The sequence below is a fragment of the Phaenicophaeus curvirostris genome, chromosome 5, assembly GCF_032191515.1.
Source record: "Phaenicophaeus curvirostris isolate KB17595 chromosome 5, BPBGC_Pcur_1.0, whole genome shotgun sequence".
NCBI classification, from domain to species: domain Eukaryota; kingdom Metazoa; phylum Chordata; class Aves; order Cuculiformes; family Cuculidae; genus Phaenicophaeus; species Phaenicophaeus curvirostris.
This window is the reverse complement of record NC_091396.1, coordinates 70,239,120-70,308,966: the sequence shown is the minus strand read 5'-3', so window position 1 is coordinate 70,308,966 and position 69,847 is coordinate 70,239,120. Positions and strand designations below refer to the sequence as shown.

Genomic DNA, 69,847 nt, shown 5'->3' with positions numbered 1-69,847 from the left:
TTAGGATTAAAAATTTGGAGGAATGAGGATAAAAAAAATAAAGAAAATTACCTCATAGAAAAAGTTCAAGATTTCAAACTAGGGGCTCATTTTGGCTTGGAATAGGAGGAGAAAATAACCTGTCTCATTGTTTTCCAGCAGATCTAGCTTAATGAATTTCCATAATGAGCCTGCCTCATCTGCATTTGTAAATAATTCCACAAGTGTATGGTTTGTGTGGAGAACTGCAAACCCTGTCACATATAAAATGTCCTTCCTGACATCTGTGACATTTCACTGAGGTGATAAAACTTTTGCTGAAAACCACAGCTGCTGGGCAAATCCCAGGTTCCTCTGAGCTTTGCTGAGAATGCGGAGCTGGTGCTGAATCCCAGACTTGACAGGTTTCCTGGAACGGCTTCCTCCGCTTACCAGTGAGAACCACAAATATTTTGCAAAAATCTCAAGCTTTTCTGAAAATCGCTGCAGAATTCTCCCTTAATTTTATAACATCAAATCCTGCCCTCATTTTCACCTCCTCAATTTTCCATTTGCTCGCAAGAGCACGCAGTCCCCTGCTGATGGCAAGCTGTGGTAAATTGAGTTTATGACTTTAAAAATATATCTGTTTAAGATATAACTGTTAACTCCAGCTGCAATAATTCTATAGATTCCTCCTGCATGCAAAGACATTCCACCAGGGGACTGCATCTCTGCAGCTGTGTGATTTCCATGTGTGAATATTAAAGGCTGATAGGAATGCTTTAGGAATGCCTGAAGCTCTGAGCGTGGCCAGCGTGCAGCATGCCCCGTCCGAGTGTGCAAGCGCTGGAAAGATGCGACGTGCACCTTGGAATAAACCTGCCCGTGGCCTTAGATGCAGACTGGGTTTCCAGACTGGGACAGTGGGGCCACAGCACTCTCTGGTCCTGCAAAGGCTCCGTGCTGCGGGACTGTGCTCAGGGAGCCCACAGGCCCCTGCGTCCCCCTCCTTCCCAACTCTGCTGCACCCAGGGTTGCTGTTAGTGCCCAGCGAGGGAGGGCAAAACCTTTCCTGCCACGTGTGTTCTTCTTTAACATCCATGGAATCCCAACAACCTGTGGCTCAGCCCAGGATGATACGGTTCCCTCCCCTGAGCCTGTGGTGCCTCAGAACATGTAACTGGGAGGACCAAAGTGGCCAACGCTGGAAGCTGCCGCTGCTCCTGTCTTTTTTGATGAGCTGCCTAGTTCATGTACTGTGAGGAAGAGCAGGTAATAATTCCTAGTGCATCTTCTTCATCCCATGGTTGGATACCGCCCTATCTCTCACGCAGACGGCTCCTCCTCGCGCTGCAGTGTCAGTGTCCGTGGTTACACCTTGCATGAAAGCCAGCAGACATTTCTGGTGCCCTGCTCTGAGCAATTCTAACCCCTGGATGTCCTCTCTGTGAGGGGCCACAACTGCACAAAGCCCACCATGGGGTACAGCAAATAACGCTGTCTGGTTTGACTTCTGTCCAGGTTCAAACAGGCTCTTACCCTTTTGCTGTCCCAAAGAGCAGAACTGATGAGACGGATTCACAGGGACTACATTTTCCTTTATTCCTAAGCAGAAATAGGCAGCTCCCAGTTATGCACAGTGAACATTTCCTTTCACGCCTCTGCTTTGCCTTCCAGCAGTATTGAACTTAACCAGTCCATTTATCGCCTGGTTGTTTCAATCTGAAGCTGTTACAAGGACCTGAAGCAAGATCTCAAAAAGCCGAGTAACTAAAGATGAAGTGACAAACAAAACCCAGTAGCAATGCCATGACTAATGTGACACCTTAGACCCGTGTGGCCCAGCAGCAGAGTGCTGCCAGGGCTGGGCAGAAAGGCAGAGCTGGAGCAAGACACAACTGGCTTCGGGGTAGCAGAGAGAACAACCAGAGGGAACTGAGGAAGAAGAAACCACCGGCATGGACATCATGTTCCTGCTGGGGAAGGACACCCAGTGCTGGCACATGCCATGAGCCCCAGGGCAGCCCCGGAGTCCGGCGGCAGCATCTGCAGGGGCTGGGCAGCAGGAGGCTGGGAACAACGGCAGAAACCCCGCGTACACGTAACAGTGGTGGCTGCAGCAGCCTGTGCACGCTGATCCTTCCTCTGCACTGACACCAGCGAGACCCTGAGGATTCCAGGCACACCAATAACATCGTCTGGGATCTCATCGTGCCCTGCATTGATAAACCAGACTGCCAGGTTTTCTGGCTTCAGGATTTCATTGGCAAAGTGAGCACGTGTTTTCCAGACCTATGTTCTGTTATTCCCAACAGGTTTTAGTTCTCATCATGACAGAGTGCACTGATGTGTATAGATTTTTAGGATCTGGGATTGGGAAGCACATTGCTTTCTGACACAGCTCATGCTGGATAAATGGTTATATGGAATTGGGGTTGGACCCAGTGGCTGTTTGTGTCTGTATGGTATCTCTCACGGTGGAAAATGTGATTATCTTTCCATGGTGCAGAAATAATAAACTTATTCCCCAGATAACCTAAATATATAAGTAAGGTAAAATCTGTAGAGAGAGGTTATAATTTTTTAATAGAACCGCTGATATGGGAGGTGAAATTTCAGACCCAAAGAGCTTTTGTTTCTGAAATACTGCCTGTTTTTTTCCAGCTATAGCAGGTGGTAAGATAAAAGATCCTGTCTTTGCTATAAATCTCCCTTGCTCATATCCTTGGAGCCTCATGGCTGCGGCAGCCCCACTGCTGCACCACGTGGGATGAGCAACGTCACTGCTGTTCTCCAAGGAAAAACATGGCAGGTCTGGAATCACAATCAATGATTTTTAAAATAGTCTCAAGGAGCTGCTTATGTAAATGTTAATTTGATAAAAAAATCCCCTGCAAGACACACACGTTTGTATTCTCTTCCTTTAGATTCGTATCACTGCACAGGCAGGCAGAAGCCCCTTTTACATTCGGTGCTGCACTGAGCTGTTGATAATGCCTTTAAGCCTTACACATACCAAGGATTACTCTGGCTAACGACATGCTTCAAGCTCTTTTTAATTGCAAAGAAGGATAAAAAGTTGAAATATCTCAAATATAAGATGTTTCAGGGAGTTTCCTCATATCTGTGGAAGCACAGTTTTGTGTGGCTCTAACAGGGGATCTGCTGAACGCGAGCACGCCTTGCTGGACTGCACACGTCGCTCTGCGGAATGGCCACCGAGAGATGCCGTGCTTTGCCCACGCCGCTGTCCCTGGCCATTTCCTGGGAGAAGGCTCCGCTCGTGCCCAGAGGCACCAGATGCTGCAGAAGCCATGGGAACGGGGAGGGCTGCAAATCTGCAGGGAGGTGCAGGTTGGTGATCCAACGTATCAGCTTCAGCTTCAGTTCATTGAATCTGATCCGCAGAGCAGCCATTCCACAGCTGGGCGTGAAAAACGGGAAAGCAGCAGCCTGAGCCTGCTGAAGCTCGCAGGTGGGAAGGGACAGCCCGCAGGATTCACAGGGTGGACGTGTGCCTGTTGGGCCATGAGGCATCACAGGGAGAGAAAGCTGGCCATGGGCAGGAGCTGTGGCAGCACCTGTAGCCTATTCCTGTGGATCATTCCTGTCACGCATTCCTATGGCATGTCCCTGTGGCATATCCCTGTGGAACATCCCCATGGCCCATCCTCATGGCCCATGCCCACTGTACATCCCAGTGGTACATCCCCACGGCACATCCCTGCAGCACATCCCCATGTCATATCCCCGTGGTGCATCCCCACGGCACATCCCTGTGGCACATCCCCATGTCCTATTCGCATGGTGCATCCTCGTGGTGCATCCCTGCGGCACATCCCCGTGTCCCATCCCCGTGGCGCATCCCCACGGCACATCCCCAAGGCGCAGCTCCCCAGCCCAGCACAGGCACTCCTCCTCCTGTGGCATGGGCCAGGGGTGTGCGGCTCTGCAGGAGCACTTGGCAAGGAATTATCATCACTTCAAGGACCATTGAGGGCGGATGAGCGCCCGTGACCATGGTGGTACCAGGGCCATCACTCCCCCCTGCGAAGGACAGCGGGTACTCCCACTGGGAGCTGCAAGGTCTGGATGCTGAAGGAGGGGAAGCTCAGGCCGCCCTTGCTGGGCAGCCTCGCCTTCCAGAAACTGGCATTTATCATGATACACCTGTTATTCTAAGCTTTTGACTGCTGACATAATTAATGGCATACAAAGCACGCCTTCTCTCATGCGGCACATCAAACAAGACCTGATGTATTACCCACATCACAGGAACCATTCCTTACTGAGGACTCGTCCTCCGTATTTTTCTCGACCTCGCCCTCCAGTTTATGAGCTGCAATGTTGTGCTGTTTCACCTGTTCAGGTGTCCTCTTCATGATTTATTTATTTTACCTGATTTTTATGCATTTATTCGGTCTATCCTGAGCAGCAGTGATGTTTTATCGCTGGACCCCGTGGCAGTGAGCTCTGCTGGCTGGCGTTCAGCCGTCTGCAGGTACCACATTTGTCTTGTGTTTGCCTTAACCATAACTCACAGCCACCCCGGCTGCTCAGAAATACACCCTGCTTTTCTGCAGGATAAATACATAATTCTGCAAAGCAAACAGACAAATAACATGTAAATAGATACTTCAATATTTTTTCTGCACTTTCAATTAAATAAGAATCAACCATTTGGGGAGATCTTCCTCTTTTCTGGAAATGCTTTTAGTCCCAGGCCCTTTCCACCTGCAGTTTCAGGTCGCCCTTCAGGACACCTTCCAGCTAATGCCTATCTTTCTCCACTGGAAAAAAGAGGCATTAAAAAAAAGAAGGGAGGGAATGGAAAAATGAATATTTGAGCTTTGAGTAGAAGTGGAAAGCCCTTGAGGAACCACTCCCCCACTTTTCACAACAAGGTTCCCCCTGTCCCAGAAGTGTTTTTTTCGTCAAACATAACAGCCTGACCCCCGAATCCCAGACAGGTGGGGCTGGAAGGGTTGTTAAGCAAGTCTGAAGTTAATTGTTAGCACTGTAGAACCGCTAATTGTAGCATTGTAATGTCGAATTTGGTAATTGCTTACTATACAAACACTTTAATGATTATAAGACGGCACCTAATCACCGGCTTTTGACAGAAAGCAGGCGTGGAACCAGCCCGGGGCTGGTGAAGTCAGCGGCTCGGATCCTCACGGGGTGTTCGCAGATGATGCTGCAAGCCGGTGGCCACTGAAAGGGAAAAACCTTAACCCCCTGAGACAAAGGATGCTCCTTTGGGGATGCGGAGCAGCCGGAGACGGGGACACAGGGCAGAGGCTGCCCTGCTTGAGGCCGCACGTCTCGCCTGTGTAATTCAATAGAGCAGGCACGGATCAGCAATAAATTGTTTTGTGTTTATGGACCTGTGTGTTTTCTCCACGTATTTCCCACCGGGGGGAATTAACGGGCTTTGGGCTCCTCTCCCCTCAAGGGATCAGACAAGTTTTTGGTGCGATTTTCTGGCCTTAATGGGAACCTAACTTCAAAGTTAACCTAATCCTATGTTTTTTTACTAATCACATGGAAACATGGAGTAGCTCTGTGTGAATTACCAGTGCACTGGTTTGGGCTGGGAGGCAGTTGGTTTTCTTCCCAGTAGCCTGCCTGGGCTGTGTGTGTGACCTGCGCTGAACACAGTGCTGAGAACCCACAAACGTTTCCATCACTGCTGAGCAGGGCATCACGCTCAGCCATAAAAGCTGGGGAAGGAGAAGGAAGGGGGGATGTTGGAAGTGATGGTGTTTGTCTTCCCGAGTCACCATCACACGCGATGGACCCTTGCCGTGCTGGGGATAGCCGAACACTTGCCCGCAATTGGAAGCAGTGAGTGAGTTCCTTGTTTTGCTTTGCCTGCACGTGCAGCTTCTGCTCTCCCTGTTAAACTGCCTTTATCTCAACCCACGAGTTTTTGCATTTTTACCCTCCCGATTCTCTCCCCACTCCCCAGGGACAAGTGCACGAGCGGCTGGGTGGGCTGAGCTGCCACGACAGGCAGATATATCAAGGCTGCCCGCCCGCGTGTCCCTGGAGTGGGGCTGGCAGCTGGGGGTGCACCACGCCGCGGCACAAGCTGATTATGGCTATTTGTGGCTCACTGACCCTGTCACTGCCCTGAGACTCCTGGCTTGCAGCAGGAGGGGCACAGCCTGCATCCCTCTGTCCCGGGGTCCCTGCGGTGGGTGCTGGGGTCCCTCCGGCTGTGAGCCCAGTCCTGGCCCGGCTGGCTCCTCTGCCCGCACCGGTGGCAGCAATTCCTACTGGCAGAGGTGAGCAGGAGGGGGCTCAGGGCGTGCGGAGCCCTTGGCCCAGCTGGGAGCTCTTGCCACCTTCCCAAGAGCATGTGGTCTCTGGCACGTCTGCCTCGATGCGCACGAAGGAAGCAGCAAAGCCATGCTTGGCCAGCAGAGTAATTTTACACATTTTTCATTAAACTTCTGTTAAATATGGAAATACTGCAAAAATTAGATGTGGTATTTTATGTGTGAGGTCTTTTGCTCATTTTGGTGATTCTTATATTTGGAAATAAAATGAGGATTGACAAAGTCTCTTCTACTGGAAATGCACTCAGGTTTACTTAAGCACCATGTTAAATTTGCTTTACAAACTAATCTGAAATCAGGTAGTGTTAATAAAATCTCCAGAAATGCTTTTCAAGTCAGATGAGGATGGTGAAAGAGTCTTCTTGTGCTTTTTTTGAGAAAGAAAATTAATTAATTGTTCTCATTTCAGAGTTGGAGCTCTCCTTGAAACACAGCGCATTTGGATGTGGCCAGCAATTCAATCCCATCCTGGAGTGACCGGTGGTTTAATAAGCTGGTCTCAGAAATGAAAAGGTATTTGATAGTCATACATGAAGTAGATTTTTGGTTTTGCTAATTGAAAACATCTTATCCATGAGCATATGTCATTTCCCAGGAGGTAAAAAGCTTTTCTGGCAACAGCTCCTTTAGCTATGGAGTTTGAAATTGGAGAAGGGAGTGATGGGAGAGAAACCTAAATGGAGACAATAGCACCTGTTTCTTCATTGTATTTGAGATCTTTCACTGGAATGAAGAAAGATAAAAATGCCACTTGAATATCAAAAAATGCCATTCTGAAAACACAGCTGCGTGCTGCTTTCTTTAAGTTCTTCCCCAAAAGGGAGAATTTGAGTGAAGTTGCCCCAAATGGATGAGCAGATTTAAGGAGAACATAAGGAATAAGAACGCTTTCGGGGGGTGTGTGTGTGAGGTGGGGGGTGTGAGATTCTCCACCAACAGGAACTACACCTTGGAGAGTGAAAATCCTGGGGAAAGCAGAGTTCTAGAAGAAAAGCAAAAAGAGGTTTTTACAAGCACATGTGATACCATGCAAGAGGTCTGTCAGCAACACAGAGGAGAGCAAGGCGGCTGCTCTGTGTGATGTCTGGGGCCAAGAGGAAGGAAATCCACTCATGGCACACAAACCAAGGGGCCAACTCACCTCTTGGTGACGTTTTGGTAAGGCTGCGGTGTTGAACACCGGTGCAGGCAGGTGATGGGGAAAGGAAATGAAACGAAGGAGAGAGAGGCTGCAGAAAACGATGAGGATGATCTCAGGTCCCAGTTTCCTATGCACAGAAACCAGGCCTTCAGCCCTGGGCACTGCTGTTACAGACTAGACACGATGATTTTAATAACTGTCAAATCGGAAATGGTATCATTGGGTGGGGAAAAATGCTGCCCTTGTTCAAGTGTTTTAAGAGGCTGAAGTGAGATGGGGAAACAGAAATCTTTAGGTCAGATCTCAGCAGTGTGCAAAGTTGCAGGAGAAATTAAGAAGAAATAGCAGCTGAAGAAAAGTGGATGTGGGTGATTTTGGATTCTGACAAGCCAGGTTTCAGAGAGGCAAACTGCTGCAGAGCTCCCCTGGCAGTAACACTGCCTTAACGACAGAGTCCCCAGAGCCAGGATTGCCTTGGACCTAGGCAGCTACGGACCTAACGTGCATGGCCATCTGGAGGGAAAATGCTGATTCCAGCTTGGCAAGAGGGAGGCTCATCTAGAAAGAGCCAGATAGGTAGGGAGCTACAGAGGCAGATCTACGGAAGGGCTGGTGGGATGCTCCTGGGGAACTGCAGGGTCACCATGCTCGGGCTGCAAAGAACTGAAGTGTGCAATAAGTCTTGGACCGGACAGTGGCAGGGAACAACTCCCAAAGGTCCTAACACAGAAAAACAGTCTCACTTCCCACTAGGGAATAACAGCATGAGCAGTTGTGAGCCTCGCTGTAAACACAGCTCCCAGCCTTGGTAGTGTTGTGCTCCTTCGGAGCCTTATCTAATGGACTGGGAATTAAACCTGGTGACTCTTGCTTCTCCACCATGACTGCCCAGCACCCAGCCACGGGGACACAGGTGAGTGGTGGCACCTTCCTATCCCACTGCAGTGCAAATGGGAACTTGTACCACTGACATGGAAAAAGCACCTCCAGCCGTTATTGCCAAGTGACCAACTAGGCAAGGACCAGGAGTCTCTTGGTAGTAAACACAGAAAAGCACCTCAGCAGGTAAAAGAGGGCCTGCCTTGGGTCTCTCATGCCATCTCTCTGTGGCCCCTCAAAACCTGGTCACAGTGAACACCTTTGGGGCTTTATTTAGAAGAAAAAGCCTAGGGGAAATCCAAGGATGCGTCTTCTCAAAACAGAAGAAACCAGAATACCCCAGGATGCGTCCACCGTGGTCTGAAACATAGGCAAACATCCCCCTGCTCCCAGCACCTTGACAGCCAGGCTGCTGGGGCTGCGACAGGGCAGCGAGGTGCTGTGCTGAGCAGAGGATTTTGTGCCAAGTGCTCACGTCTCAGCCGCCAGCAGCCCTGAGCTCCCTCCTACCCAGAAATCAGGTAAGCAGATTTTCAGGTCAGCGCCGAGCGACAGCTCCCGCACGGGCTAATCGGGAGGACTGCTGAGAGTGGGCTGGAGCCGCTGCTGACGGGGAGATGCTTTTCATTAAGATGTCTGCCACCAGCAATGCAGAATTCACACCGAGCTGCAGAAACACATATGGATCTCTGCGAGTGCAGAGGCTGCGACGGGGAGGATCTGCTGCAGCAGGGCAGTCTCTCAGTACTGGGAAAGGCATTTCTGAAGGGTATTATCTCTAACGCAGAGGGGAGTGTTTCCAGGATTGCCTTTTATGCACTGCACTGGGACAACTGCTGTTCCACACAGCAATCTGAAGCGCTTGGTCATTGCTGCGTAAAGGACATTTTCTGGAGATATGGCTCCCATTTCCTGGATAATTTCATGTTCCCGCACACACTGAATGCATATGCACATTCCATATCCATATTGCTCACTGACTTCAGCAGGGCACAGCATTTTGCAGTCTTTGCTTCCAAGCCCGTAAAACAATGCAGGTTGTTTTTTTAGAAGTCAGAGCATCTTATTGACTGTTCGACGTACCCACAGCTCCTTCTGGGGAGCAGAGCGGGGCAATTCAGGTAGCTTTGCTGGTCAGGTAGGAAAACAAGAGTGTGAGTGGAGGAGGGTGATGCTCAGGAGTGGGGAGTGTGCCAGGAGCAGGCCCTGACCCCTTCTTGCAGCCACATCCTCCTAAGCACGTGTGGTACTCTCAGCAGAGCCTTGGATCTCCACCTTCCCTTGTGGGAAATTCAAGAGCTGACAGATGCAGGCGCCTTGAGGGGCAGGAAGGCTTGGAGTGGGAAGAGCAGAGTTTTTGGCCGAAGGAGGCAGCACAGTTCTTAGAATTTCCTAGCCCCTTCCCATTATCCCATTGCCACTCACAGCACATCAGTGAACGTCAACAGTGCCCGAGGAGCATTTCCCTTGAGAACTAGACATTGAAAAAGGGGAAAAAGTACCCATGTCTGGAAGCTACAGTAGGAACTTAAAAGCAGAAGTAAGATGCACATTTTTAGCAATAAGGATTGTAAGCTATTGGAGCGAGTTACCCAAGGGGCCATTCGAGTTTTCTCTATTGAAGTTGTTTTTATTTTAGCCCAGCCTGGATTCCTCTCCAGAAGGACTTCAAACAGCAGCAGAAGCCAGGAGCACACAGCTCTAGCTGTGGTGGGTCAGGCTGGGATTTATCCTCTTCTCCTTAAGAAATAAAAATACATGTTTGCCACCTTGAAGGGGACCTGGGATGCAGCCCTTAAACTCATTCCTGTACGGACAGAGGCTGTGGGGCTCAGCATCTCTCAGGACTGAGCCTATGCTCCTTGGAAAGTCAACAGCAGCAGAAGCTGCTGAGAGGCTTTCATTAGCAACAGGAGGAGTAAGAGGGTAATTAACAGTGATGGTTCTTGACCCAGGTGTCCCTGATCTCCCTGACTCTTGTATAGGGAGTTATTAGTCAAATACAGAGCCTGTGTGTGAAACAATTATCACTAATTACCATCAAGTCACGGCATTCTGAGATTTTTAAACACAGCATGGAAGTCTTGAGTGATTAGAAGGTCCGTCAGGGCTAGAGTTTTCTAAGGCAATTGTCTTAAGTGTTTTCCATGCAGCAAGTTTCTGCAAATAGGAGATGATCCAGTGCCAATCAGGTGACTTTTAATCTGTACATGATATTAAAAATAAGGCAGGCTGGCAGATTGAGGCAAAGAACAGGCACAGCTACCCAGCAGGCAGCCCCAGCTCTTCCCTTGTGTGTCCTCAAAAAACCAGATGACAGGAATAGCTGGCACCTGTGCCTGTTCACACAGCTCTTCCTCAGATTTTGGGTAGCACAGCTCATGCCGCAGCCTGAGGTGAGCTGGGAGCTGCACACCTGAGCACTGGGCAGGCAGGAGAGGTGTGTGGGAAGGGCTGCAGGGCAGGGATGCAGCTGATCTACCCTACGGCCAGCGTCTTCGAACATCACGTGCTGGGCAGCTTCACCAGGACCTGCTTACTCCTGGAAACGGTATACACTGAACCACAAAGTTAGAAGGTATGAAACATCAACTTACCCAGAAAGCTCTTGAAGTGGATCCAACAGCAGAGGGATGCTGAGGCTGCTGGTGTGACACAGGGGAGGCTGGAGGAGGAGAAGGAGGAGGGATGATGGGCACACAGCAATGGAAAAGGGAGGATGGGTGCTCCCCCCTCACCCAGGTAACTGTTTCACTCATGTTGCACGAGTTAAGAGTTATGGGTTTGAGTTATGAAACCTCATGACTTGAGTGGTGAATAAGTGAATTTATGCGAAAAACTGTTCTGGGTGAAGGGGATTGATCCCTTGTTTATCATGTTGGTTTGTTACATTTCTTAATGAGCTTATAAAATTATGTTTAATGTAGAGAGTACTTTGTCCGTAAATTTAAGATATCCAGGTGGACCGTGACAGACCTCTGTGAGATCTCCTGATCAGCTGCCAGCTGTCAGGAAGCATGTCCATGTCCGTAGCCGTGCAGGGCAAAACCTGGGAAGGCCGGAGCAGAGGTGAACTCCTAGGGCAGCAGGGGAGAATGCTGCCACCAGCCCGTCCCACCCCGCGGAGCAGCGCAGGACCACGTGGAGGCACGGGTGCATCATCTCCTTGGAGAGGTGCTGCAGCAATGCCACATCTCACAAAAAGGAAAGGAGGGTGGGTGTCAGGGAGCAGGGGATCTAAACCTCTGGGAAGGGCAAAATCCAGCTCTGACTCGGGACCCTGAACCCAGTTTGTGTCACAAACATAAAGGAGACCCGGACCAAAAGAGGGGTCTGAAGGGCGTTACAACACATTCGCCGTTCTGACCAGAGAGAAGAGTAAATCCTAGACTGAAAAGACCGTGTTGTGGTTAAACCAAGTAATTCAAGAGTGCTTGGAAATTGCTTAGTCTCTTCCTTATTAGATTTATCTCGCTACTCTCCCTTCTTCCTCTGTAGGGTTCTTTATTCAGAATTTGCTCAAATATTTTCCTTCAGAAGATGTAATATCTGAAAGTGCAAATATCCAAACCCTGTATCATTTAGTAATTTCATACTCCATGGCTCTTTCATATGCATATCATTCATTTGCCATCCCTTTGAAGAATGCAGCTTGAGCGATGGAAGTGAAAGACACCCCATTCAGTGTTGATTTTAATTGAACAAGCTCAGAAGCTGCGGGGATCCATGCCAGACTCCAGCTCACTCTCTGTTGAAGAGTGATTACAAGGCTTCTTTTGCCCATGTGTCTCTATTTTTTTCCAATTAGCAACTTCCCAAAAATATTAGTTAGCTTATTATTTTTCCAGTACTGCTTGTTTGGGATGCTTATGCCTAATAGTCACATTGGTTGACAGGGACTGAACATGAGCCAGCAGTGGCCCAGGTGGCCAAGAAGGCCAATGGCATCTTGGCTTGGATCAGACACGGCGTGGCCAGCAGGTCCAGGGAGGTTCTTCTCCCTCTGGACTCGGCACTGGTGAGACCGCTCCTCGAATCCTGTGTTCAGTTCTGGGCCCCTCACCACAAAAAGGATGTTGAGGCTCTGGAGCGAGTCCAGACAAGAGCAACAAAACTGGTGAAGGGGCTGGAGAGCAGGTCTTACGAGGAACGGCTGAGAGAGCTGGGGGTGTTTATCCTGGAGAAGAGGAGGCTGAGGGGAGACCTCATTGCTCTCTACAACTACCTGAAAGGAGGTTGTGGAGAGGAGGGAGCTGGGCTCTTCTCCCAAGGGACAGGGGACAGAACGAGAGGGAATGGCCTCAAACTCTGCCAGGGGAGGGTCAGGCTGGACATTAGGAAAAAATATTTAACGGAAAGAGTCACTGGGCAGTGGCAGAGGCTGCCCAGGGAGGGGGTTGAGTCACCTTCCCTGGAGGGGTTTAAGGGACAGGTGGACGAGGTGCTGAGGGACATGGGTTAGTGATTGATGGGAATGGTTGGACTGGATGATCCAGTGGGTCTCTTCCAACCTGGTTATTCTATGAAATCTGCTTTCTCCTCCTGTTCCAATGGAATATTGCATTCCTTGTCTGGGCAGCAAACCATCAGATAAAATTAGACCTCGTCTGCATGCAGGAGTAACATTTTGCATTGGCAATTGACTCATTCTTGGTGTAGCTGTTTTGCCTCAGTTCAGTTATGGCAGCGGTGAGCTTCTGTAGCCTTTAACCTGTGACTGTAAGGCTGTCTACTAAAGACTGCAAATGAAATTATCTCTTTTCCTGAAAAGAGAAGGCTCTTTCTTGAGAAGAGCTGCCTCCCAGTACTGAAAGGGCCTACAAGAAAGCTGGGGAGGGACTTTTAACAATGACATGGAGTGATAGGGTAAGAGGGTATGGCTTTACATTGGAGGGGGGACGATTTAGATTAGACATTACAAAGAAATTTTTCATGATGAGGGTGTAGAAGCACTGGCACTGGTTGCCCAGAGAAGCGGCGGCTGCCCCATCCCTGGAGGGGTTCAAGGCCAGGTTGGATGGGGCTTGGAGCCCCTGATCCAGTGGGAGGTGTCCCTGTCTGTGGCAGGAGGGTGGAACTGGATGATCTTTAAGGTTCCTTTCAATCCAAACCATTCTATGATTCTACGATTTTCTTTTTCCTTGTGCGCATAAATGAAGCCTCTGATAGTTCTTCCTTCTCCCATCCCAGCTGACCACGAGCCCTCAGCTTGTTGCTCGGATTGCAGAGAGGAGAAGGGACATGCAGAAGAGGGAAAGAAGTGCAAATGGCTTGAATCATTGGATACTCTTTTCCATACAAGATTTGGCTTTAAGGAAAACACTTCAATTGGCAACAAGAGGAAAAGCAAACAATTTTTCAGTCTGTTATGGAAAGGAGCTCTCTGCAGGGCTCTTGCAGAGCAGCAAGGATGCTGCGGGAATTTGAGCAGGCTGGTGGTGTTGATTTTGCTATTTTCTACTGAGAAGTCACCTCAACAGAGGAATCATTTTCATAAGAAAGAAATATGAATAAGAAAGAATTTTAAAAGACTAAAACCCAACAACACAAAGAGAGTGTGAGTGTTAAGAGAGTACATGATTAAAGCATGAGGAGAGCACTCCAAGGAGCTGGGGGCCCAGCCACAGAGCAGCCTGTTGGACACGGGGCTGGAGGTGGCCAGGCGGCCGGTGGGGCGAGCAAAATCACAGCAGGGAGCACGCAGCTCCCGAGGAGACGTGGTGCTGCAGCCAGCGCTGACCCGGGCCTTCAGCTCCCACACCGGCTCAGAGGGTGGGCAGTGCCCTTTGCAGTGGGCAAAGGCTCCTGGTTGGCACAGCAAACGTTCCCCAGTGGTGCCTCAAGGTCTTTCCAGGCAAAAATGTGCTCATGCAATACAAAACCACTGCACGTGCCAGATCCCAACGGGACATCCAGCGTTAACTGGTGTTAGTCCTCCTCCAGCTTCTCCCTACAGACTAAAAAGAACGGAAAGATGCAAAGCACGTTTTTGAAATCCAGGCACCAGCTTGTAGAAATCTTCATAAAATGATGGAGGAGATTTTAAACAATCCACAATATACCTGTGCTTCATTTCACTCCTCAAAAGTCTACCTGCTAGAAGATCAAGCAAACAGCCAGTGCAATTTCTGTAGCCATGAATTCAAATGCAAGTTGAGCTAGGTCTTTTAAATATATTAAAAAAGTGCCAAAAAAGGATGCACTTCAGCTATGAAGTATCTCTTTACTTGTTTTGGTCTCAAGGGCTGCTCAGAGCCCACCTGAGGAGAAATCCAGCGCCAGCTCCCGCTCCCTGCAGTGGCTCCGGGTGCCAGGACCGACTCCCCGGCAGGGATGGGCAGAGCAGAGCGCCTGGGAAGCGCTCGAGGAGCGGAGACTCCATCTGTGCTGCTGCTGTGCCGCCTGCCAACGTAGCCTGGATGGAAATGCCACGGTGAGGAAGGGGCCTCTTCAAACCCCATTTGCCTGGGCCAGAATTAAGTCCCACTCACCCTGCGCCCTCCCGGCTGGCGAGGGCCAAGCCTGGGCTCCGGAAAGTGCTGGCACCTGCTGCAGCCTTGCCTGGCAGCGCAGGAGGCTTCCACCGCCTGCTGCAGCTCGATTACGAGGAGATTCAAGGTCTAGAACTGGTAGGAACACTCTGCAATTTTTTGTACAATGCAACAGCTCCCCCATCTTACGGATTAAAGAACTTAAAATGGGAAAACTCCCCGGGAAATGCATTCCAGGGAAACGCAGCGTGCTCCGCTGCTGCTTCTGGAGGGAGAGGCTGGCAGTGCCGTTTCCCAGGTGCTCTGGAGGAGGAGGATCCACTCCACACAGCACGGCACTTGACATTTCCCTGATTAAGGCATGGAATTTTCTTCTTGTAAGGATGAGTAAACATCGCAGCATCCAAATACTTTTTGATGAGGTACAACAGTCTGTCTGAACGAGCAACACTTACTGCCTCTTGTCGTAGCGTTTCAGCACAGATGCCAGGAGCTGTGCCTGCTGCTCCGGCTGCGCTGCTGCTGGCTTCCTTTAGGGTGTACACGCAGCCCGCTGCACGGATGCTCCTGGGTGCTGAGGTGCTTGTAAAGCCCTTTGCTCGGTGCGGTGTGACAGATGAGCAGCGAGTTACTCCTTCAGATCTCTGCACAGCCATTGCCACCGTGGAAAAGGGGTGTTTCTCCTCTCTGGCCCCTGGGGCAGCGTTCGGTTTTGCTTGCCCAGCAGTTTGCCAGCGACTCCCCAGGATGCTACCTGCTTCAGCCGCAGCTCGAGAGACGGCTCCGGTTTATGAGGTGGGGCCCGAAGTGACTGGGGGGGAAGCAGCCCCCTGTGACCACTGTGGAGGGCACGTGTGTGGGTCTGGAGGGCGTGAGGAGCCAGGTCGGTGGGCGCAGAGCCCAGATGCAGCGAGGGGCCATCGTGCCCAGGTCCTGGGTTCCTCCTTTGTGAGGCACTAAGTGTTTGAAAGAGCGCATAAAACCAGCTCTATGTATTATTGTACAAAGCATTTTCCTTGTTTCAGTCAAAAATAGAAAGGACAAAGTAATGTTACCTCTGAGGGGGAGAAGATTTTTGGTGAAGGAGTTATAAACTCTACTGGGAAAAAGGCATTAATACGGGGCTTGGGGGCTGGAGTAAGACACACCGGACAGTAAGTGCTTCCTAGGAAGGTAATAGGTGAGGAACATGCTGGCTGAGCCCTGGAGGTCCTCAAGGCAGTGGGTCAGCTGAGCAGCACTGAGCATCTCCAGCCTGGGGGCCACACAGGCCAACACCTCCCATGGGGTTCCCTGTCCTGCACTCGGTGCTCGCTGCCTGGCATGCGGTGGCTCCTCTGGACACAGACCTGCCTCGTCCTAGGGCACTGAGGTACTTCCCAAGCAGTCCCCCCGTGGGCACCGAAGGGAGCCTGCGGGCACAGACACCCACCCCGGGGGTGCTCCCCCTGGGAGGGAGCACAGCGGAAGGGCCAAGCAGAGGGCAGGGGATGGTTTCAGGGTGCAGCAGCACAAGTCACACACGGTCACTTCAGCATGGGTCCAGGATTCACTTATTTGCTCAAACATGGATTCAAACATGCTGTTGACCGCTCCTGTCTGAAAGCTGTCAGGGTTTCACTTGCTCTAGCTCACCACGGAGCTCTGCTTGCCGGGGAGTTAGTGCCCAGTTATGCCAGCACAAAGAGCCTCCAGGACAGAGGCAGCCGAAGGAGCCCAGCAGCACTGCCCACCGAGCAGCTGAGCTGACGACAAGGCACCCTACAACCCCAGGTCCTCCACATCCAGAGCAGGTGCTTGTCACTGCTGCTGTGCTCCCAGGAAGGGACACACGCTATCCCCCGCAGCTGGAGTGGCTGGCTTTCTGCAAGCAGATCACAGCCAGGAGCATCCCCACGCCTTCGGGGCTGCTCTGCTTTCAAACGAAGACCCCAGCATCTGCCGTGCTGCTGCTTGTGGGACAGCACCCACCAAGCACCCCACATCCAGCCCTGGAAGGGAGCTGGAAGACACGTGAGCACATGAAATCAGAGCCGTAGTGGTAGACACATTTGACAGACGGGCTGTCCACCTCGCCCAGCAGGGAGCGAGCCTCCCCAGCGCACCCACAGCTCCTCACACTCCCAGACACGCCAGGCAGGAGCAGTTTTTCCACCAGGTACGCTAACAAGGCAGTAGTGCCATTTCAATCCCATGTTCAATGCAGATTTCAGGCTAGCAAAGAATCTGCTGCAGTCCTTGCTCAGACCACTAAGGCCAGAGCATGCAGAATGTTCCTGTAGCGGCCTGCGAGGGTGCAGAGTTCCTGAACTGTGCTGTAATGGTACCAGTTCAGAGAGGTCCTGATGTGTTTGTGCAGGTTGTTGGCGAAACGATGCACCCTAGAGAATACGCAAGGCTTCGAGTGCAAACTTCCAATGAGTTCCCACTGGGCTTTTTCATTTCCCTTTGCCAGGAAAGCTGTACCTGAATACTTTCTTCCCTTCTCGATGCCAGCTGACCAGCTGGTATCACCATCATGCCAGCTCTCCTGCTCCCGGTGCAGCAGAGAACCGACAGAGCAGCCAGTGCTGGAACACGAAGCCCAGGAACGCTGTCGGCTCTGGTAGACATCAGCCAATACAACAGACGTTTTACCACAGAGCATCCTCTTGTCTCTCTGCTCCTTCCTGAGGAGAGCACACTGTGAAAGCTGAGCCAGGGCCAAGGACGAGACTGTCTCCAGCTTTGAAGGACAACTGAGAGCAACCGCTGAGCCTGGAAAAATCAGCTTTTTGGCACTGTTGCCTCTCTGCCCTGTAACAACTGGAACCAGCTCCACGGAACAGCAGCTGGGATGTGGACACAAACACCACCTTACGAAACCCAGCTGGCTGCCAGGCCCCAGGCAGCTTCAGAGGCTGTTGGAAGAGCAGAGGATGGCAGCTGCTCCAGGAGGTGCACTCCTCCCAGGAGCGGGGTCACACGCCGCTGTGGAGACCACAAAACCAAACTCCCTTTCCACCTCAGAGTCTGCAAGGACAACAAACTTCTCAGGTCGCATGGACGGACCAGAGCCGGAGAGCACTGCTGGTCCTTTCCTCACCCGCGCTGGCGCAAGACGCTGCATCCCAGGGCACGGACATCTCTTGCACAGCATCAGCAGAGCTGTGTGGGACTGTCGCTGCATCTTTCCAGTTTTGGGACAGGGGTCCCCTCACGTGCATCCCCAGCAAACCCCCAGCACGTTCCAGCAGCACAGCTCCCGCTGCCTTTGAGCGCACGGCGTGGGCGATGAGCTCTGCCCTGCGAGCTGGCGCGGTCGCGGGCAGCATCCCGAGCGCCCGGGCCGGAGGAGCCGGGGACACCTGCCACCCCAGCAGGACGGCGTCCCGGGAGAGGGGCCGGTTGCCCCACGGGGCGGGGGTTTCGCCTCCCTCCAGGCGCCAGGGCGCTGGCAGCTCAGGGTTCAGCTCTCGGCGGAGGCCCCGCAGCATCACCGACGCGCTCTCACAGAAGAGCATCAGAGAAAGCCGTCGGTGCTCCTCAGCAGCGCGCTCTGCGCCCCGTGCGGCATCCCCGGGGGCAAATACCGGCCCCTAAAGCCTCCCAGATTCACTGCCCTGGGAGACAGCCCGTCCCTTCCCGCTGGGATCAGCCCCTCTTACGAGCCAGGCTCGGTGCCGCTCCCGGTGCCGTTCCCGTTCCAGGGAGCCGGTGGCGCTGCTCGGCAGGAGCAGGCTCGGTGCCGTTCCCGCAGCGCTCCCGGTGCTGCTCCCTGGCGGTCCCGGCCCCGTTCCCGTTGCCGCTCCCTGGCGGTGCCTGTCCCGTTGCCAGTGCGGACGTTGCTCCCGGTGCGGGTCCCGTTCCCGGTGCGGGTGTCGCTCCCGGTCCCAGTCCCGGTGCGAGTGGCGGTCCCGGGCGGTCCCGGTAGCGCTCCCGGTGCGGTTCCCGGTGCGGGTGGCGCTCCCGGTCCCGTTGCCGCTCCCTGGCGGTCCCGGTCCCGTTGCCGGTGCGGGTGTCGCTCCCTGTCCCGGTCCCGTTGCCGGTGCGGGTGTCGCTCCCGGTCCCTGGCGGTCCCGGTGCGGTTCCCGGTTCGGGTCCCGTTCCCGGTGGCGCTCCCCCGCGCCCGCCCCGCGCAGCGCACCCTCCCGCCGTTGGAGGGCGGAGGGGGTTGGGGGGTGGGGGGGGGGGGGTTCCCGGCTCCACGTCTGCGCGGCGCCCGGGCGGCTGCGGCTCCGCCGCGCGTGCGTTGGGGCGGGGAGGCGCGCGGAGCCAGCGCAGCCCGGCGCGGCGGAGGCGGCGGCCGCCTCCCGGCTGCAGCGAGCGGCGCGGCTGCCCGGCCGGGGCGGCGCGGGGCATGGGCGCCGCCGAGCTCCCCGCGCGGGGCCGCGTGGCGCCGCCGCCGCCGCCCGCCGCGCCCTGACCCCCCCCCCCCCGCCCCCCGTCCCCCGCCCCGTCCCCCCAGCGCGTGTCCCCGGCGGCGCTCGGCGGGGCCGGGCTCGGCTCTCGCGGGGCTCGGCGGGGGCCCGGCCCCGGGACGGCGCGGATCGCAGGTACGCGGCAAGGTCAGCGGGCGCGGGGCGATGCCCGCGGGCCGCGCGCGCCCCCGCCCCCCCTCCGCGCGCGCGCACGAGCGCTGCCCGCCGCGCCGGCCGCCCTGCCCGCCCCGGCCGGGGCCGCCGCCGCCGCCGCCGCCGCTCTAGGATGCGGCTGCTGAGCGCCGGCACAGGGCGGAGAGGCGGCCAGCCTGCCTGCCCCCCGCCCGGCCCCGCTCCGCCGCGGCGAGCGCTCCGGACGCCGCGCTTCCCCGGGAGGCGACAGGTAATCGCGGGGGGCTGCGCGCCCGCTCCAGCCGCATTGCAGCCCGCGGGGGAGGGGGGCGGGGGGCGTCCCGGGCGAGACCCCGCGGGGACGGGGACGGGGGGGGGGGGTTGGGGGGGGGGGTGGCGCGGGGCCGGGGCCGCCCGCGTCGAGCTCTCGGCGGTTCGGGTCGCTCCGGGCGGTCCTCGGCGGGGCCGGGGAGGCGCCGTTCGGGTCCTCCGGCCGCGGGACCGGGGACCCCCCGGTTGGGGCTCTCGGCGGGGCCGGTAGCGCTGCCGGGGCGCGGGGAGCGGGAGCCGCCGCCCTGCGCGGAGCGAGCCCGGCGGGATGCGGGGTTCTCCGCGGGGAGCGGCGGGATGCGGGGTTCTCCGGGGAAAGAGACGGGGTTGCGGGCTCCAGCAGCCCCCGCCCCGCCGTCCGGGATGGATGCTTCAGCATCCCGGGATGGATGCTCCGGTACCCCGGGATGGATGCTCCAGCACCCCGGGATGGATGCTCCGGTACCCCGGGATGGATGCTCCAGCACCCCGGGATGGATGCTCCGGTACCCCGGGATGGATGCTCCAGCACCCCGGGATGGATGCTCCGGTACCCCGGGATGGATGCTCCAGCACCCCGGGATGGATGCTCCGGTACCCCGGGATAGATGCTCCAGCACCCCGGGATGGATGCTCCCGCATCCCGGGATGCGCGCTCGCCGCTCCCCTTCCCCTCCCCGCCGTCCTCTGTGCGGCGAGCCCCTCTCGCCCGCGGGAGAGCGAATGTAGGGCGAGATAAAGGGTTTTTCCTGCTGGAAGGTTCCCGTGCGGGAGCCGCACGAGCCTCGCAGCCATGTTGGTGTCGGGAGCGCACGGGCTCGGCCGGGGCCGCGGGGCTCGGGCCGCCCGGCCCCCCTCTCCGGGCAGCGGGGCTGCCCCTCCGCCCCCTCCGCCGGCTCCCTCCCTCCTGCCCCGTGGCGTCTCCGCGGCAGGACGGCTCCTCGTCGAGCGTCTGGAGCAGAAGGATGCGTTGGTCTCACTTGTGGGTGTGAACGTGACCTCACGGGTGCCCGGCGGGTGCGGGGAGGGTGGGTGCCCCCCCCGAGCCCCGATCGCGGAGCCGGGCAGCCCGGCCGCCCCGGCGCGTTGGCCACCGTGCTGTCCTGGCAGCCGTCTTTCCCGTCCGTGCTGACGTTTCGTGTGTTCCCGAAGCGCTGTGGCGTTGGCTCATTCCTTCCGAGCATCCTCGAGTGAGCCCAGGGCTGTTCGAGTCAGTGCAGCCGGACGAGAAACCAGCGGGACGGGCTGGATCCATCCCAGATGAGTGAGGAAGGATGGATCCATCTGAAACCAGTGGGATGGGCTGGATCCATCCCAAACGAGTGAGACAGGATGGATCCATCCTGTACCAGCAGGACAGGGTGGATCCATCTGAAACCAGTGAGATGGGGTGGATCCATCCCAAACCAGTGGGACGGGGTGGATCCATCTGAAACCAGTGGGATGAGGTGAATCCATCCCAAACCAGTGGGACGGGGTGGATCCATCTGAAACCAGTGGGATGAGGTGGATCCATCCCAAACCAGTGAGATGGGGTGGATCCATCCCAAACGAGTGAGACAGGATAGATCCATCCTATACAAGCGGGACAGGGTGGATCCATCCCAAACCAGCGGGACAGGGTGGATCCATCTGAAACCAGTGGGACGAGGTGGATCCATCCCAAACCAGTGGGACGGGGTGGATCCATCCCAAACCATCAGCATGGGGCGGATCCATCCCAAAGGAGCGAGACATGATGGCTCCATGGAGCTGCCTGTCCGTGGTGGGGCCCTGGCCGCAGGTGTCCTCGGGAGCGCGGTGCGGTGATGCCAACCATGTGTGCTGGGACTGGTTCAGCCGCACCACGTTGGGGCTGGACGTGTGCGCCTCGTGCTGCCTCCAGGGCTCTGCTGGGCTCCCTGGCACCTTGGGGATGTTCCCCAGGCGTGGTGGGCTGGGCGCGGGCTTCGCCTGGGTGCGCGCCCTGGGCTCGTGGCGCCGCCGCGGTCTCTCCTGGCAGGTGGAGGTGTGTGGGCAAGCCCCAGGATGAGGCCTGGGAGTCGCGTTTGAACCTGCACCGAGCCATAGCACAGCCCGAGTGTTCTCAGTGCCCGAACACCTTCCCGGTCTATGTTTCTAAATATATACTGTACTCAAGGGATTACGCATTTGTTTAAATGCATAATAAATGCATTTGAATGCGTAAGGCTGTATCAGAATGCACAGCAGAGCTCACTGGTTAGGCCTGGAGTCACAAGCTCACTGAGAAGCTGCTCCTGGCGTACGAGCTCACCTTTCTGCTTTCATGAAGAGCCATTATTGGCTTTATCGTGGAAGCGCAGTTGGTGGAATGAGCCCTGGGTGTTCCAGGCGCCCTGTGCAAGTTCAAAGCTGCACTTGTCACCTCTTTACCCAGCCCTGTGGGGCTGCATCCCAGCTGCCCTGTCCCCGTGGGGGCTGGTGGGCCGGGTGCTCCTGATAGCTTGTGACCAGGAGAGCGTCTGGATTCCAGTTCAGCACTGGTCAGGATGGTTTCCAAGAGGCTTGGTTTGAACTTTTCATACAGCTTTTGTCTGGAGAGGCTCCCTTTTGGCACCAAAGGTGACAGGCTGCAGCTGTGGGACAGGGCAGGTGAAGGCTGTCTGAGTGTGTGCGACGAGAGAGGGGGAACCGGAGGAGAAATGTGGCCGAGCAGCGTGGTAGGAAGGAGCCAGAGCTTCCTGAAGCTGAGCTGCTGTGTGGGCTCCTGCCCCTGTGGTGGCCCAGGCTGTGGTTCCTCCCCCAGAGCAGAGGGGGTGTGAAGGCGGCTCTGCCAGGAAGGACGGGCTTGGCAAGCCAGGGTGCCTGCGAGCTGGAAGCACCTTGGAAAGGTGGAGCACCCTGAGGTGCCTGGAGGGCTCGATCATATGCTGGGGCACATAGAGGTATTTCAGATGCTGGAGGGCTAATGGCTTTCTATTGCTGATCGATATTCCCTGTGCTTGCAGATGTGGTAACGGGTTCGGTTGTACAGAGCCATCTTTCAAATATTCTCTGAGCGAGCAGCCGGTCCAGAAAATCATTCTAATAGCTTTGCTATTAACGGGCCTGCAGAACTTGAGCTGAGTATAAAAGGCTTGTCTAAGTGCTATTGAAGCGTTTGGGGCCAGGCATATTCCATGCATTAGGGAAGATTTGTACTCCTTTGACCAGACATCACTGAGTGTTGTCTATTTATACGCTGCTAAATATATCCTCTGCAGTCCTCAGACTTTTCTAGCTGGTAGTAAAATTACTTTTCAGTATCACGCTATTAAAATGTGCCTGCTGACACCGTTTGATGAGTTTTATGCTAGGAGAGTGCATGTATGTGTGTTTGTTTCAAATGACTTGGAATGCTTAAAACTTAACATTTTAAGTTACCTGGAATGCTTTGGAAGTAAAAGTCTGTTGTCCATGTAGATGTATAGCAGAAGGAGATGTGGGTGACCAGTAGCAATGCCCAAGACTCACTGAAGCCTGGTGATCCAAATCCAAACCAGTACAAGATTGCCTCGCTTAAGAGTGAACTGTTCTTTCTAAAACTGCTTATCAGATAATCATGGACTTTGCAAGGAGACAGAGACATCTGCTCCTCATTAGTGAGATCTACCTCCTGGTACCCCGAAGTCTGGGACACCAATTTGGGAGTGAAATGACAAATCTGGAAGAAGTAACTTCTTTTATCAGCGTGAGCCAGCAGGTGCCTTTGGTGTTGGTGCTCCTGGTGTGTGGCCCCATCCTGTAGGAGCTCTTAAGGTGGGGCCCATGCCATGATGGAAACAGGGAGGGGTTCAGAGAGGAGAAGTGGGATTGTCTTTCATGGATGGCCTCCGTGGCCTGTTCCATAGAGCTGTGGTCTTGGTGCGCGGCAGCTGCCTTGGCTGGAGCTGGAGCCAGGGCAGCCAGGCAGCCTGCTGCTCCCTGTCCGTGGCAGCGCGGTGTGGAGCTTCTGGCAGAGGAGCTGGTCCAAGCAGCGCTCCACCGCCTGCTGGGTGGGGAGGGGTGGTGGTGGCTGAGGTTGTGTTTTGGAGGTGGTGTTACAGAACCAGGGGGGAAAGACAGTGCCCTAATGCCAGGCTATCACGAATATTCCAACTTATCCCTGCTGTAGAGGGGTGAGTCTATGTCATTTCTTTGGAGCTAGCAAAGGTCTTGTGGGGCTCCTGAGGAGCGGAGACATTTGATGGGTTCCAGATGCCAAACAGGATGGCTGTGGCAATGGTGGCGATGGCTGACTGGCCTGCAGCCCATCAACAAATAGTACTGACCATTGCTTTATTTTCTGTGGCAGCTCTCACTGATGGCTCTGGGAGAACAAGAGAAGCTCCAGAGGCAGCAGAGAGGGAATGGTGCTCACAAGGGGAAGGTAGGGTGAAGGCAGGGCTCTTGGAGGAGCTCCTGGCCTGCAGCCCCTTGGGCTGGGTCAGTCCATGCCCAGGGTAGCCCGAGGACAGGCGCTGTGTCCACCAGGATGACTCTGGTCCAGGATCTGAGCTCCACTGGCCAGAGTGGTGAAACGGTGTGGTGACCCAGCTGTGCCCTGCCAAGGACTGGTGGGATTGGATTGATACGTAGCGGCTGCTCTGACTGCCCAAGTGTCCTATTCTTCAGAGGGGTCTGTGGTGTCCGAAGGGCTCCCTTGCAGCGTGCTCCGTCCTGGCTGCCCCGCTGTCCCCTGCCTCCGGGCAGCTGCAGGCTAGGTGCCCGTGCCTGTGAGCTGAGTGGGCGCCAGCTCTCCTGTGCCCGTGGAATAAATCACTCTAGAAATAATGTTTGCCCCGAGCAAGCTGTACAATGCAAAAGGTGATTTTTCAAGTGGCTAATTCAGGCAATAATGGGCATACGGGTGAATGCCTCTCTAATTGCGTAGCATGTGGCCAGCGGTAGCTCGGTGTTGGAAGCTGCAAAACCCATGTCCAACACCATGCTTTTGAGGTTGCTCTTCTAGATGAAGTTTCTCACCAGGAACTGTCTCTTAGCAATCCATTTCCATGAAAACACGATTAGCTAGCGTTACTTTGAAGTAGAATTGCTTTTTATTCCCATTAAAGTTTTTGTGCAGGCTTCTCTGTCAGGATGACGTTGGACTTCTTTTGGATTGGAGACAGACAAAACCCTTTAGTTCTCATTGCCTCAGCATTGTTAAGTTGCCAGATAGCTGATATTCCCTGGCTATTTAGTTCTAATTCTTCATGCTACCCAGCATCTGTACTTGGCCAAGGGAATGGAGAAGCTGGAAGCCTGGGCTTGATACCAGTGCCCACAGCAGCGAGGTGTGTCGCAGAAGGACTGGCCACTGCCTGTAATACAGCAAGTGTGCAAGGAAAACACGTACGAGAGGGCAAAGTGTGGTAGAAAAAGTCACACCGACAGGAAGCCCCGAAGTCTATTTCCAGTACCTTGGTGATGGTGCTGCTGATCCCAGCCTTTGGGGTAGAATTTCTTTGGCGACACAGAGATTACTGCTTTACGGAGGGATGTTGTGCCGCACATGGGGAGGTGTGGGATATGTTTTTCTGGGTTTTATCCAGGGTTAAGACTTTCCCTGTTAGGCAAAGCCTACCCCAGCAAAGGAGGGCAGGTACAGCCCGCAGCACAGCCACTGCTGCAGTAGCTGCGTTGTTTTTGTTTTCACCAACGCACTTCTAAAATACTTGATGTAAGGACCCCCTTGCATGGCTCCGTGGGAGCAGGTCTGAGTAAGGCGAGCAGGATTTGTCGCCTTGTCAGCTGTGACTCAGTGGTTCTGCCGGGAACGTGGTGTTTCACAAGAGAGCCTTCTATTCGGGACCGTGATTCAGCTCTGCCGCGCTGTACGAAGCTGTTTTTGCTGCGCTGTGGGCAGATTTGCTGTGCTTGGGGCTCCTCCTGACACGTCAGCATTGCATCTTCTCTCTGCTGGAGCCTGGCTGCAGCGATGCTGCTCTTCTGGGTCAGGATCAGGCTCCAAACTGCAGATCCAGAGCAGCAACTGCTGTGTTTTTCCTGCCAGCCGAGCCCTGGCCGTGGGAGATGGCACCAAAGAGCTGTTGGCATCTGGCTGGGAGAGTGGTGGGGCCGTGGGTGCTGCTGCTGAACCTGGGCAAGCTGACACAGACAATGAGCTGCTGTGGTGCAGGGAAATGAAATGAGAAGGGCACAAGCCCCAGCTCAGGCTCCCGTGGTGTTTGGCAGTGCACGACGGGCAGGGTGTCCCGAGAAGTGCTCTGCAGGGGCTCTGTGGCACAGCCTGTGGGGCTGGGGTCATGGAATCACAGAGTGGTTTGGGTTGGAAGGGACCTCAAAGCCCATCCAGTTCCACCCCCTGCCATGGGCAGGGACACCTCCCACTGGATCAGGGGCTCCAAGCCCCATCCAGCCTGGCCTTGAACCCCTCCAGGGATGGGGCAGCCACCACTGCTCTGGGATTTCTTCCTAAACATTTCTTCCTAAGATCTCATCTTAATCTCCCCTCTTTCAGCTGAAAACTGTTCCCTCTTATCCCTGAACTCCAAGATCAAGAGCCCTTCCCCAAGCAAGAGCTGCTCCTCAGCATTCCCGCAGCCCCTTTCAGTACTGGAAGCTGCTCCAAGGTCTCCCCAGAGCCTTCTCTTCTCCGGGCTGAACAACCCCAACTCTCCCAGCCTGCCCTTGTACCGGAGGTGCTCACTTTTTTTTGTTTTTGCAATTAAAAGCCACAGAGCAATGCTTTTGTCTTATCCTTGTGCTATAAAGCAGTTTTAAAATTTTTTTTAATCGTTTCTTCAGGAAACTTTGTTGCCCCAGGGCGTGACTGGTAGCTGCGGTGCTGCTGGAGTGGGGCACTTCCACTGGAGCCGTTCAAAGCTGTGCTGGTGAGGAGCTGAGCATGGCTTCTTCCTTGGCCAGGGCTGGGGCATGGGCAGTGTAGTCCTTCTTCCAGACTGGCACTTAATGTAATTACGGAGGCTTAGCTCTGTGCGTGAGCAATCCTGCAGTCGGTAGGACTGACCATGCACCACAGGGTGTTCTCGGCTCTGGGTCCTCTTGGCTGTGCCGTTACCCTTGTTGCTGTTGGCACGTAGGTGATGCTGAACATTGTCGTGAGGCATGGCCAGGGCGGGTGTGTCCCTGCTGAGGCACGAAGAGAACAAGTCTTATGAGGAACGGCTGAGAGAGCTGGGGGTGTCTAGCCTGGAGAAGAGGAGGCTGAGGGGAGACCTCATTGCTCTCTACAACTACCTGAAAGGAGGTTGTGGAGAGGAGGGAGCTGGGCTCTTCTCCCAGGTGACAGGGGACAGGACGAGAGGGAATGGCCTCAAGCTCCGCCAGGGGAGGGTCAGGCTGGACGTCAGGAAAAAATATTTCATGGAAAGTGTCATTGGGCACTGGCAGAGGCTGCCCAGGGAGGGGGTTGAGTCCCCTTCCCTGGAGGGGTTTAAGAGATGGGCAGATGAGGCGCTGAGGGACATGGGTTCGTGATTGATGGGGACAGTTAACTCGATGATCCAGTGGGTCCTTTCTAACCTAGTGATCCTATGATTCTATTCTATGAGGCGTACTCTGAAACCCTTGGGCACAGAGGAGCTCCTGGCAGTAGTGGAGGGGTTGTGCATGCTGCAAACCACTGGCTTTTAAACATTGCATGGAAAGCCTTAACAAGTTCCTGTGCATTACAGTTCTGTGTAGGGTCAGAGGTTTACATCCCTGCAGAGCTGCTAGCTTAGAATCACGGAATGGTTTGGGTTGGAAGAGACCCCAAAGCCCATCCAGTCCCACCCCTACCATGGGCAGGGACACCTCCCACTGGATCAGGGGCTCCAAGCCCCATCCAACCTGGCCTTGAACCCCTCCAGGGATGGGGCAGCCGCCCCTGCTCTGGGCAGCCTGGGCCAGGGCCTCATGTTGTTTTAAAGACCTTTAAGATCATCAACTCCAACCATAAAGCTAACACTGCCAAGATCGCTACTAAACCTAAGCACCACATCTACAAGTGCCACATCCTCCTTAGGGGAGGTTTGCATTTCTGTGTGTGTGATGTATGGCACTCGTCAGTGAGTGCTGGCTGTCCGTGTTGACTCTTCGGAGTCCTGACGTGGTTGAACGAGTTGGCTGGTGTGTGGTGGGCACCCACCGGGCTCTGCCAGCCTGTGCTTGCCTGCTGCCGCGGTCCCGGGGGTGTGGGGATAGACCTGGGGGCACTGCCAGGCGAGTGCCAGAGGGGGAATGGCCAGGAGCACACTGTCCTCTGCCGACCTCCTGCTTCCCCCCTTCCCAGAGAGCCTCCAGACCCGGCTGCCTGGAGCTGAGGTCGCCTTGCTGCAGGCACAGGGTCTTGGGGTGTGCGTCGTGGTGTGGGGACGACAGCGGGGGTAGCAGGGTGCATCGTGGTGTGGGGGCAGCAGCATGTGTTGGGATGCGGGGAGGGCAGTTTGCATCGTGGTGTGAGGTCAGCAGCATGAGTTGTGATGTCGGGACAGCAGGGTGTGTTGTGGCACGGGCTCATCTCTCCTGCCAGCCAGGCAGAGGCTCAGTTTCACGGCCGGCAGTCCAGGCTGGCTGCTTCTGTTCCAGCATCCTGCCCTGTCACATCTTGATGTGTTGGTGGAAACGGGAGGTTTCTTCCCCCAGGTGCACATTTCTGTTGTATTCATTATCGCCCATTACGGCCCTGGGTCAGAAGCACTGTTTCTAACTTGTTTTATTTAAGAAGCATTCTGCAAACAAACACCTTTGTGTATTGAAGGAATCCCTATCTCCTTCCCTGTTCGGAGAGGAAAGCATGATAAATACTGTGGAAGGAGACACAGTAGGTCAGGTTGGATGGTTACAGCTGCCTGCTAGTTCCAAATGAAGATTGTGCTAATTTCTAAGAGAACAAATCAGGAACATAGTTTTTAAATGAGCTTTACTGGCGTAGCGCTGTGCAGTATATAAAATGAGTAAAAGATAAACTGCTTTGGTAAATGCCCTTTGATTGCTTGCCTGGCTCAGCCGTGTGATCTGCAGCAGCTCTGCTCGAGCATCGCAGCCCCTCGCTGCTCCTGTACGGCTGCGGTATTGTCACCAAAGGTTCAAAGAGCTGCATTGAATAAGGTTAATTTCTTCTAAGAGGCATTAAAGAAGCCTACGTACAGACTGTGCAACTGTATTTAAATTGCACCTGGAAAATAAAAATAATAAACCCCAATAACAATAACAAGAGGTGAAATTGTGACCAGCAGGACGCGAGACTCTGAATGCTGTGGAGAGGCTGGACGTGCCCATTGCCAGCTGCTGTTCAGGCCATAGATGGCATTGGTTACCCAGATGTCTCCCTGATGGTCAGTAATGCATCCTTGATTGATACTGAGAATGTGAAGAGTGGGGAAGGATAAAAGATGAGAGTGAAGAGCAGCAGCATTACAGGTACTCCATGGATCAGGAGAATCACTCGTTCTCTGAGTGTGCAGTGGTGCTGTACTACTCTCCTGTAGTGGTGGACACAGAAAATCTAAAATTCTTTGTGTAGCAGCACACACGTCCTCCTGCAAGTGGATGGCACCTGTGCAGCACGGGTAGCATGGCACGGCGCAGCACAGCCCCCCGTTCAGCGTGGCACAGCGCAGGGCAGCGCAGTGGGGAGGGCAGCTGGAGTATGGGAGAGCAGGGTATGAGCTGCAGAGCCCTGTGCCCTCCTCAGCCTGGGGTTTGGCCAGCAGTGCAAACTTTGGGAGTAGAGCTTAGTATTAAGATCCAAAGTAGGTTTTCATGGTAGAGGTTTGATCCCAAACTGATGTTTGCATGCATGGAGCATCATAGAATCATAGAATCCTAGAATCACCAGGTTGGAAAAGACCTCTTGGATCATCGAGTCCAACCACTAAACCATGCCCCTCAGCACCTCATCCACCTGTCTTTTAAATACCTCCAGGGAAAGTGACTCAACCCCCAATCTGGGCAGCCTGTTCCAGTGCCCAATGACCCTTTCTGTGAAAATTTTTTTTCTGATATCCAGTCAGAACCTCCCCTGGTGGAGCTTGAGGCCATTCCCCCCTGTCCTGTCCCCTGTCCCTTGGGAGAAGAGCCCAGCTCCCTCCTCTCCACAACCTCCTCTCAGGGAGTTGTAGAGAGCAATGAGGTCTCCCCTCAGCCTCCTCTTCTCCAGGCTAAACACCCCCAGCTCTCTCAGCCGCTCCTCATAAGGCCTGTTCTCCAGCCCCTTCACCAGCCTCATTGCTCTTCTCTGGACACACTCCAGAGAACATGCTCGGGACACTCAGATATCATGGAGCAGGGTATCTGAGTTCTGCTAGGTGCACTCTCCCTCTGCCAAGGCTCCACTGCCTTTTCCAAGCATGCTCACCTTCATGGACATGGCCTTGGTTTCCATCAACATTAGTTAGTTGTGTTGTGCATCAGAAGAGGATTTCCGTGGTGAGATAATGGGTGATGAAGGCCTGACATCCCCACTGTGTGTATTTGTGGAGTCAGGCAGGACTTGGTTGGTGGGGTCTGGTGGGCTGAGTATGGATCAGGGGCTGGAGGGCACCCAGGAGGTTGCAGCACTCACCGTCCCCTTGTGTTTCTCCTGGACAGGGCTGCTGTGCACTGTGCAGCCGGCGGGAGCGGTGCTGGTGGCAGGCAGTGAGGAGTGGAGCGGAGCAGAGCGCTGGCTTGGCTCCCGTGCCAGCTCAGCCCAGAGCTGAACACTGGCGTATGACACTCCTTATCTCCCCAGCTCAGAAATGCAGTGCTCAGGGCATCCTGATGGATTTGTGACACTCCCTGTGGGACTCTGCGCTCATAAACCAATTAAAGGATTACAGCGTTCTAATGTGGAGAGTATTCTTTGTTTTTTAAGTAATGCAGGTATAATTCAATTAGTGACGAGCTGACCTGCTGATGTCACAATGTGGATGCCAGCCAGGTCAGAGTCCTGAGCTCTGCTTCCCAGTGCTCCCGTCTGCCCTCTGAACCAGAAAGGCAGGAGCTGAGGGAGCAAACGGGGCCAGAGCTGGTGGCCAGAGCTGGGGGACGTCTGAGGAGGGAGCACTTGGCCAGACACTCTCTCTGCTGGGCGCAGAGGCAGCAGTGGTGCTCACCGTGCCCATGCCAGCTGCTGTGGCCGCTGGTGCTGCCTGCTGGGGGGTGAAACACAGTGTCTGCCGGTGGCACCGGCCCCAGGCCCTTTGTGGGGCTGAGGAGCCACAAGCTCCCCCAGTCACAGATCTTTGAGTGGTGAAGCCCTGGCCGAGGCTGCCAAGGGCCGTGGTGGAGTCCCCATCCCCGGAGAGGTTCAAAAAGCATGTGGCCGTGGCACCTGGGGGCATGGGTTAGCAGGCACGGTGGGGTTGGGCTGAGGGTTGGACTGGGTGAGCTAAGACGGCTTTTCCAACCTTAGTGGTTCTATGATTCCATGTGTTGGATGGCAGTGCGGAGAGCAGGATGTGGCTCTCCAGCCTTCCAGAGCATGAACGTGCGTCTGCACGGCTTCTCGGATAGCTGCCCCAGGTTACTGGTGAGCTCTGTTCACACCAACAGATTTCATTAAGGACTTTACTACAGAGTTCCTTTATGAGATGGTTTCAGACTGGGCTGGGCGTTTAATGCTCGGTGTGGCTCAGAGAGCACCATTTCACCAAACGGCATCCGAAGCGTGGCCATCCGAGGGCATGGCCTTATGCCTTTACTCCATGTGAGTGGCACTGAATGACCATGTTCCTCTCCCTGTCCACATCCTTGGCTCTGCCGTGGATGCTGTGCCACCTTCCATCTGCCCTTGGCACCACAGTGTATGCTTCAGAACTGCTGCTGGAGTGCCACAATGCAGATGGAGTCGTAAATGGGGTTGAAACCTCTGTTCCCTTTGCTGTGTTCCTACGTGCTCCGAGTTCCACACACACGGAGGTCCTTCAGGTCTGGGCTGTGTGACTAACATCCCAGAAGTCCAGGGAAGGGAAAGCATTGTGGGTGTTTTCCACAGCAATTGCATGGTCTTGCTCTGAAAAGGGCAGCTCAAAGTTGTTTGTGGCTTGTGGTGCCTCGGCATCAGCGCGGTGCACAGGCTGGGCTCAGCTCTGCCGGCGTGGAGGGGTGGAGAAACAGCGATGTAAAAACTCCTTTACACCAGTAAGGCTGCACAGGAGAAACTCAGGAGCATAACGTGGCCAGTTCTGCAGCTTTGGAGACTGGATTAAAGTTTGAATCTCAGTGAGGGAGAGGCATGGTACCATGGGACTCGGCCAGCCTGGCTCCGGAGCTGGGTGGGCACAGAAGTCATTTCACAGGATCACAGAATCACAGAATGACCCCCAGGATCATTGAGTCCAACCAGTTTCCAGACTACCAGAATTTTCCACACTGCAAAGACCGTCCGGTTTCACTGGCTGGATTACCGAATACCATTTGGAAACGTGCTCTGGTTTTCCATGCGGTCCCTTGACCAGACGGTGCTCGGTTTGCATCAGGCAGCACCCACCTTTCTGACAGGATGAACGCAAATGTGTGAAAAAAAAGGTGTTGTGGGCTCCTTCTAGGCCTCGTGGGTTCTGTAATTGAGGACCACAGTATCCATACACATGTGCAAACGGAGACGTGAAAGCAGCTTGTGTAGCCTGGCAGCGCTGGAGTGATAGAAGCACCTGATCATGGAAGAGAATGATCCTCGGGGACCAAAGACTGGCTTGGAATGCCCAGGATAAGCTGCTCCCGCTCTGTAGCACTGGCTTTCTGGGATGCAGGTTGCAGGGAGCTGGATTGTCAGCTGGATGCTGCTCCTCAGGAGGAAACACCACGTTGCCGGCAGCCTGGTGTTCCGCACAGCAGGAAAATAAAGAATGGCCTGGCAGCAAACTGTTCCCCAGGCTGGAAAAAGGAGAAGGGAGAGGAGAGTGGAGGGCGGCCCTGGGTGCAGGGTGGCTGGGGATGCTGCAGAGGAGGAGCTGCCTTTGCCTTTATTTCCACCCTGTTTGTGAGATACTGGACTCTGAAATTCTGACTCTTCCGATGGGAGACCCATCACTGGAGGAGAGCCTGTATTTTTTTTGGGTGCAGGGGTATCGATGCTGCTTTCCCAGTTGCTTGTCTGTGGTAACCATGGCAACCAGGCTTCAAAGACGAGGGGTTAAAGCGCAGATTTCCCAACTTTGGTACCAGTGGAGAAACCATCCTTTCTGTGCCTGTTCTCCCCAAGATGCAGGTTTAGGGGAGTGGGAGGGGTGCGTGTCCCCGCTCCCAGCTCCTCTCCCTGGGCAGATGCTGGCACTGGCACCATCGTGATGAGCACCTGCAGCACGTCTACCCAGCACATACACCCTTCACCACAGCCTGGTTCTTCTGGGACTGACACCTTCTAATACAATATTTGTAATGTTTTAAACCTCCTGGGTGCAGCTTCTCTCCACAGAACTTGAGCAGCTTCTTCCAAATCTCCCCAAAATGACAAGATTTGAGCCCATTTCCCCAGAGGATGAAAACACGGGATCCCAGTGGTCAGCCACAGCCCAGCCATTCTCCCATGGTGCTTGGTGGGAGTTTCTGTGTGCTGGGAGTGATCAGCTCTCCTGACGTTTTTCCTTTTCTCATCCTTGCATGGTGCTATGTCTTATTTTCCATTCACCTGTGCCCTGCTGCTTTTTCCAAAGGGTGCCATTGGTCAAAGCTGTAACCTTCGTGTGGCACCTGCTCCCATAAAGAAGTTGTATGCTCCTGTGGGACAGGCACGTTGCAGGAGTACAGTATGGAAATAGTTCCAAATGTCAGCTCCTGTTGACTCAGGGATGCCGTTTCACCATGAAATTATATGCAAATACAGCATCTCTGGGCATGCGTGAAAGATGGTCTGCGCGGCGCTCCCAATGACTAACCAGCGCTCATGCAGCCAACACAGCGATGCACGAGTGAGTTGGACACTCGTGACCGGTTAATGAGGGGGGAAAAGCAACAGAGGGAGTTCGGTTTCCAGGAAATGAGGGCAGGAATGGAAACAGCAGCCTGCCTGCATCCCTGACCTGGTGTAATTTGATGTTATCACCCTTGCAGATGTTGGCTTTGTCTCTGGGTTGCTGGTCCCAGCTGTGCTGGTTGTGGCAGCTCCTTCAACGCAGCTGTCTGGATGTGCTGGGTCCCTGTGTTGCAGCCCCTGGCCCCTCGCTCCCCATGCCGGCTGTGCTGAGACCAGCCAGCGGGGCTGGAGAAACCCGTGTGGCCTTTTGGGTTGGTGCGACGCATTCCCATGTCCCTGTCCTGCTGGTGCCGGTGGCTGAGTGCGGGGTGCATCCTTCTGCAGGAAACCTCCTGCTTGTCAGGCTGTGACATCACGTCAGTTCTGCAGAGGTGATGATGCTTGTGTCCCTTGCAGAGAACCCAGAAGGCTTTGGGGAGACCTTAGAGCAGCTTCAGGCACTTAATAGGGACCTACAGAAAAGCTGGGGAAGGGCTCTTGATCAGGAAGTACAGGGATAGGATAAGTAGAGTGATTTTAAGCTGGAAGAGGGGAGATGGAGTTGAGATCATAGGAAGAAATGCTTTGCTGTGAGGGTGGGGAGGCCCTGGCCCAGGTTGCCCAGAGCAGGGGTGGCTGCCCCATCCCTGGAGGGGTTCAAGGCCAGGTTGGATGGGGCTTGGAGCCCCTGATCCAGTGGGAGGTGTCCCTGCCCATGGCAGGGGATGGAACTCGATGGGTTTTGAGGTCCATTCCAACCCAAAGTGTTCTATGCTTCTGTGATTTCCGCGTGTCATCATGGGACAGAGCTGATGGCTGAACCCTTCCACTGAGAGCCTGGTCCGCTCTGTGGTTTCATTAAGCTTGTGTACCGAGAGACACCACGCTTCAAAATGGAATCACAGTGCTCTGCAAAAAGCCCGTTCCATTGTATTTCCAGCTGTGCCATGGTGGGTGCCCATGCCGAGTGCCAGTTTGTCAGAAGCAAATGGCATATAAAAGTAGCTCTTTACACTGAGAAGATGCAGAGGGGATAGTCAGATCTCATTCAGAGATGATGCTGCGGAATCGCTGGGAGATATTGCTCAGTGCTTTGGGGATTTGTTTGTTTGTTTTTCTGTGTGCAAATGTTAATGAGAATTTAACTGATTGCAAATAGCAAAGTAGCACATTCCTCTCATTTAAGTGGGTAAGCAGAGTGAAGGATTGCCGTATGGCTTTGTGGTGGTGTGGGCTACCTCACGCTGTGGCTCTGCTGGGTGAGGAACCTCTCTGCCCTGTGTCACCTCTAAATCCCAGAGCCTGGTGGGTAAGATGGTGCTTGTTCTCCTCTTCCTCAGCGTGTTTCCCCGGTCTGCCGTGGCAGGGTGCATCTGGTCGGTGCGTAGCTGCTTCATCTGTGTCTGGAGAAGAGGAGGCTGAGAGGAGACCTCTCTCTCTCCGAGAATGGAGGTTGTGGTGAGGTGGGTGCTGGGCTCTCCTCCCAAGTAACAAGTGATGGGATGAAAGGAAATGGCCTCAAGTTGTGCTGGGGAGGGGTTCCAATTGGATATTGAGAAATAAATCCTTCATGAGAAGGGTTGTCAAGCTCTGGCAGAGGCTGCCCAGGGAAGTGGTAGAGTCTCCTTTCCCAGAGGGATTTAAAGCCACGTGGATATGGTGTGTAGGGACATGGTTTAGTGGTGGGCTTGGTGGTGTTGGATTAAGGGTTGATGATATTAAAGGTCTTTTCTAACCTACATGATTCTGTGATTCGCTGCGTGGTGTCAGAGCCAGGGTGCCAGCAGCTTGCTGTGGATGTGTGGACTGTTGCACTGCTCCGCCGCTGCCACTGGCACTGTGGAGACTCTGGTGATCCAGCCCCAGGCACTCTGAGGTGTTTGAACTCCCCCGTGGTAATCATGAAGAAAAATGTTTGATTCTTGTTCAGTTCAGAGTGGAAGAAAAGTTAAAACCTCATGCAAACCCCTTGTTGTCTCCCTCTCACCTGAGCTGGTTTGGGGAGGGCACCCAATTCTATTTTTTTTTTTTTTGACTGCAGCAAACACAAACAAATGAAAAGCTATGAAAAATCTGCTGAACCTCCAAGCATGGAATGTTCCCTCACCCCTCAATCCCTGCAACAATGAAGGATGAGAGGGGTCAATGCCGCATCCCAGGCCCTGCTCCCCCGCAGCCCCTTGGCGATGGCTGTTTGGGGGCTGTGGGCGCCGCAGCCCTGCCGGGGTTTGTCTTTCCCTGTCGTTCACTTCCCCATGGAGGTGGGCATCTGAGCAGCATGAGCAGCGTGTGGGAGACCTGGAGTAAGTGGGAATCGTGGCTGGCGCTACTCCCTGTGCTGGGGAAACTGGGAATGCCCCCAGCCTCCCCCGGACGGGCAGTGGGCTCTTCTTCGTGTCCCACCCTGTCCCTCCTCTCCTTGAGCTCCTTCCTGACTGCTCGCTGGGGTTGGTGATGTGACACACGCCTCATCACAGAAAGGTACATTCCTGTGCCTGCAAGCCTCAAAATGAGGAAAAGCAATGCATTTTTAAAGAGGGCATTCTGGGGAGAGCAAAGTGCCTCTTTTGATTTCTGTGCATAATATAAGGATAACTCAATTAGCAGTGGTGAAGTCACGCTGATTTACCTGGGGTAAAAGTTTGAGGTTCCTTGTTTCTACAAGCATTTTCCTGCATAATGCGGCTCTTTCTCCTTTTGTGAAAAAGGGACTGTGTAATTTTCCTGATATTAATTAAGATAAGAGGGAATTTTACCTAAATGTAATAGATGGAAAAAAATAAGTTTAAACCATGCCAGATTAAAATCGCCGGCCTGGTCTGTGATTGAGCTCCAGCATCCTGAGCAGCGGGTGGTTCTGTGGCCAGTGGATATGGTGACACAGCCAGGGATGTGGGGTGCGGAGCCGCCTGGGATCTGCAAGGGCTGCATTTGTATTTGAGAACTGGGGAGAGCAGGGAAAGCTCATGCAGGGAAGAGAAGTGACAGAAAGCTATGGCCACTGGGAGTCCGATGATGCCAGCGCAAAGGCTCCTGGCTTCCCACTGTGCTGGTCCCCTGTGTTGCGGAGCTCAGGGGATGCTGAGCTCAAGGCAATGCGTGTTCTCCAGCGGGTCCATGCATGGGCGGCCGGCTGTCCCGGTGTGGGACACCGCCACGACTGCTTCCACCTGCGTCCTACTGGGATATAGCGTGGATCCTTGGGAGCTTGGGAGCAAGGTTTCCACCTGCCTGGCAGGTGCAGGGAGCCTGCTCGGAGAGGGACCAAGGTGCCAGCCCCTCAACCTCTTCCCTCTGGGAGCTGGGAGAGCTCTGGAGCTTGTGCAGTGGAACGGGCAGCACCCAAGGGCACGCTCTGCATGTCGAATTCCTTTTTGCAGATTAGTGAAGGGTTTTGTTGTTCTGAGCCACAAACCGCAGGCTGCAGCCTGTTCTGTCTGGTTCTGTTGCCACCTGACAGAACACAAGAGGCTCCTGGTACCGTTGGTCTGGAGAGCACCGCACTGCTCCTGCAGCAGTGGAAGCGCTGCTTGAGCAACAAGGCGTGGGAGAAGGTCATCAAGACCTCCCATGATCTCTGTCTTCTCCAAGCTACTATTGATAACAGTGGTGGGATGCAGGCAGGAAAACCACTGCATGTCTGCAGGGCCTGTGGCACGATGGTCGGAGCCAGGCATGGTCCTTGGCTGCCGCTGCATAAGCTCTGGCATAGCTGGGAGGAGATGGATTTTGGTCTAAATCCAGTGCTTCCCAGTGCGTAGCTCAGCCAGGATGAGTTCCACCTTGTCGTACAGATGGATTCGAGGGGAGTGTAGGTGTCCGTCCGTCAGGGTCCATTTTATGAGATCAGCAGCTGCACGGCTGATCAATTCTTGAAGCAGCAATTAAAATCCAAACTTCTTTGCCAAATCCTTAAGTCTGTCTCTTATCTGCCATGCTCACTCTTTGCTGAGTTAAGAACATTAGGACCAGGAGACCCATTAAATTATCTGGCACAGAAGAGAGCTATAAAACCTGTGAACTGACAGCATCTCACGCTGCAGGTTTGATGGTATTTTCTTTGTATGCGTGGATGTAGAGAAGGAGGGAAGAGACTTTTCAGAGTAATTCCTCTGGGCCAGAAGTTTGGAAGGCAGCTAAGGATTTCCTTTTCTTCTCCCAGAAATCTGTGCAAGAAATTTCTGATCTCATCCAGCTGAGGGAGACTTGCTTTGTTTGTGTATCTTTACTTTTTCCATCCTGCAAAGTGTTTGATCTGTCTCCTGGAAAAAGACAAGGCATAGTCCTGCTGTCAGCCCTTCCCTGATCAATTAAAATGGTGCCTGATCATTGGACTCAGAAACTGTTCAAAACTTTTAATTCAGAGATGAGGTAAGGTCCTAAAACTAATCACCATGCAGCTTCTTCAGGTCTCAGTGGTGATGTCCACCAGTGGTCTGGTGTCTTTGCAGGTTCTGGGTTGCGGTGTGTTAGAAGAAAGAGCTTTGTGTTAAGTTGTAGGCTTTATTTATTAGCAAAGCTTGGTGCTCAAAGACCAGCAAACGCTTGTGTTGACAGTGCCTGAAGTGGCCCAGACAATGCAGTTTATTAGTGTGAAGCAACAAAGGGTGGAGGAATGGCCAATTAACACAGGAAATAATGATGTACTTTTGGGGTGCCAGCAGGATGGGGCACTTTCAGGGTGCCAGTGGAGCCAGGATACTTTTAGGGTGCTGCAGAGCTGGGATGCTTTCAGGGTGCAGCGGAGTCAGGATGCTTTCAAGGTGCCAGCAAAGCCAGGAAGGTTTCAGGGTGCAGAGGAGCTGGGTTGCTTTCAGGATGCCACTGGAGCCAGGGTGCACTTGGGGTGCAGTGGAGTCCAGTGCCAGTCTGGTGGGCTCTCCTGTGGGGTGCAGGCAGCAGGGGCTGCAGGAGCTGCCCTTCTCACCACCGATCCGTGAGCCACATCTCTGCCAGCCCACCTATTCAGCTCCCCACCCAGCTCCCAGAAGAATTCCTGCCCACCGAGGGGCTTTTTCCGTCTCCTGTGGTCAGTGGAAGTTTCCTAATTAAACTGTGACATATCCTGGGGTCAGGATCTGAGTGCAGGAGGAGGATTATGTTTTGGATAGAAATGGATGTCTGTGGTGGGATTGACCTGACTGAAGGCAGAGGGAGGAGCGTCCTCATGGGGATGCGAAGGAGAAAGGCGTTCTCAGCGATTATTTCTGCTCACCATTTGCAAAGCAGCAGAGAAATGCAAACTCACGGAGATAGGGAGATATTTTCTACAGGAACTACGAAAAAGGTTAAAAAGTGACAGTTTAAGTGAGGCATTTTGAAAGTGGCAGCGCTGGGGAACTGGTACCCAGGAGTATTGAAATAATTGGCCAAGACGCTCCCTGAGATGGTAATGGTTTATTTTTAACAAACCCTGGGATGCTGTGGACGAACCAGACGAACGGGAAAAGGCTAATGAAAACTGATAGAAAAATTAAATATGATTGGGTCCGTGGGGAATTGTGCTGTCAGCTCCTCCCGGGCCGGATCCTGCTGCTCCCTGCCAGCCTCCCTCTGGCTTTGCTCTCCTCCCACTCACACACACTCACGTTTTCCACCACAGGCTCTTCCTGCACACCCGGCGATGCGAAGGGCATCCTGCCCTTCCTGCTCCTGCAGAGCTGGCCATTGGGATGCACCACTGGGATGGTGCCCTGTGGCCGAGCATCTCGGCAACCAAGCATCTCTGGGGCTGAGCATCCCTTGTCATTGCTTTCCTCTGTTGTTTTTTCCTCATATCAGGAAACCATAAATATGTATTTTGGAGCCTTCAGTATCTTCAAGCACATGGAGCAAAACTTCCTGAAAAAATCCCAGCAGCAGATTTTGAGCCAAAGGGAAGGCTGCAAAAATAGTTTCTCCCTTATGGCACACTGAAAGCTTCTCTTTTAAGCAAAATTGTCCAACCCTGACAGATGTATCTGAAGTTTTTAAAAATACAGGTCCCAGTATTTTGCTGAAACTCTCATCCTTGGTGGGTAAAGGAAAGGGCCCGTTGATTTCCTTTGGATCCAAACACAGACCCAGATCCATCTGCTCTGTGCCACCGCTGTGGGTGGTTGGTCAGTGAGCTCTTGTGTCCGTGTTCCCAGCAGTGCTGTTCCAGGCTTGCTCCGTTCTTGAGCTCCACTTTGAGTTTCCGTGTGCAGCCAGAGGGGTTGCTGGGACCTTTGTGGCTGTGTGAGCCCATACAGAGAGCTGGGCATTGCGGTCCTGAGCCCCCTCAGTGCGTGCACTCTGAATCAGCATGGGGAAAGAAAGGGCTTTCTGCTGCGTGTTGGCTTTTTGGTGACTAAATCACCTCCATTTCTTCCCTGACCTTGAGCCCCTGCTCTCAGCCTCATGCCACATCCTTGTCCATCAGGCTCCTGGGATGGGATGTACACAGCCTGTCCTGGGGACTGGGGCTGGCAGGGCATGGCCCCGCTGGAGCTGGACACAGGCTGTCAGCGGTGGCGGAGCCAGTGGCATTTGTGGTGGGTTTTTTAGTTGCCATGTGTTTGCTGGGTTGTGGGGTGCTCCTGTGTCCCAGGAATTTCCCATCTCTTGGAAGAGCTCAGAATTAACTCCGGGGTCAGCCAGAGTCTCTGTCAGGGACTCCCCTCCTGGGGCAGCATCACCTCAAACCATCCCTTTGGGGGTTCCCTTCGCTGGGGTACACGGCTCAGATGGCAGCATCAGAGCCTGGGGCAACTGGTGACCGAAGAAACTGGTGGCCTGGGGGCCAGCAGTTCCCAGGGAAGCAGGTCCCTGCCAGAGCTCCCTTCCTGCCAGGGCCTGGCACTCACACAGAGGTGCCCAGCTGGAGCGGGACCGTCACCCCCAGTGCCACAGCTCCACCGTCCCCTGTAGTGGGCTTCGTCTCTCTGATCACGCAGTTGCTCCTGACTCTTGGTGCTCTCTGCTCCCTGGAGACGGACCCGACAGCGTGCTCAGCCTGTGTGAGGGATGCGCTGGAGCCCTCGGGGAGGCTGGGGATGCCGCGGCGTGGCATGGCTCCTGTGCCCGGGGGAGCCCCCCAGCACCCGTACTGCTGCCCTGCTTCGGAAGGCTCCTCCTGCGCCGTGGCCGAGGCAGGCTGGGCGCAGCCAGAGCTCTGGTGGGCTGGCACTCCGGGGGCATGCACATCCCACAGCCAGGGGGTCTCAGTCTCCATCTCCTTAGTGCAGCCTCAGCTTTGCATGGCATTTGGATAATGTGTCCAGGTGAGGAATGGGGCCGTCTCAGAGCTGGAGAGGTGGGAGCAGCACTGGGTGCTCCGCTCTGGGGCAGGCAGAGCACAGCCCTGCCCGTGGCTCTGCTGGGTGCTGCCTGCTGGGAGAGCATCCAGTGGGACCCTCACGCTCGCCCGCTGACCGCCCCGCGCTGGGGGCCGAGCCAGTGCCATGGCTATCAGTCTCCATCCATTGCTTGGGCTTCCAGGCAAGATAACGCGGTGGATTAATTAGATAGTTAAGTGCTAACAGCAATCGAGAAGAGATGTACTCGCTGTATGCCCCCAAGTTTGAATTTATTAAAACTCCTTTCTGTATGGCCTATTAATTTTTGATGACTTTAGATAAATTGTGCTCAGCTTGAAAATAAATTAAAATAAGTGCATATAAATCATTTACTATTCTTGGCTTCTGCAAAACAAATTTCCATTTCAGCTCTTGTTGCCCCTCTTTTATTACATGGATCCTGCCAGAGCGCATCGTTCGTTATTGTGATGAAAATGTTTTATCTCCTTGAGATTCCCTGGTTCTGCCTTTGAAGTGTTGAGGCTGCCACAGACGTGGTGCATCATCTATCATCCCGATAGCTAATTTGGCCCCATCGGTTTTGATTTACCAGTCAGCGGGCCAGACCTCCATACTCAATGGGTGCTCTTCCACGCGAGAGATCTACGGCCTCTACTCATGATTACTCGATGTTAAATGAAACTTTAGGACTTAAAATCCAGCTTATGTTTTATGACTCACATCCACCAGTGATGTTCAGGCACGTGTGGAGGCAGCCCTGATCAACGCCCGTCTGGTTTTAGAGCGTTTAATTTACTATATGTTTGTGTAGGAGAGCTGTGACTAAGAAAAGAATTGGCTTCGGTTAATCCCGCAGCGATTGCAGGGTATTATTGCTGGGATAATAAATGTCCATCTGGAGTAAATCTTTGTTAGTTTACTTTTCATTTGGTTTTGTAGATGTGCAGAAGTGGAAGAACTGAGTTAGTTTTACAGTGCTTGATAAAGCCTGCAGGCTGTTCAGGCTTGTAATGAAATCCGCTTGTGATGCAGCCCCCCAGTTTCATGCTGGTGTGTTGGAGCGATGACCTCCCCCTTGGCAGTACTGTTCCCTCTGCTTTTGAGTTCTTCTGGTTAACTTGCACGTAGATTGGGTGCGCACGGTGGGTTTGGCTACAGCGCCCGGTGCCCAAGTCACTCTTCATGTCCAGCCCCTCTTGGCGTCTTGGCTGCAGCCTCCAGGCACCACGGGTGTTGTCGTGTTAAGGACCTTGGAGGGTGTTGGGTAGAGGACACCTTAGGAATGATTCTATTACATTTTTATCACAGCAATAAGTTAGAAATTGCCGACATTGGGCATTTTGGTCCTGGGACCCATTTGCTCCCCGTTACTGGAGCAGCTGGAGGCTGGATATCCACCTCGCTGTCCTGGGACCCATTTGTTCACCCTTGGTGGAGTAACTGGAGGTCAGACATCCAACCCTGTCATGGGACCTGTTTGGCTCCGGGAGTGAGCCAGCAGCTCCGAGGTATATCCATGGCCAGGTGGAGGTGTTTGCCGTGCTCTTTTCAGGAGAGGATCTCCCCAGCTGGGGCGGTTGCTGGGGGAAGCGGACCCCGTGGCAGCACTGCTGACGCTCTCCTCCTCACCGTGGCTTTGTTTGGAGCCGCGGTGTGCCGGCTGGCAGCCGCAGGTGCAAGGAGCACACCCCGTTGTGATGGGGCTGGGGGCGGCTGCAGCTTTCCCACGCTGTGTCCTGCTTCTCCTGTGGGATCCTGTGGCCAGGAGCGGCCGGCACTGGTCGTTGTCATTCCGGCGTTGCCACTTGCAGCGTCTCTTCGCTGTGACGTGTGCCAGCGCTGGCACGTCGCTTCGGGTTCTGCCGTGCAGTGCTGCCAGCCTTTCATCAGGATCTGATTGGGGGTGGAATAATCCTCCTGGGTGGTTTTCAGGCTATGCCTTCTCCTGTGTGGAGGGAAGAAGGGACATTCTGGCATCCCGGTTTCTGCAATGCAGAGTTTCATACTCCCTTTTCTCCCCTAGGTCTGTGGGGGTGCCTGAATAAAATTGCTCTCCTGACTGGAAGATGAATGACCAGATCCCCATGTGCTTCTGAAAAAAAGGCTATTAGAGTGATTTACGTGGAGGGGTTTTTTTTTTGTTAAATCTGCTATGGAATCTTGGAATCTGAGATTAAAACTCTGGGAAAGGATCTGTGGCTTGGGCCAAACTCTGCTCTCTTGAGAACAGTTTTAACATTTTGATTTCAGAAACTCCTTGTGTGGAGGAAAAACCTCACAGCTGTGCCTTTAGTAGAGCTGTCAGGCTTTCCCACCTCTTTCCCTTATTTTCACTAGTTTCTGATGGTGTTACACATCAAGCGCTCAGGCTGGTTGGGGCTGAAGCCCTGGGTATTGATTTCCTACCTCTGGCTGAGGTCTGTCTGTTGGAGATGTAGAATCACAGAATGGTTTAGGTTGGAAGGGGCCTTTGAAGATCATTTCCTAACCTCGTACCTAACCTCAGCAGTTTCTGAGCTTACTTTAATTTATTTTTAAGTAGAAAACAAGCTGCTGACTTATTGTAGGGAGGGCTTTGCCATCTTCTATGCTTGATAGCCATTAAGAGTCTGTAGCAGGACGAAGAGCATCACTGGTGTGTGCTGTGAACCTCATGCTCTCGCCTGGTCGGGGCAGGTGCCCTTTGGGGGACAAGTCCCCTCTTCTCCTGTGCCATCGGAAGGTAGTTACATCTCTGCTTCCAGCAGCTGGGATGCAGGGTCTGAGGCAGGTGTCTGGGGGTCCCGCAGCAGGAGCAGGGGAGGTGCTGCCTCTCCGTGATTCCAGAATCTGCATGTGAAATGGGGATGGCATTCCTTCCCTCCCTGGGGAGCTGCGAAAATAGTGGATGTTGTCAGGCATCATTCAGAAAAGCTGAAGAAGAAGATAACTCTCTCATGAGCAACGCTGGAGCAGTGAGCAGGAAGTAAATCCTGATGCCAGTGAGTGAGCAATCCAGCTAAAACAGCTAATAACCAGGTGGATCCCAGCCGTTGTGATTCCTTGACAGGACAGGGTCCTTCAGAGAGTACCAAGCATGCACGTGGTGCTGCATTGGCAGGAGGGAGCTGAGTGGCACCAGCTCCAGCTTGTCATGTCCAGGATCAGTGCATCAGATCCCGGCACCTTTACTCCAACCTGTGCTGCCTGGGCTCTGGCGTTGGGGCGGTTCTGAAACCACCGCTTAGTGCTCACAGTTCTCAAACCTTCAAAGCAAAAAGAAAAGGGAAAGCTGGAAGGGTGTGCTGTGGGATGGCGCTGGGGTTCGCGCTGTGCGACAGCATCGGGGGCTGTGGCGGTGCCGAGGCAAGCGGCAGAGAAGGTGTCTCCGTGAGCCATGTGCTTGGTTTGGAGAGCAGCATCTCCTCGGCCAGGAATCCTGCTTATGTCCCTCTCCCTTCTCAGCTTCCTGCCAGTCCCGAAATACTCTGTTTCAGATGAGTCTCAGCTCTCTGTGTCCTTTCGCAGAGGTTAGACAGCGATTTGAGTCCATGTCGGGTGCCTCTGCCTGGAGAGGGTGCAGGCGGTGGTGGCCCAAGGAGCCTCGTCCCCTTGAGACCAGGGCTTAGCGCTGCCCCTCCGCACACGTGTCGGTCGGGAGCCTGGCCGCTCTTATCCAAACGGGCTGGCTGGGTAGCACAGGGGATTTTGCAGAAGCGAGAACGGCCACCTCGCCTCTGGTGCCGCTTGGGAACGTGCAGCCTTGGCAAATGTGGTGACAAGAGAAGTGTCAAAGCTTATCCCTTCCTGTTTGCCTTGTGTTTTGATTTTGCAAAAACACTTAGTTTTGAAAATGCCACGCTATTCCCATTCAATAAAGATGTTTTGATAAGTTAAAAGCTGTTTTGTTTAAACAATTATTCACTTTATTCACTTAGGGTTGATTGCAATTTTAAGCTTCACAATTAATGCTGATATTACAGGCAGCATTTAGCATATTTGTGTTTGATATTTTGTGCGGCAACACCTCAGCAGATAGAACATGCCATCCCTTGGTGCTGCAGGCTTCGGAATGTTGTGTTTGTTCAGGGATGATCTTGCAGGGGCAGCGCGTGTGGGAGCACCGTGGGGTGGGGGCCACAGCCCACCCGTCACCAGGCTCCTTCTCTGACCATTTTACTTAGTCTGGGTCTTCATCACAGCCTTTGAACCAGGGGTTTTCTTGGAAGCCTCTCTGGTTTGTGCTTGTTGGAATATCCATCCCACCAAGCTGTGTTGGAGCCGGGAAGAGGTGCCCCCCCAAGCCCCGTGTGTCAGGGTCTGTCAGGGATCACTGGCTGTTTTTTCTCATGGCACAGCTATTAATAAATTATGGAGCTGCTGTCGTGTTCCTCACCGCCACGTTGAGTCATCCTGGTATCACTCTTGGCTCCTCAGCTGTGATACAAATGCCTAATGAGCTGCCTTCAGTGCAGCCCTGTGGTTGGAGCTCTCGTTCCTCCAGGTCTTGTTCAGCGTTGAAGCCATTCCAATTCAGTGCATTTCTTTTAGCTGGCAGTGGTGATGTCTGGGCACTGTTGATATATCTCTCACGCGTGGCCATGGGCTCAGGGCCCCGTCAGCAGCAGCCACACGGCAAGCGTGCAGGAGACGTGCTGGTGAAACGCAGGAGGAGTGCAGGAGGAGTGCTGGAAGCCTTCTGGAAAGGGGATGGAGGCATGCAGGAGGTGTGCTGGAAATGTGCTGGGAGGGTGCAGGAGGTGTGCAACAGTTGTGCATGGGGCTTGCAGAAGGTTGCTGAAAGAGTGCTGGAAATGTGCAGGAGGCATGCTGGAAACATGCTGGAAGGGTGTTGGAAGTGTGTAGGAGGCGTGCTGCTACAGCAGCTGGCCCAGAGGCCAGGGCACAGGCAATGGTAGCGGATGCAGCTCTCCCTCATGCTGTTCTGAGTGTCCTGGAGAGGAGCTGTGCTCCCACAGGAGCTGTGCTCACTGGTCCTGCTGCCTGGCTGTGTTCCTCTGCCAAGACTGGAATCGGGAGGTTGTAGTGAGGTGGGGGTTGATCTCGTCTCCCTGGTAGCCGGTGACAGGACAAGGGGAAATGGCCTCAAGATGAGCCAGAGGAGATTTAGGTTGGATATTAGGAGGAATTTCTTTACTAAAATGATTGTCGAGCACTGTCAGAGGCTGCCCAGGGAGGTGGCTGAGTCCCCATCCCTGGAGGTGTTTAAAAGATGAGTAGGTGTCATACTTGGGGTGGTGGTGGACAGCAGGGCTGGATCAATGGTTGGGCTTGATGATCTTAAAGGTCTTTTCCAACCGAAACCATTCAGTGATTCTGAGATTCTGGGTTAAAGCAGAGACAGATATAGAATCATAGAATCATAGAATCACCAGGTTGGAAGAGACCCACCGGACCATCGAGTCCAACCACTCCCATCAAACACTAAACCATGCCCCTCAGCACCCTATCCACCCGTCCCCTAAACACCTCCAGGGAAGGTTACTCAACCACCTCCCTGGGCAGCCTGTTCCAGTGCCAAATGAACCTTTCTGTGAAGAATTTTTTCCTAATGTCCAGCCTAAATCTCCCCTGGCGGAGCTCGAGGCCATTCCCTCTCGTCCTGTTCCCTGCCACTCGGGAGAAGAGGCCAGCACCCTCCTCTCTACAACCTCCTTTCAGGTAGTTGTAGAGAGCAATGAGGTCTCCCCTCAGCCTCCTCTTCTCCAGGCTAAACAACCCCAGGTCTCTCAGCTGCTCCTCGTAAGACTCGCTCTCCAGCCCCCTCACCAGCTTTGTTGCTCTTCTCTGGACTCGCTCCAGAGAGGTTTTTTGGAACAGGGTCTTCTGACTTTTCTCTCCCCAGTCCTTCATCCCTGCTTCACTCAAACACAGCGTTTTCATTCTTCACCTGCCTGAGACCACAGAGAGGTGCAGACTGCTTTCTGCTTACCTTCCCCACCGCTCTAAAGGGTTGCCCTGAACAGGAGCAGAGATGGAAGGAGGTGGAGCGGCTGCTTTCCCAGGGAGCTGCGGGCAGGATGGATTGTGGGCCAGGGCACACACCCCAAGGCAGCGGGAATTTGCAATGCAGTTGGTGCCTGTGATGCATCACGGGTCTGCTTGACACTAATGAGACTTGGAAACGTTGGGTCAGAACACCCTCAACTTGTGGGATGTAATGAAATCAGCAGGCAAAATAAGTGCGAGTAACGATGTGTGAATTATGTTGAAGATTACAAACAGTTGAAAGCAATGGAGTTACTCATGGAATGGATGAAGGGTGGGGAGTGAAAAGCCAGACTGGTGCAATTCCTCAGTTCTCTTCTGGCACGTGAGACCTCCTGCTGCTTGGCTGTCTCTGGGGCAGGTGAACCGTAAGTGATGTGTAAAGTTAACAGAAATAGTGAGTTTGGTATCCTTGTAATGTAGTCCAAGACGACTCTCTCCTCCCACAGCAAACCTTGAGGTTGCTTTGGCTGTTGTGTGTTTCTCTGGGTGTGTGAGAAGCTGCACACCCGCAGCAGCCAGCACTTGCCCGTGTGTCCGTGCCAGCCCCCTCATCTGCACGGGGGTGCGTGGCTCCGTCCTGCTGGTGGTCCTTCAGCAGAGGCTCCAGATCCCTCCAGGGTCCCTCCAGGATCAGCCTCTTGAGCCAAAGCAGACACTGCCGGCTGCTGACAGTCACAAGAAATTAAGTTGGGAGACTTGGTTGTGAGGACCGGTAAGTTATTGTGGCCCTGTGTGCACATTTATAGTGGAAACATCTGAAAACATTCACCAGCTCAATGTGAAGGTTTTGCTGGATGTGGGGTGGAAAACCACTAGCAGCTTTTTTTTTTACGTTTAATTTGGGATGTCAGACACACAAAATGTGGAAGGAAATGTTGTGCCCAGTGCCAGACTGGGTATTGGAATGGGGATGCCCCCACTGTCCTGCGTGCCTGAGCACCAGTGGATGTGTCAGAGGGTGCGGTGATGGGGGGGCTGGCACCCTCCATGCCATCACTTAGCACAGCGGGTGATGATTCAGGTGCTGGAGACATGAGGGGTTGCCAGAACCCAGCTTGGGGTCCTCCGTGCTGGGGCTGTGAGAGGGAGTGGGGCTGTGCTGGGGGCTGCACCGGCTGCAGAACTGAGAGTCCAGTGCTGGAGGGTCCCACCGGTCCCTGTCCTTTCCATTAGTCCCACATGACACAGAACATCTCTCTTTGGAGGAGAGGCTGAGAGACCTGGGTCTGTTCAGCCTGGAGAGGAGAAGGCTCAGTGGGGACCCCGTCAATATCTGATGGGCAGGGGGATGGGGCCAGACTGTTCAGTGGTGCCCAGCGATAGGACAAGGGGCAACCAGCAGAAACTGGAGCACGGGAAGTTCCACCTGAATATGAGGAGAAGCTCCTTTCCTGTGAGAGTGACGTAGTGCTGCCCAGGGAGGACGTGGAGTCTCCTTCTCTGGAGAGATCCAAATCCACCTGGGTGTGCTCCTGTGTGACTGCTGGAGATGACCCTGTTTTAGCAGGAGGTTGGATTGGGTGAGCTCCAGACGGCCCTTCCAACCCTACCCTTCTGGGATTCTGTGATTCTGTGAGCTGCGGAGCTGGTCCCCGGTTGCAGGTGGCACCCCTGGCTTAGGGGACACATCAGTCGTGCCCAGTAAGTGCTTGCTGGCTCCTGCTCAAGCTCTTTGTTGTAGTTTGCCACTGTTTGCTGTGTGTCCCTTACCTTCCAGCTCTGGCCTTTCCCCTGGGAATGCTGTTTTCCTGGGTTGTGGCTCAGTCTGGTTGGGATTCCTCCTGTGCTGGACAACTGGTCTGGGTGCCCATGTGCCGTGTCCCCAAGTGTCCATGCCTTGACCTGCCACGACTCAAATGATCCTGGAAGTCTTTTCCAACCTAGTGCTTCTGTGATTCTGTGATTCTGACTGTGAGCCCTCAGGAACCTCCTGCTCTCACTGTACAGGTTTCCATACAGAGTGTCTTTGAGACATCAGCACAGCTTGAGTGAAAGGCTCCTTGATAGTCTGCATCAGGACCCCTTCGCTTGGGGCTGTGCCCATGGGAATGCGAGAAACTCTGCTGTGTATGGTAATCGAAGCTTTAATCACTTGGAGGGAGCTGTGTTCTGTGGGTTGGTGTCTGAGGTTTCAGGCTGCTTTCTGTATGCACTGCCCTGGGTGATGTGGTGATTTTCCACTGTTCTCATGCCTAACCCTTCCTAATCCAAACTGATTCATCCATGTGGCTCCTGGCTTCTCCAGGATCCCCACAGAGGGCTTGGGGAGCAGGTTTGCTGGCACACACTGTCCGTGCTGTTACATAGCAGCCAGCGTTTTCTAGCAGGTTAGTATTTGTGTTCCTCCTCAGAAATTTATCTGTGCTGATTTAGTAAATGGTTAATTGATTAATAAAGGAATTAAGAGGTTGTTATACTGACAGGGTGGGCTCTCTGTCCTGCTCTAATGTAATGACTGTCCCATTCTTGCAGCTGTTCAGCTGATGTGGTCTCAGACTGAACCTGGCAGTAGCCGAGGTTGGGGTATGATGCTCTGGGTGCCGTGTTCTGCCTCTCCCCCTCCCCTCCACAGCTCCGGGCAGGGTGAAAGGGCTGGGCACTGAAAGGCCAGTGTCCCCTGCCCTGGCCCTCGGCTGGGCCAGACAGCGTGGCGAGACTCACCGTCCCTCGCACCCTGCGTTCTCCCCTGCCCTCCTCGACGATTTAAGCATCCTCTGGTTCCTGGGAGCTCTGCAGTATTGCTGTCGACTCTGCAGCATTGTGGTCATCTTATTCCTTCCTGAAGAGAACAAGTTGATTTTCTGTCTCTGACAGAACTGGAGAGGGCCGTTGTGGCTCGGAGGACAGGTCAGTCTGACCTGTGTCTCAGCTCCGGCTCTGCAGATGCCTTCGCAAGGCCCTGGGGAGCAGGATGTGCTGATGTGGTCCTTCCTCAGGACACACGCACCTTCTCGTCATGCAGCTGATGAATGATGCCTGGCGCTGCCACCAGTGCCACGTGCCACAGGGCACTGCTCCGGCTGCTGCCCCCATCGCCGCACGCTCTGGAAAGGGCTGTGGACCCCGAGCTCCTGGGCAGGGGCTGCCTCACCCCTTATTTTTGGCATCGTGTCCTGCTGCTGGCTGTGGAAACAGCAGGAGTTTTGCTCTCTGATGTCAGCCAGGCGCGTGGCATGGTCTAAGGCTTACTGATACCGGTTCTGCTTTCTGTAGAGATCTCCTTAATTAAAATAATTGTTATTGTTCACTTTAATCCTGCCAGTTTAGACCTCATTATGGGGAGAAAAATTGCCTCCCAGAATGCCTTGCTCTCCAAGCGTACGCTTTGCAGCGTAGGGCTGGAGGAAAATGAGAGCAGCTACGTGAAGCAGCCGGTGAGCCAGTCTGCTCCAGCGCTGGGCTGCTCCTCGCTGTGCGCGGGGGGACGTAACCTCTGGAGCGCTCCTGACCCCCTCTGCGGTGGCATCGTGCGTGCTGGAGGATGCCTGGAGCGAGCACAGCGTGGTGTTCTGTAGCTGTTAAAATTCCCAGGGGCTCGAGGGGGTGCAGCCGTATTTGTTGCAGTGTTTGAAACCCTGTAATGAAGAGTGGGCTGCACTGTTTCCTCCGCAGCATCCTTCCTCGTGGTGAGCAACCCATTCAGTCCTACAGCAAGGATTACAAGCATCGAAGAACGAAACCGTCACCTCCTCCCCACGGAGCAAAGAGGCAGTGGAACCTCAGAGGAGCTGCCTTGCAGCTGACGGCTCCTTGCAGCCCGTATCCAGAGGTGCTGCTCCTCAGCGGCCCAAGAGGGCTTTGTGGCTGGGGCGGGAGACTGGGATCCAGGCGTGAGGTCCTGGCATAGGGTCCTGTCTGGGGTTCTGGCCGGGGTCTTGGCCTGTGGTCCTGCCCTGGCCTGGGTCCCAGCCTGTGCAGCGCTGGGCAGCCAGCAGAGCCCTCAGGGAAACCTCTGAGAGCAGGTTTTGGTCCAAGTGTTTCTGGTTTCTCTAGCTCTTTGTTTCCAAGTCAGCAGAACACCCAGGCTTGCATACAAACCATTAACCTTTGTGAAATTGGAGCTCGTTACTTTCTGCTCAAGCAGTTCAAGCCACTGCTGTGCCCTGTATCACGGCACCTTCGTTCGCAGGCACCTGTCCCAGCACGGCTGGAGGGACCCTTTGGTGCATTCCCCATTCCGCAGCCCCGGTGGGTGAATACGATCGACTTCTGGACTTCTGTTTTCCCCGCCATGGAACTGCGTTTGTAAAGACCTTGAAAATCCCAGATTGTGCTGCAGCCTGGAGGGCAGAAAAGATGGTCCACAGCTCCTACCATGACCTCTGTGCTGCCCAGTGGTGCCCAAGCCCTGTGCTGCGTCGGCAGCTGGACCTGAACCGCCACCAATGTGCTGGGCTGGGCTGCCCTGGCACGCAGGATCGGTGTAGCACCTGTGGTCTGAACGGAATTGGATGCAGTGGAAATCATGCGCTATTTCATTACTGTCCCTGGAATACTCTGCTTCCGCGTGTTCTGCAGTTCAGGGTATGCATGTGGCCCGTTGTGCAAATGCAGCAACAGAATTGGTTTAAAGAATAGTATAGGAGAGCCTTTTTGGGGTGAATCACAAATATCACACAAGGAGCTTGGCTGTCCCTGTGCCGTTGCAGGCACGAAGTAATAGAGAGAAGCAGCGTGCACCTTCCAAGGAAGCTGGCATTTCTGTTTGCTTTGTTGTAATGATGTGCTTTCTCTTTCTTCATTCTTATTTTTTAAGCTAGTAAGGAGAATCAGATAATGCTTTGCTCAGCTGAAAAGATGTTTTCTGTTACGAGTAGCAAGCTGTGTCAGCACTGATGTCGCTGTGAGTTATTTGGATGAGGGACAAGGGACAAGGGACAAGGTGTGCTGGGAAGGGAGAGGATGCCCGGCCAGCCTGGCTGAGTGTCGGTGCCTCCTTATGGTGGCTGTTCTTCTAAGCCACCAGATCCTGCGGTTCCTGCTGTCTTCTGGAATATCTCCGTGGTGGGCATTGCACTGAGCACCCCGTGAGGAGTTGCTCCACGTTCTCCCAGACAGGTGGTGAATTGTTCCGGATGTACCTGCTTGAGGGGCTTGCATCCAGCCTGGGGAGGACGGGCTCTCCCTGTCTGGGTACTGGGGGGGCTGGGGCACCATCCCGCTCAGCTGGACCCAAGTTTGGGTTTGCTGTTTTCCATCAATTGAAGTGTCCGGCACCATTCCTCAGCTGCGAATGTCAGCACAGCTTCCCACAGCATTCTGATCTTAGAGCGCTTGACAGCATGTCTGCAAACACACTGTTTTTTTAAAGCTTTGCTCATGTTTCTATTGCAACTTATGCGACTCTTAAACTGCTGAGGGTGGGTTAGGAACTGCTGAGCAGGAGCAGCTGGATGCTGGGCTTTGCATTGTGTCCAGCTCTTCTGGCATGCTGGGATTTTATTCAGAGGATGCTGTCCGAGGTGGCATCCAAAGCTCTGCTAAAGTCCCCAGGCTCCCCTTCCATAGCCTTGTCATTCCATGTGGTTTAAGGCCGTGTCTCCTTACGTCATGTAACAGTATTTCCAAACTTGTAAATGCACCTTGCTAGTTTGGTTTTTGTCTTGTATAGCTCTTCAGATCAACTTGGCTGGAGCCAAGCACATTACTGTAATCACAGCTACAAATCTAAATGAGCAGTATTAAGTTAGCAAATGTAAATGAGCATGGTCTCCCCAGCCAGGATCGCCTGGGAGCCCGGCAGTTGTGCTGCAGATGCCCTGAGCCGCCGAGTCCGTTAGAATCCAGTACGTGCCAGGTGTAGGCTAAAAGAGGGAAGCCCTGCCTGGAAAGAGCGTGTGCCCATGGCCACAGTCACGAGGTGTCTGGGTGGGTGTCATCAGCAGGGGTTGGGGTTGGAGTGTGCGCTTTGCTCTGCCGTGTGTCATCCTCCGCTGCAGGGATCACCATTCTCCTCCCAGAGTCAGGTGCAGGACCACCTTGACCTGCAGTGGTGGCGTGGGATGGGTGAAGCTGGATCCACAAATGTGTTTGAACGCTGCCTGGGAAGTTTGCTTTCTGCTGGAGTTAAAGGGAGCAGTAATGGTCATGGCAATATAGATGGTTCTCAGCGATGGCAGCAATACCCGTGCCTGCTGCAGCCTGCTCAGGACTCCAAAGGCCTCCTTTGAATTTTTTTTCCAATGAGGACTTACAAATTAGAACCAGGAATACTGAAATCCTACAGCCCCCTATTATCGGAGAAAATAAATTGATAGTGCTGATGAGAAGGGTTTAGAAGCTGGGGTTTTCACTCGTTCTATTTGCAGCCTGTTAGCTCCACGTAGTTTGCATGGCACTGCAGATGGATTATGGGTGGACTGGATGATGGGAGCAGTGATTATTGGACTGATGTTAAATGTCTTTAAATTCCCATGGTGATTGAAGACTCCTGCTCGTGGCTAGCTGTGAAACTTGATTTTATTTCAGATGAGCCTTATTAGTACATTTCTGGGATGACAGAGCATCCAGGGAATCCAATCCACACATGTACAATATTATCAGTCCTGAAGGGAGCCAAGTGCTTCATTCCCAACATGGAATCCTGCTGAGGTCCGTTGCTTACGGCCGTACAAGTTCCCTCTCGGACATGTGGGGCTGTGCTCCCTCCTGCCCGCGTGGAGCACTGGGTGTAGCCGCTGATGGATGATTTCATTTAGCTGGTGTGGGCACTGTCGTTATCTTCCTTGTTTCCATACCCTGTGAGGATCTTGGATCTGGCAATGCAAGAGATAAGGCTAATTGAACTGTCAGGCTTGCTGGGAGAAGAGTGCAGCACTGCTGGCTGTGGCAGCCGGGAAAACAGTGATGATCTAAAATTAGCCCACGTTCCATATTTATTGAGATCCCTGTTGTTGTGGGGGCTTTTCTTGTTTGTTTGTTTTGGGGTTTTTGTTGTTGTTGTTTGTTTTATTTGGGTTTTGAATGACATAAAAATAGCTCCTTCTGAATTTAATCTGAAATAGCATTATGAGCTTAAATGTTTGGTGGAGATGGCTACAAACCCTTTGAATTGCCATGGTTTAGAGGCTACTGGAAGTCTTAGCTGACAGTAAAGCACATGAAATCTCATTTTCATAGAGGCATGGAATGGTTTGGGTTGGAAGGGACCTCAAAGCCCATCCAGTCCCACCCCCTGCCTTGGGCAGGGACACCTCCCACTGGATCAGGGGCTCCAAGCCCCATCCAACCTGGCCTTGAACCCCTCCAGGGATGGGGCAGCCACCCCTGCTCTGGGCAACCTGGGCCTGTGCTTCTGCACCCTCAGAGGAAAACATTTCTTCCTACGATCTTATCTCTGTCTCCCCTCTTTCAGCTGAAAACTGTTCCCCCTCATCCTGTCCCTGCCCTCCCTGCTCAAAAGCTCCTCCCCAGCTTTCCTGGAGCCCCTTTCAGCCCTGGAAGCTGCTCTAAGGTCTCCCCGGAGCCTTCTCTTCTCCAGGCTGAACAACCCCAAGTCTCTCAGCCTGTCTTTGTTGGCATCATGGCAAAGTAACTCCAGACCGTGAGGTCAGGAGCATCTGTCAGAAAGCTGAGGGCCTGCAGTGGGGCTGCGCTGCGCGGTGGGGATGAGCTGTCAGGTCACAAAAGGTGTCGCTGACACCACACGCGGTGCCATCGGCTGCTTCCAAGTTGCTTTGTCATTTGTATCTAAGAGTCTGGGTGTCGGTGTGGATCTATGTGTGCATGCAAACATCTCTCTCTCTCCATCGTTCTTCTGGAAGTTAGCATAGAAGCTCTTTAGTCAGGGTATGGAGAACGATAAAGACATCAGGAAACGAAATGAGGATGGCGCACACGAACCTTGGTTTCATGATTTAACCACAGGCGGTTTGTCTTTGCTTTTTTATTGTGCGATTTGCTCATCCTGCAGAGACTAACAGGTGATTGCTCTCCCTTACAGGCTCTTGAACCTGATCTACAATGGAAAAACTGCTTTTGTTTCTGCTGTTCATTGGCATAGCGGTGAGAGCTCAGATCTGCCCAAAGCGCTGTGTCTGTCAGATTCTGTCTCCGAACCTTGCCACCCTTTGTGCCAAGAAAGGGCTCTTGTTTGTTCCTCCCAACATTGACAGGAGGACTGTGGAGTTACGGCTGGCAGACAACTTTGTTACAAACATTAAAAGGAAAGACTTTGCCAACATGACCAGCCTGGTGGACCTGACGCTGTCCAGGAATACAATCAGTTTTATTACGCCTCATGCGTTTGCCGACTTGCGCAATTTGCGGGCTTTGCATTTGAACAGCAACCGATTGACTAAGATCACTAATGACATGTTCAGCGGACTCTCCAACCTTCACCACTTGATACTTAACAACAACCAGCTGACTTTAATTTCTTCCACAGCTTTTGATGATGTTTTAGCTCTTGAGGAATTGGATTTGTCTTACAACAATCTGGAAACCATCCCATGGGATGCGGTGGAGAAGATGGTGAGTTTGCACACGCTCAGCCTAGACCACAACATGATTGACCATATTCCTAAGGGGACCTTCTCCCACCTCCACAAGATGACCAGGTTGGACGTCACGTCTAACAAACTGCAGAAGCTACCACCTGATCCTCTCTTCCAGCGAGCTCAGGTGCTGGCAACCTCAGGAATTATCAGCCCCTCGACTTTTGCATTGAGCTTTGGTGGGAATCCTTTGCATTGCAACTGTGAGCTCTTGTGGCTGAGGCGTCTTTCAAGGGAAGACGACCTGGAGACCTGTGCTTCTCCCACGCTCTTGTCTGGCCGGTACTTCTGGTCGATCCCTGAGGAGGAGTTCCTGTGCGAGCCTCCTCTCATCACCCGGCACACCCATGAGCTGCGGGTGCTGGAGGGCCAGCGGGCAGCGCTGCGGTGTAAAGCCCGGGGGGACCCCGAACCAGCGATTCATTGGATTTCACCTGAGGGCAAACTGATTTCAAACGCGACAAGGTCTGTGGTATACGACAACGGGACTCTCGACATCCTTATAACGACGGTGAAGGACACGGGCTCCTTCACCTGCATTGCTTCTAACCCAGCTGGGGAGGCCACGCAGACGGTGGACCTACACATAATCAAACTCCCCCACTTGCTGAACAGCACAAACCACATCCACGAGCCCGACCCCGGCTCCTCGGATATCTCCACTTCCACCAAGTCGGGCTCCAACGCGAGCAGTAGCAATGGGGATACTAAAGTCAGCCAAGATAAGAAGGTGGTCGTTGCAGAAGCAACATCCTCTACTGCTCTGCTGAAATTCAATTTTCAGAGGAATATACCTGGGATCCGTATGTTCCAAATCCAGTACAACGGTACTTACGATGACTCCCTTGTTTACAGGTAAGGCAGGGTCCTGTTTGGTGCTGACATGCTGCCTGCGGCTCCGGGCAGCCCCCTCCACCAGAGCAGCCACTTCCCAGCCGAGCAGAGTCCTGCCCGCGGCAGCAGATGGTGGGAGCCTCGGGAAGGACTCATGCAATTTTATACCTCGCAAAGAGGGAAATTACCTTGACCGGTTGTATTTTTAGATAATCCAAATGGACCTCTAATCCTCTGAAGTAATCTGAGGGACAGAAAGGTTGTAAAGGTAGTAGAATTAAATGGATCTTAATGCTCTCAGTTTTATGACAACGTAAGGAGAAGCATGTCCATGAAGGCACTCCTCGCAGTGCCCCCAGCAGTGTCTGTGCGGGTGTCACAGTGCAGAGAGGTTCTGTGCTGCTGGGGTCAAGCTCACACCCTTCAGACCTGTCTTTGCTTGGACAGTTTTATGGTTCGGTGCAGTTCCTCTCATGGGGTACTCTGCCTTGCCAAGCTGTGCCAGTGGCTTGGCGACAACTGCTGATGACCCAGATGGAAGTGGAAAAGCACCTGGCAGTGCTGGTCAACAGTGGCTGAACATGAGCCAGCAGTGGCTAATTGGGCAAGGAAGCCGACAGCATCCTGGCTCGGATGAGCCATGGGGTGGCCAGCAGGAGCAGGGAAGGTAGTTTCCCCTGCGCTCTGCGCTGGTGAGGTGGCACCTCGAATCCTGGGTTCAGTTTTGGGCCCCTTAGTCCAGGAGGGACATTGAGGGGCTGGAGCATTTCCAGAGAAGGGAGCAGAGTTAGGGAAGGGTCTGGATCCCAGGGATTTTGGGAGTGGCTGAGGGACCTGGAGCTGTTTAGCCTGGAGAAGAAGAGGCCGAGGGGAGACCTCATCACTCTCTGCAGCTCCAGAAAGGAGGTTGTGGTGAGGCGGGTGCTGGGCTCTTCTCCCAAGTATCAAGTGATGGGACGAGAGGAAATGGCCTCAAGTTGCACCGGAGGGGGTTCGATTGGAGGTTAGGAAAACTTTCTTTACTGTGGTGAAGCCCTGGCAGAGGGTGCCCAGGGCAGTGGTGGAGTTACCTTTCCTGGAGGTGCTCAAAAAGTATGTAGCCATGGCACTTGGTGTCATAATAGACACCGTGGTGTTAGGCTTACTGTTGCACTTGATGATCTTAGAGGTCTTTTCCAACCTTAATGATTCTGTGATTCAGAACAAGGGCAGGAGCTGTGACAGGAGGGTGAGCAGCCCTGCTGGAGCAGCGGCAGGAGTGAAGACGAGCCCTGGTGGGGCTCATCATGGGTGGAGGCTGCGGGTCTGCCAGCTTCATTCATGCTGGTTTCTTCTCCCATAGAATGATACCTCCCACAAGCAAAACCTTCCTGGTCAACAACCTGGCTGCTGGGACTGTGTACGACCTGTGCGTCCTGGCCATCTACGACGATGGGATCACCTCGCTCACCGCCACCAGGGTGGTGGGCTGCACGCAGTTCACCACCGAGCAGGACTACGTGCGCTGCCACTTCATGCAGTCCCAGTTCCTGGGTGGGACCATGATTATCATCATTGGTGGGATCATCGTGGCGTCCGTGCTCGTGTTCATCATCATCCTCATGATCCGCTACAAGGTGTGCAACAACAACGGGCAGCAGAAGGCCACCAAGGTCAGCAACGTCTACTCGCAGACGAACGGGGCTCAGATCCAGGGCTGCGGCGGCGCGCTGTCGCAGTCCATGTCCAAGCAGGCCATCGGGCACGAGGAGGGCATCCAGTGCTGCAAGGCTGCCAGCGACGGCGCGACGCAGTCGCCGGAGGCCGCCTCCAGCCAGGACTCGGCCACCACTACCTCCGCTTTGCCTCCCGCCTGGACTTCCAGCGCTTCTGCCTCCCAGAAGCAGAAGCGAAAGCCGGGGCCGAAGCCCGGCAGCGAGCCGCAGGGCGAAGCTGTCGGCACCATCGAGTCCCAGAACAGTAACCGAAATAACTCCACTGCCCTGCAGTTGCCCACCCGCCCCCCCGGCTCCCCCCGAGCCGCCCCCACCTACAAAAGAGCACAATCAAAGCCAAGTAAGTTCCTCACGCTGCCGGCGGACGCGGCCCGAGCCAAGCGCAGGCTGTCCCTGGGCGGCGAGCTGGCCGAGCCCGGGTGCCCCGGCAGCGCCTGGGCTGCGGCCGCTCTGCGGTCCAAGCGCAGCGTGTCCATGAACGGGATGCTGGTCCGGTCAGACAGCTCTGACGTGGATAGCGGAAAAGCAACTTTCTCCAGTTCTGAGTGGATATTGGAAAGCACTGTGTGACCTGCTTTTTTTTTTTTTTCCTTTTTCTTTCTTTTTTCTTTTAATTTTTATTTGAATGACAAACAAAGCACCAAACATTGTGTGAAACTCCCTGTCCCGGGGGGGAATTGGATTTGGAAGTTCACTGTTGTCTCGCTGATTAATGGCTTGTTCATGCGGGGTTCTGTGTAAGCCACCCAGTGCACACGGGGTTTGATTTAGTTTGCATTCGATTTCTTTTTTTTAACATCAAAACCGAAGGCAACATCCAGAGATTAAAAAAAAAAAAAAGAAAGGAAAACAAAAAAAGATTAAGGGGTGAAAAAAAGCATGGAACAGCACCAGTGCCTTCCCTACTCTAGGACTGGCTTCCTGGTTCTGCAGCAGCAGAAAACGAAAGAGAGAGTTTTCACAGAAAAAGCCTTTTATAAAGGAAATGCAATTTCCTCCAAGCTAACAAATAACCACTCCCAGATCAGTCAGTAAAATGGTATTTTTTAAACCGGTCAGACTGTACATTTCTTTTCCGTGACAATGGTGTTGCCTTTGTTTTTAGGCAGATGCTGTACAGGAACAACAACGCTGTGTTGTTATGTTGTGTACAATAAAATATTCACTCCGTACACCAGCCCGCCTCGCGGTGACTGCCCACCCGGAGCCAGGAGGAGGAGTAGGAGGGTGCTGTGATGGGGGGTCCCCTGCCTCGTGCTGGGGTCCGGCAGCTGGGGTGGTGCCCGACCCGCTGTCCCGAGCGCCCTCGTCCCATGGCGCTGGCCGTGCCCGGTGCCGGCGCTGGCAGAGCACGTGGCCGCTCGGTGCCAGCGGTCAAGGTGGCTGCTGCCCGTCACTCCGGGCTGTGCGAGCTTTGCTTTGCTGCTCTGCTTTCCGAGCCGTCGTCGTGGCGCAGGCTGCCCCGTCTCATCAGGGCAGGGGCACAGAGGTCGGTGACGGGGCTGAGGGAAGAGGAGGGAGCAGCCACAGCGGCTGCTCGGCTGTGGTCACACAGAGCTGGTTTGGGGCAGGGAGTGGTGACACCTCAGGGTGTGAGCAGGGAGCGGGGCTGGTGGCTCAACCCTGTGCTGTGGGGCAGAGGGCATCCAGCAGGCATGTTGGCATTGAGCGGCTCTCCGTGATGGTCAGGATGATGGTGATGTCCGTCTCCTGCTTTCCAAGATGATTTGGGGCACATGTCCTGTAAACTCTGTGGTTATTCCAGTTCCCTTTCACCCCGTGCACGGTGGAGGGACTGGAAGATGGTCCCATCCATAACCTGCTCTCTGATTGCCGTGCTGCGGGATGGGATATCGTCAGGGCACTAGGTGAGGACAGAAGCCTGTGGCAATAGGTGTCAGCAACTGAAACCCTCACGTTGTGAGGATGGCAGACATGCTGCTGCTGCTGCTCCAAAATGAAGGCTGCGATTAATATTAATTAAACCGGTATGGTCATCATGTTTAAATTAGAGACAGCTTAACTCTGCAACATTAGTGCATTTTCAACTGCCACATAATAGGTTTGATGTGGGCTTTGCGGCCATTAAAGTGACAGAATAGTTAAATTTTACATCCTGCGTGCTTGTTCTGGAGGGCGGTGAAACCCAGGCAGGTGCCTGCTGACACCCTGGCTCTCAGCAGGTCGGCCCAGAGCCGTCGTGGCAGGGAATGGCTTGTGGCAGGGAACGTCTCGCAGCGGGGAATGTCATCTCCCGGCAGCCCCGTTCTCTGCCTCCGAAGAGCCCTGGTGCTCTCAGCCATCGTGGGTTGCTCTCGGCAGTTTCACGGCCTGTCGTGGAGAAACAGAGTCTGGATGGGGGTGGTGTAAAGGACGTTAAAAGAGGAGGCTGTTTCTTTTTTAGAAAGCCCTTTTACTTCCCTTGGGAAATGCAGGGACCAAAAAGGAAACGAAACCTCAAAATTAGAACACCCGCTCCCTGCTGGAAAGTTAAAAAGAGAGATATCCCTCCTGAGCTGTCTCTGGAAGTTCTTCTCGCGGGGCTGTGTGCTCAGAAAGTGGCTGTTGAAGCAGTGCCCCGTGCGAGGCGATGCTGTCTTTGTCCCGGTTCTGGTGGTCGCACAGCGAAGGCGCCGTCAGGCACGGGAAACCGAGGGTAGCGCCTTCCCTTTGCTCCAGGGTGTGGGGCTTGCTGTAAAGGTTTTCTGCTTGGTGCTTGTTTGGATCATGGTTTTTAAAAATATCAAATGAAAAATGGTTTATGTGTTGTCTAAAATTGGATGTAAACGCGTCTAAAACTTTGTGGAAGTGCTAAAATATTAATGGCTTCTTTGGGTTTAGGGAGTTTTATTTTTCTCTCCTTAATTTTTTACCCAAAGGAATCATTTTCTGAACGCTGGAGCTGCGTGTCCATGGTGCGTCTGTGTAAGCAGCTTACGAGAACCATATGTCCCTGCGTTTGATTTAATTCTCTGCAAATAGCATACAGCCATGAGACCTGGGTAGCAGAGGGTTTGCCTCACGTCTCTCTCCCTTGGGTGGAGAGGAGAGTCCCGTGGGAGTGCATGGGCACAAAACCAGCCATTCCCACTGGAGTAACTGCAGCAGGACAGCTCATTCAGGCTCGATTCTGTCAGAGCATTGAAAGCCTCCTGGAGGAGGAAATTCTGTGTCCTTTCTGTTCTGCAAAACCAGAGGTTGCCAGCCGTTCAAGCCAGAAAGTGCTGTGGTGCTCCTTGATCAGGATAACGTGGCAACATCTGTCTTCAAGTGCAGCAACACTTTCTGATGCTTCAGGAATGAGAGTCTGAGTTCAGGAACATGAGCAGGGCGATGGGTATCAAGATGGGTTGGGGGGTGTGGGGTGCACTCTGCCTCTGGCTGGGCTGGCACTGCCGTCCTGGCTTCACCCCGGCTGCAGTCGGGAGCTCGCGGAGACCTGAACCCACAAACCTGCCCCAGCATCGCCCAGCCTGCCTGTGTGTGCTGCTCAGAAACAGAGAAACTGAAGTGTTTGCCATAGGTGGAGGAGAAACTACTTCAGAAATCTGTTTACTTGTATTAAAATTACTGGCACATAGTTCCTCTTGCACCTTCTTGGAATCCTTTCCTCCGAGTGTACATGTTGTGTTAAAGAGGGCTGGTACACGTGGTGCTGGATGGAGAAGCAGGGCTGTGTTGGGTGAAACGTGTTGTGTCGGCTTGCTTTCTGTGATGCTTTTCCACTTGTCTGCTGGGCATGTTCTTTATGGTGAATACATGGTCCTGCTCCGCCCTGGGTGCCCGTCAGTTTATTTCTGCCAGCGTGTTCCCCTGAGTGTGGCAGCCGTCCCTGCGTGCTTGGGAACAGCCAACGGGAAGGTGATGGCCATGTGTCCTGTGCCTAGGAGAGGGGAGCTGGCTCCTGGGCGTGCACCTCTCCGGCAGGCAGGAGCCAGCTGCTGGGTTGTCCCGTTCCTGCTGGCTGACATGCTGCTGGAGGCGTGAGGCTCACTGCCAGCAGCTCCTGCCTCCCAGGGACCATTAAAGCCCTGCTGGCCACCGCTTCGGGGCTGCACAGAGCATCTCCCGGTGACTCCGGAGGCACCTGAGCATGGTCACCGAGCTAGACACGCAGCATCCCTGGCTGACGGAGTGACACCGAGCCATGCCAGCCGGCAGCCCTGTGGCAGCTGGTGCTTGCTGCTTGTGTGCCCTTGAGATGGTGCAGGGTGGCCCTTCTGCGCTGCTGTGAAACCACACCGAGAGCCTCACCAGGCACCCTGCACAGAGAGGGAGCACCTTGCTTCCCCCAATAAGCGATCCAACCAGCAGAAGTGATGATTACATCTGCTATTGCTCGCTGTTGCTTCTCTTGCTATGAATTGAGAGGAACTGATGCTCACAGTACTCACAGCGTGGCAATGTTCGTCAGTGTTGGAGTAGCTCAAGAACATTTACTGTCCTCCTCAAGGGTTCTGCTTGTGACCGGGGCTGTGCAATCGCACTCCTAAAACAGCCCCAAAATCGCACTGTGCCTGTCCCTGGGTGCTGTAGGAACTCATTGTGATGTTGGTCAAAGTTCTGATGTAAAGGAAGCAAACCATGGCAAAGTCAGTAGGGCTCTGCTTACGGAAAACACGTATCCTGTATTTTCCCTTTGCAAATGTGTTTCTTCATGCCTGTGTCTGGACCTGGTGCCAGAGCTTGAGCCTGTGCTTGGTGCACAGCCCACCACAGCACCTCCACCCAGCCGGGGCTTCCCTTCTGCTGGTTGTTCTGTCATTCCTCACCCGCCGCTGCAGTTGTTGCTCTCTGAGCTGAATCCAGGCACTGCAGAGGGGTCTGCTCGGTGCCAGCCCACCCCGCACAGGCAGCGATGCTCTTTCCTTCCGTGTGTGCTGTGGGCAGGCACATCCCGTTAGGCACCAAATGGCAGGTGAAATCAGCTCTGTAAATAAGAATACATGTGTCCTACACTGAATCTTACTGTTTGAAAGTAGCTGTGGTCTGGCTTTCACCACAGCAGAGATGCCCAGGAAACAAAAGCCTGCGGGTTAGTGGGGTTAAAGCAGCCACAGCCCAGCATCATTAGTAGAGCACCAACAAAGGGCAAATCCTACTGGTGTTGCTGCCTGTAGACTCTTAATAGACCTGATTTATTCACAAGAGCTGGGTGTGAAGGCTGCTGCTTTAGAAAGAAGGAAGCTTAGATTGGAAGGAAAGAAACTAAAAAAGAGAAAAACTGAATGTGGTGCAGCACTGGCTGGGGAGAGAGCCCACGTCGGAAACTCTGTATGGAAATGATCAGAACATGCTCCTGGTTCCGTTGCACAGGACCAAGCTGCGTCACCTCAGGTTGTTCCAAGCACTGCACTTTAGAGAGCATTCCTGTGGTGAACCTGGAAACTGAGACCAAGTTGGAGTGCTGAGATTGAGGCCAAGCTGGTTTTTCTCCCGGACTGCCAGTTTTATGGGAAGAGCCAGACCACTTCTCTAGAGGTGCCCAGCGTGTTTTGTGTGCAAGCCATGCAGTCTCCTCATTGGGGAAATCTCCACTGGGAGATGCAACGTAGCCCTGACCCCCTTCTTTTCCCGAGAGGGTTTGGCAGTTCCAGCCTGTCTGCGGTGTGGTACGCAGGAGCGGCAGCCCTGAACCTTGCCCTCCCGCGGCGAGTCTGTAGGCAGGTGGAAGCTGCAGCCCACAGCAAAGCATGGATAAATGTAGAACATGGTACCTAGTCTGTATTTCCATGCTGCAGGTGCAGCCTTGCATTCCCTGAGGTAAGTATTGCCGTCTGGGGTGGCAGGCAGAGCCCGTGGCGCACAGTGGGGCCGCGGACGAGATGATGCTTCTCTGGGGAGAGCACAGTGGCTGCCCAATGATCTGCCTGGTGCCCCGTGGATCCTTTTGGGAAGCGATGTGGCAGCTCAGGGCAGGACCATGAAACGTCTGCGTGGTGTCTGTGAAGCGAGTTCTCCTCTTGCATGCAAACGTTGTGGCAGCAGGTGCTGGGCTTGTGCCCATCTGTGGCTCTGTGCTGGTGTTTTGAGGTCCCTGCAAACTTCAGGAACTATACAAAGAGGTGAAACTCCTGCTGTGGGAAAAGGCTTGGCCTCAGCAATGGCAGAGGCAAATCTGGACACTGGAAATTTCTCATTCTCAACAATGAGCATTCCTGGTCACTCCTTGGGTTTGGGGACATTTTTGGTTAGATTAGTTTGCCCTGTAGCTGCGGCACCATGAGGTCAGCGCTTCCAGCTGGGGCTGAAGCTGGAAGATAGGTGGTGATGGCTCACTGAGCCGCAGACCGGGGATGCTGGGTGCCATTAACCCTTTCTGCCATTAGCTACCATGCTTTGCCTGCTGCGCCCTGGCTCCCGCGGTGCTGATGGCACCCGAGCCATTGGGGTGCTGGGGCCAAGGGCTGGTCTGCTGCCTGCCCCGTGCCTGGGTGGCTCAGCTGGCAACTCCCAGCGCTGGCAAAATGGGGCTGCGCTCGGCTTGTCCCACCAAACACCTCCTGGCACTGCTGCCCTTGCTGGGGTCAGCTCTGGCTGTGGGGAAGGGCCAGATCCTGCGCCTTGTCCCCTCACTGTCTCTGTTTTGTCTCTTTGCACAGAAGCCGGGGCCGATCCGCAGGACGCCTGCCCTCCTCCACCCCCCGAAAATGTTGCCACTGACGTTCTTGCTCGGCAGAAAACAATACGATTCCAAGTCACTGAAGGTTAACGTGTCGCACTGCGCTGGCCCCACTCGAAGCTGCAGCCGAAGCCAGGAGGTCGATGTTGGCTGCATCAGATAAACTTTCTTCTCCCGTTCACAGGTTTCCCATCTCCCATCTGCCACATTCAGTCTAAATACCTTTTTTTTCCAGTGTCCGAGGTTTTATATAAAACTAAAAATAGTGATGAGCAATCTGGTGGCAGCAGCTGCAGTCCCCTCATGGTAAATGTCGCCAGTGGTGAGTTCACAAACTGTAAACATGGTAGCTTCCATCACCTGAACTAATAAATGTTTTACTACGATGGCGTGGGTGTATTGGTTGATCTGGAGGGGTTATCCCGGCGGCAGGCATTCCGGTCGGTGTGCAGTGCGTGATTCACGTGCCCCGCAGGTGTGGGGAGGTCCCTGGTGTCTGCAGTGCAGGCAGTGCTGGGGCAGGAGAAGCTGCCCGGCTTCACACCCCGCGGCTGCGCAAGGGCACGGGTTTGAGTGGCAAGGGAGCCCTGTCTGCCCTCGCTGCCGTGGGTGGCAGCGGTGCCGTCCCATGGGAACCCTTGCAGCGTGGTGGGGTCACGGCACCGCAGGCTCCTGTGCCGGGAGCACCATGCAATCGAGTGAAGCACCGAGCCCTGGTTGCTGCTGGCTCTGGTGCCGTGGGAGCACAGGGGACAGGCTGGGCGCTGCTGGGGCGGGATGGGGCTGCACCCCTCCCACGGCCGCAGCGCCAGCCCGGCCGGGCTGCCCGTCACGCCTCACTTCTCAAACAACACCAAGGAATTGGGGGTTGTTTTTTCTTTCCTTCCTCGTCAAGAATCCCATATGGCTTACAGATATAATTATAGCTTCTGTGAAAACCACAGTGAATCAACCAGCTTCAATAGAACTTCTGAGAACAGATTACAGCGAGTGTAAATATTTATTGTTTGCTGACTGTGAGGGGCAGGAGATGGAGCTGCCCAGACGTGGCTCCCCTGGCCTGGCTGCTCCCCATGGATGAGGATGCTCCCACCAGTGGCGTCTGCTGTGCAGATGAAGGAACTTGGCTTTGGCAGCTGAGCAACGCGCCCACGCTTTGCCCACATCACTAGAGACACCGGCATCTCCCCAGGACAGGGAAGCCCATGGAAGGAGGGTCCGAGATAAGCCAAGAGCTTCCCCATTGGGCCTTCCTCTTACTCTTTCTCCTCTAATGGTTGTGGAGCTGAGTGCTGGGGAGCCAAGAGCAACAGCCAGGGCTCACAAGGCATCAGTGATGGAGACCCCAAGCTCACCGTGGACGCAACAGCCAAGGTCTGTGCATGGGCAGAAAACTCGGTGCTGGTTCAATGCCAACGATCCTGGGGATGAGTGGGATGTGGTTCATCTAGTGCACAAGGATTCCATGGCCAAATGGAGATTTCAGGGGAGCAAAGATCGGTTTTGAACAGCAGTTGGACTCATCGCTCTAGTTCTTAGAAAGCGTGACTGGGGATCTTTCTGGTGCTGCACATAACGTGGATTTTATGTGGATTATAACAACAGCGTGCATTACTCTCCCTTTCCTTTCTGCGTAGTGTAATTGGGGTTTGAATTCTGGAAGAGGATGAACCAAAAATAAACTAGTTTTCAATAAAATGTTTGATGGAAACAGTCCAGAAACTCATCACCTCTCTTACTGCAGACCGATGTGACTGCCTGGTGCCACTGCTGGACAACTGACCTTCCCCAGAGCCCTCGGATGGTGCTCAGGCCTGTGAAGCAGCCGTGCAGGGCGAATCCGTGACTTGGAATTCTGAGCTACAGGAAGAGCTGGGAAGCCGCTGCTTCCCTTTGACACCTGGCATCGGGCTGTGCTGCCACCGAAACCCTGATGACACCAACAAGCCCCAGACTCCAGCTGCGCAGCGCTCGACCCTCAGGATCTCATTTCTCATTAACACCGTGTTATTGCCCTCGTTCGATGGCTCCAATTTCAAGCTTTTGGGCACATAGTAGAGCTGCTTTTCCCTTGCTGATTTCTCTCTCTATGCCTTTAATTAATTGTCAAGGTAAGTTCCACCTGTCAGCTCATGGTTCGTTAGCAATCGGGCAGTCACGGAGGTGAGATTTGCTGCAGCTTTGCCTCCAGCCCCTGGAAGGTCTGCGGGATGGAGCGTATGGGATGTGCGCTGCCAGCAGTGATCTGTTAGGGTGGCTTTAGGAGCACTGCACCTCGAATCCTGGGCTCAGTTGGGGCCCGTTGCTCCAAGAGGGACACTGAGGGGCTGGAGCGCATCCAGAGAAGGGAATGGAGCTGGGGAAGGGGCTGGAGAATGAGGGTTATGAGTGGTGGCTGAGGGAACTGGGGCTGTTTAGCCTAGAGAAAAGGATTCTGAGGGAGACGCCGTCACTCTCTACAACTGCCTGAAAGGAGGTTGTGGTGAGGTGGGTGCTGGTTTCTTCTGCCAAGTGACAGGCGATGGGACAAGAAGAAATGGTTGCACCAGGGCAGGTTCAGATTGGACATCAGGAAAAATTTCTTCATGGAAAGGGTTCTCAGGCCCTGGCAGAGGCTGCCCAGGGAGGTGGTGGAGTCCCCATCCCTGGAGGGGTTTAAAAGCTGGGCAGATGAGGTGCTCAGGGGCAGTTCAGTAGCGAACAGGTGCGGTTGGACTTGATGATATCAAAGGTCTTTTCCAAGCAAATGATTCTATGATTTCATCCATATATTCAGGGATTAGAGGAATACCATCATTTCAACAAAAAAAATGTTACAGAGACCCATAACTTGGACACCTACTGAAGAATCCTGCAAGTCATCTCAGTTGGTAAAGGTGAAGGAAAATCTGGCCCCCAATCAGCATTTTCTTACTGCTGGTGGGCTCTGTACCCGCTGATGCTGCCGTGCATCAGCACCCTCTGCATAGCCAGGCTGCAGGGTGGGCTTCTCGCCAGGCTGCAAAGCTTTGAAGGCTTTCTCTGAGCTTCTCTTTCTTGGAGGTCAACATCTTGGTGCTACCACTGGTGTTCACCAAAATGAATGAATGGATTAATATTGGAAAATGCTTTTCTCAGTAGCTGGGGAAAAGTCAGGAAAACACGTCTGTAGGCAGTGAGGAACTGGGGGTGAGGCTGAGATCCAGGGAAGGCAGATAGGGATGCGGCACCCTCTGCCCCAGCAGCCTCTTCATGGGCTCGGGTTCCCAAGCACCATGAGCTGCTAATGGGATCTGTGGGAACCCCAGGTGATGGTGGGGTGGTGGGTTACAGCTGAGTTCTGCAGGGAGGAAAGTCTGGAGGTTACAGACTGCCAGCGTTTGCTGCTGCTGCGTGTGCTTGGCTCTTGGAGTGCTGCAGTGCATCAGGAACAGCTAGTCGGGTGTTTTCTGATTAAACCTTGTTTTCACAGAAATGCACAGATTTATCATGGTCTTGTTCTGGTTTTGTTGTTTCTTGGGTTTGTTTTCTTTCTTTTTCAGTGGGGGGGAAATTAATTGAAGAACAAGTCTCTGTTCGGAGGCAAATTAAAGCACAGAGCACTCTAGAGGATCGGTTCCTGGAAGCGGGAAGCCAGGTTTGACTAGATGAGCAGTGCGGATCTGAATCTCCTTTCTCCATGTCTGACACCAATGTCAGTCAATATTGGCCTCAACTTGTAACCCCAAATTAGCGTGGGCACTTTTCCTCCCCCTCCTTTCTGCTCCTTGCAGGAAGCGTTTGCCTTATCGTGTTCTCTCTGCGACTGAAGGTCTGCAGTGAGGGCTTTGGTCCTGCCCGGTTGCCATGAATTCCTAGCACGTTATGGATGGCCCTTGCTGCACTGGGAAGCTGCACCTTCAGCTGCTGTGCTGGGGGTTCCATTTACCTGCTGTTCCTGGAGTGAGGGCTGCCGGAGAGCCTTCGCACGGTGATTCTGAGTGCGAGGCTGCGTCTTGCCTGCGGAGCAGCCTGGCCCTCACCCCACCACACTGCGAGACCCACGAGGTGCCCTGCTTCAGCTGTGAATTTCTGCTGCTGGAAGCACTGCTCTGGCTGTCTTGGCAGAACAGTCGCCCACCTCCAAGGTGGATCTCCGTAAGTCTGTGTCCTGTGAGCGTGGGGGTTCTCCTTGCACAGCGCGGGCTGAGCGCCACCTCCTCAGCCCCGTGCACCAGGCAGACAAGCCCAGCACCTGAGGAGGCACAGAGCCAGGCACCGGCCGTGGCTTTATTATTTGCTTTTAATCCCCTGGTAACTTTATGAGGCTATGGAAGCACTTCCAGGCTGAACTTCCAGGTTCTCCACCTGCCCTAGGATGGCCAGGTTCTGGGTCAGCAAGGAGTTGGCTCCTCCAGTGTGTTTCCCTCTGGGCAGGGATGTTCACCATGCAGGATCTGTCCCTCAACCAGAATACCAGCCGTCTGCTGCCCTCTCCCTTGGAATCAGCAGCCGTCACTCCTGGCCCCGACCGCGGGGAGTGAGAACAGTCCATGTCCCTGAAAGCCAGCCGAAGTAGAAGGAAGGAAAGGGAAACCACCGCTTACCCTTAGTGATGAGTACAATGTTGAGAATATTCAGAAAATGTCATTTGACCAAGTGTGTGAAGAGTTTGGGGATATTGAAATCATTCCTGGTAACATACATTTCCAGCGCTGTGATCTCATGGGAAGCAAAGCTTTGAACAAAAACTGTTCCAGCAAAACAATGTCTGTAGCTTACTGACACTGGGCATGAGTGGCTGTGCTACGTGTGCTGATGGAGATGGAAAACAGGGGGTGAAAACTCGGTTTTAATCTGTTAAAGAAGTATTTCAGTGATTCTATGAACAAAAACACAAAAAAAATGGCTAGAGTTGGGGATAAAGTTAGAAGACACAGAGACAAGTGTCCATAGTGTTCTGGACATTAGGAAAAAATTCTTCACAGAAAGTGTCATTGGTCACTGGCAGAGGCTGCCCAGGGAGGGGGTTGAGTCACCTTCCCTGGAGGGGTTTAAGGGACGGGTGGACGAGGTGCTGAGAGACATGGGTTAGTGTTTGATGGGAATGGTTGGACTCGATGATCCGGTGGGTCTCTTCCAACTTGGTGATTCTGTGATTCTATGAAATTTGTCCTTCCCTTTTTCTTGCAGCTCAGGCTGGGGTCCAAGAGGAGCCTGCTGTCTGCAGAGTGGGGGTCTCCGGGAGGTTTGGGGTGCCCCGGCTCTGCCCGGAGCCCCGTGCTGCACCAGCGCAGGGCGCCGCGCTCCAGGCACGAGGTGGTGTGTTATGGCAGCCGCTGCCCAGGAATTCAGTCCTGTGCCCAGGCGCTGATTCTGCATTGGAGGCAAGCGTTAGTGATGAAGTATT

At 53.9% G+C, this 69,847-nt stretch overlaps 1 protein-coding gene across 2 annotated transcripts; it reads left to right on the top strand.

The window, feature by feature from the left end:
- Positions 1-19,435: 19,435 nt before the first annotated feature.
- Positions 19,436-64,844, top strand: LOC138721646 (leucine-rich repeat and fibronectin type-III domain-containing protein 5). 2 transcript variants are annotated; one of them, XM_069859000.1, is made up of 4 exons: positions 19,437-19,619; positions 54,756-56,163; positions 57,485-58,197; positions 64,460-64,844. In XM_069859000.1, the coding sequence occupies exons 2-4, from the start codon at positions 54,776-54,778 to the stop codon at positions 64,567-64,569; spliced, it is 2,211 nt and encodes a 736-aa protein (XP_069715101.1). In that variant the 5' UTR covers positions 19,437-19,619; positions 54,756-54,775; the 3' UTR covers positions 64,570-64,844. The 2 variants fall into 2 exon arrangements, with proteins under 2 accessions (XP_069715100.1, XP_069715101.1); XM_069858999.1 differs by lacking the exon at positions 64,460-64,844 and having other exon boundaries at positions 19,436-19,619; positions 57,485-58,908.
- The last annotated feature ends 5,003 nt before the right edge of the window (positions 64,845-69,847 follow it).

Coding starts and splice junctions, on each gene's coding strand:
- LOC138721646 (XM_069858999.1), top strand. CDS start 54,776: ATGGAAAAACTGCTTTTGTTTCTGCTGTTCATTGGCATAGCGGTGAGA. Junction 56,164..57,484: donor GATGACTCCCTTGTTTACAG/GTAAGGCAGGGT, acceptor CTTCTCCCATAG/AATGATACCTCCCACAAGCA.